The 72089-nt window shown below is 39.1% G+C and overlaps 3 protein-coding genes across 7 annotated transcripts; all 3 read left to right on the top strand.

Moving 5' to 3' along the window:
* Positions 1-19240: 19240 nt before the first annotated feature.
* LOC111903781 (uncharacterized) lies at positions 19241-19954 on the top strand. The gene is made up of 2 exons (XM_023899537.1): positions 19241-19508; positions 19572-19954. Exons 1-2 carry the CDS (start codon positions 19241-19243, stop codon positions 19952-19954), a joined length of 651 nt encoding a protein of 216 aa, XP_023755305.1.
* A 1912-nt stretch (positions 19955-21866) lies between these two features.
* LOC111903726 (NADP-dependent D-sorbitol-6-phosphate dehydrogenase) lies at positions 21867-23927 on the top strand. Its single transcript, XM_023899480.3, has 6 exons — positions 21867-22063; positions 22509-22603; positions 22686-22803; positions 22875-23007; positions 23088-23307; positions 23517-23927. The coding sequence occupies exons 1-6, from the start codon at positions 21931-21933 to the stop codon at positions 23745-23747; spliced, it is 930 nt and encodes a 309-aa protein (XP_023755248.1). The 5' UTR covers positions 21867-21930; the 3' UTR covers positions 23748-23927.
* Positions 23928-49093: 25166 nt separating this feature from the next.
* Positions 49094-52060, top strand: LOC111903727 (protein BASIC PENTACYSTEINE4). 5 transcript variants are annotated; one of them, XM_023899484.3, is made up of 4 exons: positions 49094-49219; positions 49476-49624; positions 50697-50848; positions 50965-52060. In XM_023899484.3, exons 3-4 carry the CDS (start codon positions 50780-50782, stop codon positions 51838-51840), a joined length of 945 nt encoding a protein of 314 aa, XP_023755252.1. In that variant the 5' UTR covers positions 49094-49219; positions 49476-49624; positions 50697-50779; the 3' UTR covers positions 51841-52060. The 5 variants fall into 5 exon arrangements, with proteins under 5 accessions (XP_023755252.1, XP_023755250.1, XP_023755249.1 ...); XM_023899483.3 differs by lacking the exon at positions 49094-49219 and adding an exon at positions 49241-49395; XM_023899482.3 differs by lacking the exons at positions 49094-49219; positions 49476-49624 and adding an exon at positions 49240-49423.
* Positions 52061-72089: the final 20029 nt, after the last annotated feature.

Raw genomic sequence — 72089 nt, 5'->3', positions numbered from 1 at the left:
TGGAGACCTTGAGGACGGAGAAGCTGTATGCGAAGTTCTCCAAATGCGAATTCTGGTTGAGGGAAGTGCAGTTTCTGGGTCATGTCATCAATCAGGAGGGTATTTCGGTTGACCCAGCAAAGGTGGAGGCGATGGTGCGATGGGAAGTACCAAGGAATGCCTATGAGAATCGTAGCTTTTGGGCTTAGCGGGTTATTATCGTAGATTTATCTGGGATTTCTCCAAGACTGCCGTGCCATTGACCCGCTTAACCAGGAAGAATGTGACTTTCCGATGGGGTGAAGACCAGCAGAGGGATTTTGAGACCCTGAGGCGGAGATTATGTGAGGCTCCGATTCTAGTTCTGCCTGAGGGATTGGATGACTTAGTAGTGTATTGTGATGCATCTATTTCAGGATTGGGTGCAGTACTGATGCAGAGGGGGCACGTGATCGCTTATGCCTCGAGACAGTTGAAGCTTCATGAGGCTAATTACCCCACTAATGATCTGGAATTGGGGGCAGTGGTGTTTGCCCTTAAAATTTGGAGGCATTACTTGTATGGGGTGGAATTCATTGTGTATACCGATCACAAGAGTTTAAAGTATTTGATGGACCAGCATAACCTAAATATGCGATAGGGGAAATGGTTAGACGTGCTAAAGGACTACGACTGCGAGATATTATATCATCCAGGGAAGGCCAATGTGGTGGCCGATGCATTGAGTCGCAAGGCGACAGGGTCGCCAATCAGGAGCATTTGTATGAGGGTGACGGTAAGTCCCCCCCTTGATAGACATGATTCGAGGGGCTCGGGTTGAAGTGGTGAAGAACGAGAACTGGAAAATGGAAAGGATTCGGGGGCAGTATCATTTGTTTGTTAAGGATGGTCGCGGCTTATTGACACAGTGTGTCCGAGTGTGGGTACCGATGTCAAGGGGAGTGAGGCAGAGACTGTTGGAGGAGGCGCATAAGTCCAAGTTTTCTATACACCTAGGTGCAACAAAAATGTATAGGGATTTGAGGCGGGGCTATTGGTGGCCCTACATGAAGTGAGAAATCGTCGGCTATGTGGAGTGGTGTTTGACCTGCAGGAAGGTCAAGGCCGAGCACCAGCGACCTCATGGCAAGGTTCAACCATTACCCGTTCCCATGTGTAAGTGGGAAGAGATCACTATGGATTTTGTCACAAAGCTACCACGAACAACGAGGGGAGTAGATGCCATATGGGTAATTGTGGATAGACTGACGAAGAGTGACCACTTCATCCCGATCTCCGAGAGTATATCTGCAGAAAAGTTGGCAGACATTTATGTTCGAGAGGTGGTGGCTAGGCATGGAGTGCCGGTATCAGTGGTTTCAGATAGGGATGTTCGGTTTACATCCAGGTTTTGGAAGAAGTTCCATGAGGAACTGGGTACCCAGCTACATTTTAGTACGGCGTATCACCCCCAGACCGACGGCCAGAATGAGAGGACGATCCAGACACTGGAAGACATGCTGCGGGCATGCGTGTTGGATTTCGGAGGAAGTTGGGATGCGTATCTTCCATTGGCAGAGTTTTCATATAATAATAGCTACCATGCCAGTATTCACCGAGCACCACTTGAGATGTTATATGGGCGGAGGTGCAGGACCCCAGTGTGCTGGGACGAGGTTGGGCATTGGGTTTTGGGGAGCACGGAGGTGGTACTCGAGACCACCAGATTGATTCAGCAGGTACGCGACCGGTTGCGAGTCGAGCAGAGTCGTCAAAAGAGTTATGCGGATCGATGGCGATCAGACCTCGAATTTCAGGAAGGGGACTTTGTTTTATTAAAGGTGTCGCCCTGGAAAGGGATTATTCGGTTCCGCAAGAAGGGCAAATTGGGGCCCCGGTTCATAGGACCGTTCAGGATCATAGCCCGGGTGGGCAAAGTGGCATATCGATTAGAACTCCAGAGGAGCTTAGTCGGATCCACAACACCTTCCATGTATCTCAGCTTTGGAAGTGTGTCACCGATGAATCCTCAGTCATACCCTTGGACGACATTCAGTTGGATGGGAGCCTGAATTACGTCGAAAGACCAGTTGTGATTTTGGACAGGAAAACAAAGAAGCTCCGGAATAAAGAAGTGAAGTTGGTTAAGGTTCAATGGCAGCACCGAAGGGGTTCCGAATGGACTTGGGAATCAGAAGATGAAATACGAGGTTTCTACCCGGAGTTATTTAAACCAGTAGGCTTCGAGGATGAAGCCTATATCAAGTGGGGGAGAGTTGTAACGCCCTGATCCTCAGGTATTAATATTAATATTTTGGTTTGTATTTTTAGAACCTACTCGGCGAGTTGGCCTCCTTACTCGTCGAGTAGTAGCGGGTTTGCCCGTGAAGTTTAATGATCTACTCGCTGAGTTCGCTATGGGACTCGACGAGTAGATGCTGGCAGATAAAACCCTAAACTTCGGGGCCTTGCACCCTATTTAAAGGGTCATAAGCCTCCCCTAGCCTCCCCTTTATAGTTTATTTCCTCCTAAAAACCCTGATTCGAGTGTGAGTGTGTTTCTTGGTGGTTTAAGCTTGAAGGAGAGATTTGGTGAAGGAAGCACTTGAGGAAACAAGTTAGAAGAAGCAAAGGACTCGTGGGGATTCAAGATTTACCTCTGTGGAGCACTTTCTGAAGGTATTAAGCTGTTCCTTGACTCATTCCTTCCAAAACCCTTTTGTGCATGGATTCTAGGAAAGGGCTTTTGTGTTTAAGCCAAGATCTGAAGTTGTAACTTCAGATTTGGACTCCTTTTGACCTTGAGATGCATAAAGTTATCCATTTAGCCTAGCATGAGCCTCCCCTAAAGTGTATGACTCAATTCCAAGCTTAGATTTGCTATTTTGGGGCCTTAAAGCCTTGCATGCACGTAAAGTTTGCAACCTTACGTGAAAAGCATGCCCCAGGAGCCTAGATCTCTAAATTGGAAGCATTGCATGGCTCCAATTACAAATGTTGAATTGAAAGATCTTCCAAAAGACTCGGGTGTTAGACCAAAGATTACAACTTACCATCCAAATCAAAGAGATGAAATAAGGAGGGCATATTTGCTTCAAGGACCTTGTCAACCATGGTGTGACAACCCGAAATTTTCCATCATGTTCAGTCTAACCCTTCATTGAAACTCAAACTCATTCCTGCTATCATTTAGCACAAATTGGAGTTTATTTGTGCATTTTGGGCCTTGTACACTTAAGGGATAAGTGTCGGGGTTTATCTACTGAAGTTATAGCTCAAAGAAGCAGCCTTAAACACCTTTACAAGGAGTTCACGGCCACCACATGGGATTTTACGGCCATAAACTCCATGTGGGCCGTAAACCCCACCCTTATATGATGATATGTGGCCATTAGTTCATTTCCTTCTTTCCCTTGGCTGAAATCCTCTCAAGTATCATCCCGATCTTCGTCCCCGATCTTCAAAACTCATAAGTTTCTTGTCCTAACTAGTTGATATCTTACATGAACTAGTGATCTTACATGATTTCATCCATGAAATCATTCCATTTGTGTAGATCTTCAAGTTTCACCAAGAACACACACTAGTGTTCTTGGCCAAAACCGACCATTCAAGCTCCTAGATCATAAGTACTCTTGTTCTAACTCACTATACACTTGGTTTAACATGTTTAGAGCTTAGAATCATCAAGAATAGATGGATGGATGAATGAGAGTTTACGTCCAAGGATCTCCCAAGGCCGTAAACTCACTATAAGGGTGCAATGATGCCCTTTCCTCCTTCCTTATGTCCATAACTTAGTCCAGAACCAACCACCATTGAACTAGGGAATTCAAACATCGAAATGGTACTTCATACCATGAGTTTACAACCATAAACTCATGAGGAAGTGGTCCCCAGGCCGTAAACTCAAGATAAGGTCATTCTTGGACCTTAAACTCACCTAGCCTCTTGTTTAAGCCTTGGAACACTTAACCACTTAAGACACCTTGCCTTTAAGCCTCAAATGGAGACCCATTAGAGAGTTTACGACCAGGAGTAAACTCCCCTGGGCCGTAAACTCCAATAAGTATGGTCTATGGACCATAAACTCCAATATGAAGCCTTATACTCTTTTGTGCAACCCAATAGGCTCCTAACACTTTGACCAAAGTGTTTTCCGAACATTAGGATGATTATACTTGTCTAATTGGTGTTATAATCACTAATTGTATATATACATATGTCTTTATATGTTATTAGGATCATTGTGTGTGTTTAAGTCTTCACTTGACACCAAGCACTTGTCCGACACTTCCATACGATCCACTCACTGCAGGTGAGTTCATACCCCTTAATTAACCTTTTAAATGTTTATAAATGATTTTATGGGGGGGGGGGGAATACAAGTTGAATCATGTTAGTTATTATATCAATCGCATGTGATTAATAACTAGCATACAAATGGATTTATTACACTTTTAGCTATTTTACCAAACATATTACTTCAAATGAATTTCTCAAACGTTTTTACATGTCAAAACTCTTTATCAAACTGTCTTACATACTGTATGTTTTATCTCAAACTCTGTTACAATTGTGTTTCAAACAAAGGTTTCCTTATACTTAAAACCGTTCTTATCAAACAAACTACTTTCAAATCGTTTTATAAACTGACATTAAGTCATCATTTCTGTTATTAAAAATTTCAAATGTTTTACAAAACTTCTTTTATACTTTTATATTGTCAAATGCATGCCTATATATGTATAGTTATATAACTAATGATTAAAGGAGTTATGACTGCTAGCTCGCTTTATTTCCTTTTCCTCGTTGGAATGTGGGCTTAGGGCATCGGTTATTCGTCCGAATGTTGTCTAAATATTAGTTATATATCAAGTATGCATATATAGACATAAAAGTTACTCCAGTCAGTTCAGTACCTTTGGTTAGCAAAGGCATACTTCGGTTTTAGACGTACATTTCTAGTAGCTATAATAAGTATAGTTAAGAGATACTATGTACTATTCCAAGTACAAGAAATCACACAAGAGTCAGTTCATTCATGAGTCTATACTAATACAATACTTACTATACGAAGAGATACAATTACAAGAATACTAATACATTACATACTATATGAAGAGATACAATACACGATAACAGAACATACATTATAAGGTGTTATAACATGGAACAAGTACAGGATCTAACTACACTAATAAATCACTAACGCGTTGTTCTAAACAAAAGGTGATAGTTATATTGGGTATACATGATCATAATAATGTGGATGTTCACGGCTTGCAAATTATTGTCGAGGTCGCGTGTGGTTCCCAGAATCTTCTGACAAGGAGAGCGTTTAGTGTGAGAACTAGCCATCACATTATACCTTAATACTCATTTTAAGGTAATTAGTACAATAGTAGTCACTTATTGCAAATACTACAATACTTACACTTTACATACGACAAATACAAAAGAATACAATTTCAGTTATTATAGTAATTTCCTTATTACCTTTACTTTGTGTCACATTCATATAATCGATGAGGTAGATTAGGTTTGAATAATAATAGTTGTACAAGAAAAAACCTTCACTTAAGTAGAGGTTCATGCTTTCAAAAGAGTCGGGTATTGGTAGAAGACTACTTTCAAAACAGTCGGGTCTTGGTAGAAGACATCTTTTTATACTAGTAGGAAATATGAGGTTTTCTAGGGTTTCCAAATGTTTACAATTACTTACAAACATTTTCATACTTACAAAAACTTTCCTTCAAAACAATTACAAGTATTTCATTACAAGTCTTACAAATAAATGACTCTAAAATACTTATGAATTCACCAGCTTTATGCTGATACTCGCTTTCAAAATAACTTGTATTCTCAGGTCACAAATAGACAGGTACGACGACCAGGTTTTGTGAAGACGGAGCGGTCAAGACTCGTCTTTTATTTTGATTATTCATTATGTTGTTTATTACTATGAAAGAACACACTGTAATTGCAATTATACTATTAATGCAATGGATGATGTTGTTGCTTGTTTACTACTTTGCATTGTTGTGATACTTTACATGACGTCCTCCGTCCCAGAACGTTTCCGCCGTTCTCGGTTTTAGGGTGTGACACCAAGGGGTCATTTATTCCCTTCAAAGAAAATAGGTTCAAAAGAAAGACGTTTTGTTGTTAAGTAGTTTAATGACTTTGATTAGTTAGAATATAACATAAAAAAGAACAAAGCATTTTGTTTATTTTGCTATGTATGTGGAGACAAGGTGGGAAAACAACATGGGAGAGATGCATTTGTATCACAAGGTTTTGATAGTTAGAATAAAAGACAATCATTGAGAGATCATATGGGTGGTATTGATAGTTTTCATCACAAAGCAAAAGAAAATTGTGAATTTTTATTGAAAGAAAAACAATCTATTAGTGCAGTCTTCAAGAAGCAAACCAAGATTGAGGAGAGTAATTATAAACTTCGTTTAGGTGCTTCAATTTGGTGTTGTAAATTTTTATTGAAAAATGGTTTACCATTTCGTGGTCATGATGAGTCGAGTGACTCTCTTAATAGAGGGCTTTTCTTGGAGTTATTATCTTTCTTGAGAGACCATAATGAAGGCATTTACAATGTTACCTTAGAAAATGCTCCTCAAAATAATCAAGTGACGTGCCCGAGGACTCAAAAGGAAATTGTTGAATGCTTTTCAACAGAGATAGTTTTAGATATTTGCAAAGAAATTAGTAAAGATGTGTTTTCTCTATTGGTTGATGAATCTAATGATGTATCAAAAAAAGAACAAATGGCCATAGTTTTGAGGTATGTCGACAACCGTGGAGTGGTGAAGAAAAGATTCATTGGAGTGGTGCACGTGAAGGATACATCCTCTTTGACTCTTAAAGCAACCATAGATGACGTTTTTACCCGTAGCAATTTGAGTATGTCTTAGGTAAATATAACATTTTTCTTCCTTATTATGAATTTTAATTGAATATTATTCGCTTTAATGTTTAATATCTTTTTTTATCAGGTAAGAGGACAAGGTTACGATGGGGCAAGCAATATGCGAGGTGCATTTAATGGTATAAAAGCTTTGATTTTACAAGATAATGATTCAGCGCATTATGTGCATTGTGTTGCACACCAACTTCATTTAGTTATTGTGGGTCTAGCAAAGAAGCATGATGGTGTTGGCGATTTCTTTGAGCAACTTTCTTTGGTGGTTAATGGGGTAGGTGGTTCATGTAATGTAACACCGTAAAAATTAAAACATTTTTTTTACTTTTAAAAACACATTTTTAATTAAACAATTCGTTCACAAAACATCATAACATCAAGTTTTCAAATCACAATGTCTCCCAAGATCAAAATACATCCAATTCCCATATGTGTGTACGAATCAAGCCGGCGCCTTCTCGCGGTCATCACTGGTACCTGAAACACATAACACTGAACACTGTAAGCATAAGCTTAGTGAGTTTCCCTAAAATACCACAATAATCACATAATAGCCATTCGAGGCTATAACTTTGTTGACCCTCTAGTCAATGTGTCTCAGTGGGGCCCTCCAGCCCCAACTCTCTGTGGGCCCTCTGGCCCTAACTCTAGGGACCCGAAAGTCCCAACTCTGTAACTCTGAATCATGCATATCACATATCACAATAAATCACAACACATATTAACATGCAATCACAATGGCATATAACTCTATAATACTCTATCTCTTAACTCTGTTACCACACTAGGTAAAGTATAGTGAGAAGACTCACCTCAGGTATCTCGGTAAATCTCTGACTCGGTAAATGCTGGCCTAGCCTCCGTCTAATCATATAAAAATAATACTCTATTTAGTATAACTCTCAAGGCTAGACTATGCTCTCTTATGACACTCTCAGAAGGGTAAAAGACCATTTTACCCCTCCCATAGCTCAAAGGCCCCACAATAGACCATACCCTAAAAGTCAACCAAAAGTCAACTCTCCGGGTTACGCTGCGCGTACCAGATGTGTACGCTGGGCGTACCCGGCTGCACCACAGAATCGGGGAGCGCCTCCCAATACGCGGCGCGTACTAGGAATTACGCTCGGCGTACTCCCCTGCATCAGCCCTCTTGCTCTTGAGGTCTGAATCAGTTAAGACCTACGTCCATATTTTAGATCTGACCCCTTTCTAAGCCCCTAAATCCATAAAGTTGATGAATTTAAGCCTTTGCATGGCTGAACAAGTCACTAACTCCCAAATGATCCAACCCTCCACTCTAGAAGGCTTAAAACACATGCATGACTCCAAAGTAACATCCAAGATGGGAACTTTATGGCTCTACATCACTAATAACACTGAAAAGGGACAGATCTCGGACCATGGATTACTTTACACTCATAAAGTCTCCACCTTTGGGGTTTTTAGCCCTAAAAATGACACATACAACAACAACCAAAAGAAGAGGAAAGTTTTGAACTTTATACCTCCAAGAGTAGCTCTTTCCTCTGTAGATCTCAGATCCAAAATGGAACCTCAAGCTTTAGCCTCCAAGTTCTCCTTTCCTTCTTCTTCACCAAGCCTTTAAAGCACCAACAAGCTCAAATTAACACTCTCACACACTAAGAACGATGGGGCTCTCTTTTAGGGTTTCACTCACTGATATGGAGGCTAAGGAATGATCCATAACACCCTTTAAATAGTGCACAAGGAGGATTAGGGTTTTTGCACCTAGGTCGGGTACGCCCGGCGTAACTCTAGGTACGCCCAGCGTACCTTGCCGACTCCGCGTCCAAATTAAGTGCATGAGTACGCGCAGCGTACCCCCTTGGTACGCCCAGCGTACTCGCTTGCTATACATTCTCCACTCAAGGACTAAACATGACAATACAATAAAGAACAAGGATGAAAGATATGCACCTGAATCTCGAGGTGTTACAATTTTCCCCCACTAGAACTAGACTTCGCCCTCGAAGTCTCATTCCTCGAACAACTCTGGATGCTGCCCTCGCATCTCCGACTCTGACTCCCAAGTCATCTCGGATCCCTTTCGATGTTGCCACTGAACCAAAACCAAAGGCACCTACTTGTTCCTCAAAACCTTGATCTTCCGATCTCTGATTGCCACCGGTCTCTCAGCATAATTCAGGCTCGCATCCACCTGAATATCCTCCAATGGTACCACTGCCGACTCATTGGCTATACACTTCCGCAATTGCGACACGTGGAAAGTGTCATGGATCTGACCTAACTCTGCAGGTAGCTCCAAACGGTAGGCTACCCTGCCAACCCTTGCAATTATCCGAAAAGGACCGATATAACGGGGCCCCAACTTGCCCCTCTTTCTGAATCGGATCACTCCTTTCCAAGGAGAGACCTTCAGGAGTACAAAGTCGCCGACCTGGAACTCAAGCTCGGACCGGCGCCTATCCGCATAACTCTTATGACGACTCTGAGCGGTCAATAACCTCTGCCTGACCTGTTGTATCTGCTTAGTGGTCTGCAGCACAATCTCTGTACTACCCATAACATGCTGCCCGACCTCACCCCAGCAAATGGGAGTCCGACACCTCCTCCCATACAACAGCTCAAAGGGTGGCATACCAATGCTCGAATGATGGCTGTTGTTGTAGGAAAACTCTGCCAAGGGAAAATACGTGTCCCAACTCCCCCCGAAATCCAACACACACGCCCGGAGCATATCCTCGAGCGTCTGAATTGTCCGCTCACTCTGTCCGTCAGTCTAGGGGTGATATGCGGTACTAAAATGCAGCCTAGTACCCAACTCCTCATGAAACTTCTTCCAGAATCTGGAAGTGAAACGCACATCTCGGTCTGAGACAATCGAGATCGGCACTCCATGCCGAGATACCACTTCCCTCACGTACATCTCTGCCAACTTCTCTGCGGAAGAGCTCTCACTGATAGCAAGGAAGTGGGCACTCTTTGTCAACCTGTCCACAATCACCCAAATTGCATCGACTCCCCTAGCAGTCCTTGGTAATTTGGTGATAAAATCCATTGTAATCTGTTCCCACTTCCGTTCGGGAACCTCCAACGGCTGCAACTTACCATGCGGTCTCTGGTACTCGGCCTTAACCCTACGGCAGGTTAAGCACCTCTCAACAAACCATGCGACATCCCTCTTCATACATGGCCACCAATACTCCCTCCTCAGGTCTAAATACATCTTAGTGGCCCCAGGATGGATCGAGAACTTCGACCGATGAGCCTCCTCCATCAAAATGGTACGCGTCCCTCCCATAAACGGTACCCAGATACGCCTCTGAAAAGTCATAAGCCCCCGGCCATCGGTAACGAATTCCGATACCAACCCAACAACTCGATCTTTCTTCTGCATCTCAGGCTGCACAGCCTTAGCCTGTGCCCCACGAATGGCGTCCAACACCGGAGCTATCATGGTCAATCTCAAACATACATCTCGCAACAGGGTGCTCTCCGCCCTGCGGCTCAGTGCATCGGCTACAACATTAGCCTTCCCCGGGTGGTACAGGATCTCACAATCATAATTCTTGACCACGTCCAACCACCTCCTCTGTCGCATGTTTAGGTTGGGCTGATCCATCAAATACTTCAGGCTCTTGTGGTTGTGTATATCGTACACCGAACCCCGTACAGATAGTGACGCCAAATCTTGAGGGCGAACACCACTGCCCCCAACTCAAGATCGTGGGTGGGATACCTCGTCTCATGAGGCTTCAGCTGCCTCGATGCATATGCTATCACATGCCCTCTCTGCATCAGCACTGCTCCCAACCCCAAGATCGATGCATCACAATAAACCACAAAGTCCTCCATCCCCTCCGGGAGGTCTAACACTGGGGCTTCACATAGCTGCTGGCGAAGCATCTCAAAGGAGGTCTGCTGCTCTGGTCCCCATGAAAAAGCGACACCCTTCCGGGTTAACCTGGTGAGTGGCACGGCGATCTTGGAGAAATCCCTGATAAATCTTCGATAATAGCCTACCAACCCCAAGAAACTCCTGATCTCGGACGGTGACCTCGGTGCCTCCCAACTCATCACTGCCTCCACTTTGGCCGGGTCGACCAAAATCCCCTTCTGGTTAACGAGGTGCCCTAGGAACTGGACCTCTCGTAACCAGAAATCACACTTGGAGAATTTGGCGTAAAGCCTCTCCGATCTTAGAACTCCGAGGATCTCCCTCAAATGCTCCTCATGCTGCTCTCTGGATCTCGAATACACCAAAATATCATCGATGAACACGATCACCGACCGATCCAACATCGTCCTGCACACTCTGTTCATGAGATCCATGAACACTGTCGGGGCATTGGTAAGTCCGAAAGACATCACCACAAACTCATAATGCCCATAACGAGTCCTGAACGTTGTCTTCTGGATGTCCTCATCTCGCACCCTTACCTGATGATACCCCTACCTCAAATCGATCTTGGAGAACCAAGATGCTCCCTGCAACTGATCGAACAAATCATCGATCCTCGGCAACGGGTAACGGTTCTTGACCGTCAGCTTGTTCAACTCCCGGTAATCAATGCACATCCAGTGTGAACCATCCTTCTTCTTGACAAAAAGGATAGGCGCTCCCCACGGCGAGCTGCTCGGCCGAATAAACCCCTTCCCCAACAGCTCCTGAAGTTGCGAGGATAACTCTTGCATCTCTGGAGGTGCAAGGCGATAGGGTACCTTGGCTATAGGCGCGGCCCCCGGAACCAAATCGATACTGAACTCTACTTGCCTCACGGGAGGCACACCCGACAACTCCTCTGGAAATACATCCGGGAACTCACGCACTATCGGAACCTCCTCAACTGACCTCTGTGACAACCCGATATTTCGAGACAATGTAATGTAAAACCAATCAAATTTAGGTCAAAATATAACTTTCCTAAAATCTTATTTGGGTTAAATAAAGTAGTAGGAATTGTACCAAGTTTTTCGTACATATAAGGAACCCTAAAATCCGAGTTATAACGAAGAAGTTATGACCAACCGAAGATTCTCGGCAAAACCGGCAACACCGATTAAACGAAAAATGCGAAGTTTCAATACAATAGTTTTTATCCTTAAGTATCTAAATGAAAGTTATAGATAACCTCAAACCGTGAGCATACATAAAAAGAACGTCTAAATCTGACTTCGTATGAAGAAGTTATGATTTTTCCAAGGTTCGGGTATAGCAGTAGACAGCTAAAAACTCGAAATAGAGCTCGAGATACTTTTGACCAAAACAACCTAAATGAGAATCTAAGGTCTCAACATTAGTAGCGCAACGGCAAAAAGTCTGACGAAAACGGACATCGGATGAAGAAGTTATGGAATTTTAACGGACTTTTCATGTCCCGGCCCGTTAAAAATAAATAATTAAAAATAAATTCAAAATTTGCTAATGAAGTCTAAACGAGAGTTGTAGATCATATTTTTAGCTACGCGTGCATATAAAGAACGTCGAAAACGGAGCTCGTATGCGAAAGTTATGGATTTTACAAGTTCGGGGTCCAAAATCCGATGCTGTCAGGCCCCACGACGTGGCACAAGCTTGCCGCGACCCGGCAAGTGACTGAGGGTGTCCAATCAATGGAAGAGGATAGGTTTGACTACCCACGACGTGGCCATCACTTGCCACGACGTGGCACACCCCAAAAATGCCCCTATAAGTAGATTTCAAGGGCTCCGAGTTCCATTGTTCAGTTCCTTTCTTTCTCGCGCTGAAACTCTGCGTTTAAGCCCCCGATACCCTCCCAAAGCCCCGGTTTTCACCTTCAAGTCCCGAAGGAAGGTTTTGTGTTCTCGAGATTCCCGAGATTCCCGAGAATCCCGATATTTTCCCGCGTTTTCAACTCTTCCTGTCGAAGTTCTGCTCGATTCTTCTCTCGACTACTTCAAATCAACCACTTCAATCAAGTGAGTTCATACCCCTAATCAATGTTTTAAATGAGTTTAAATACTTTAATGGGGGGGGGATACAAGTACAAACAAACACGTTATTAAATCATTGATATGTATTTTATAACTGTGTTTGTCATTTAACAGATTTCACATGCTACAAAATGTGATGCATGAAATGGTTTTACATCCTAACAGCACATTGTTACCAAATGTTTTACTTTTGAAATGGGTATTCAAATGACATCAAGTCATTGTTATTTATTGTTCAAAACCCATGAACTGTTTTACAAAACCATTTTTCATTCTTGAACTAAACTATGCATATACACTTATATTCTTATATATGTATTGATGTTATAGTTTGCATCTTTCCTTTAGTTTCCCATACCCTTGAGTAGTAAGAGTGGGTAAACTTACATGTTCAACTAGTTATATTACAGTAGATTATCATAGGGATAATTTGAAGATATCAAACATTACTTCTATTACAAGGAGTCACACAAGAGTCAGTTCATTCATGAGTCTATACTAGTACATTACCTGATACATGAGTACTTACAGATGTTTACCTGATACATGAATATGTTTACATATACTTACATGATACATGAACACGTTTACATGAACGCATTACATAAGTACCTTTACGTAGATACACTTAACTGTGTACATTAACATGAATACTTGTATCTCGAATTGCGAGGATGATTTATTAGTACCTTCTGTGTAAATCTTCCTGCCTATTCCACAGTACCTCGGAATATCTAAGACAGGACCCTATCCCATAGTACCTCGGGATACCTAGATGGGCCTCTATCCCACAGTACCTCGGGATATATGTATGGGACTAACCATTCCGGAACTCATCTGTTAGCAACAGTGGGTAATGAACATCTACGGATGCCTACGGTTATTACTTATACTAGGAGTACCTTTACAGGGACTAACCATTCCTTCCACCTGCTGCTGCTACAGAGGAAAAATTGGACAATCTTCAGATGTCCATTAGGTTATATGTAATATGTTAGCCCTAGTACCTCGGGTCAACATTTACATTCGTCTTGTTAGCACCAGTACCTCCGGCTAACACTTACATGATTATATTTTTCCTGTTTACTTTATTTTGTGATACATTCACATAAACGATGAGTTAGACTAAGCACTTTTAGTACTAGTCAATACAAAGGAAAACCTATCATTTTACAAATAGAACATTCGAGTCTTGGTAGAAGACTACACTTCATACGTACATAACATTCGGGTCTTGGTAGAAGACTACATTTCATACTTATAGAAAATAAGGGTTTTCTAGGGATTTCATACTTACCTCAACATTTACATTCGTCTTGTTAGCACCAGTACCTCCGGCTAACACTTACATGATTATATTTTTCCTGTTTACTTTATTTTGTGATACATTCACATAAACGATGAGTTAGACTAAGTACTTTGGTACTAGTCAATAGAAAGGAAAAACTATCATTTTACATAGTCATAACAAAACATTCGGGTCTTGGTAGAAGACTACACTTCATACTTACAAAACATTCGGGTCTTGGTAGAAGACTACACTTCATACGTATAGAACATTCGGGTCTTGGTAGAAGACTACATTTCATACTTATAGAAAATAAGGGTTTTTCTAGGGATTTCATACTTAACACAACATTTTCATTTAAAGGTTTACATGGCTTTCATAACAGCTTTTCACAAACAAGGCAATGACACTTATATACTTATGAACTCACCAGCTTTAAAGCTGATACTCGCTTTCAAAATTACTTGTATCCTCAGGTCATCTTAGACAGGTACCGATGCAAGGAGAAAGGAAGATGGAGCTTGTTCAAGACTTATCTTTCATTTTGATTTATGCTTTAGTGTTTATCAAAATTTGACAGAATACAATTGTATAATAATTATTTTATTAATGCAATGGATGATGTTGTTGCTTGTTTACTACTTTACATTGTTGTTGATATTATACATGACGTCCTCCGCCCCAGAACGTTTCCGCCGTTCTCGGTTTTGGGGTGTGACAACCTCGATCTCCCTAAATCAACCCGCGTATCCATCACATACGCCACAAAGCCCTTACAGCCCTGCTATAGACACTGCCTCACCCTAGCGGCCGAACAAAATGCTGACCCAGAACGTGTACCCTCGCCGTACACCGTAAGAACTCCCCCACTAGGGTCTCGTATGGTCACCAGCTGCCGCTCGCAGTCGATAACCGCACCGAATCTACTCAACCAGTCCATGCCCACAATGACATAGGCATCACCCATCGCAATAGGAATCAAATCAATCGGGAACTCAATACCGAAAATATCGAATACACACTCTTGGATCACCTCTGTGGCATAAATCACGCTCTCGTTAGCTATGGAAACTCTCAGAGGCCGGCTCAACGCCTCACGACTAACACTGATATGCTGACTAAAAGTCAAAGATACAAAAGACCGACTCGCACCCGGGTCAAATAACACCAAGGCAGGTACAGAACTCACAAGAAAAGTACCTACGCATAACATAATATAAGCACAATATCTCAACATCAAAATAAATACATGAAAGAATACATACCAGCCACGACATCGGGCGCTGCACGGACCTCCTCCGCGGTCAACTGAAAGGCTCTCCCTCGTGCCCTCGGCGCTTCGTCCTTCACTGGCCGACTCTCGGTAGCTCCGATGGCGGCAGGGGCAGATCCCTGAGGTGCTCCCTATGCTGATCCCCGCAACTGCGGACACTCCACCTTCCGGTGTCCGGTCTGGTTGCAATGAAAACATACTGCAAACCCCTTGGGGCAGTCCTTGGCCATATGCCTCTCCTTGCCACATTTGTAGCAAGACCCTGCTCTGCACACTCTGTCGTGGCTCTTGCCGCACTTACCACAAGTGCGGACCCTCTGGTTCCCTGATCTCGGATCGGCGGGCTTGGCCCGCTTGGCTACCGGCTGGGACTGCGTCGGTTGCTGATCCCTCCCCTGAGACTCAGCCTCCTCCCTATCCTGAGTCTCCAGCTCTATCTCCCTCTTCCGGGCATTTGCCTGAAGCTCGACAAATGTCTGGTACGTCGAGTTCGCCACGAACTCACGTATGTCCCTCCTCAGAATGCTCAAATATCGACTCATACGTGCCTGCTCGGAGGACACATGCTCTGGGCAGAACATCGCCCGCTCATGAAACATCCTCGTGATCACAGTAACAGACTCAGTACCCTGCTTGAGGGTCAGAAACTCCTGGGACAAACGCTCCCTCTCCACCTGGGGAACGTACTCATCTCGGAACATAGCAGTGAACCTCTCCTAGGTCACTGCTGCAAGCTCAGCAGGCGTATAGTGCGCCGTCACAAATTTCCACCAGTCCTTCGCCCCCAAGCGAAGCTGGTTCAGCGCGAACCGGACTCTCAAATGCTCAGGAGATGAGCAAGTGAAGAAACACCCCTCTATGTCTGAAATCCATCTCATCGCCGCAATCGGGTCCTGGGTCCCGTCAAACTCCGGTGGTTTCGTGTTGTTGAACTCTCGGAACAGCAACGCATCACCACCCTGCGGTCTCGTCGCAGTTATGGCTGCAGTGGCTGCAGCAACAACAGCCTCAGAAAGAGCAGCGTACTTCTCATCAAATGTCTCTATCAACATGGTCTTGATAGACCCGAACATCTCTGGTATCTCTGCCCTGATGGCCGCAGCCACCTCCTCCTGGATGATCCTATGGATCTCCTCATCCCTCATGTCACTGGTCCCTGATGTCTGGCGAGTCCTAACCATGATCTCTCTCTATGAAATACAACATAAGAATAATATCAGGGACTCGCTCGAGTATACTCACACTCGAGTACTCCATCCTACTTGTTCCTTGGTACTCCAAAGACTCTTACTTGGACTGTGCACTGACCCGGTGTCTTCAGTAGTACGGGCCCAATACTACCGTCCACACCGCATCAGCATCCACCCCAAGTCCTCCTCCCAGAGTCCCAAGCACTCTACTCTCTCTAATCATATGATACTCGCAACAGATCTCTCAAAAATCTCCTCGCTGCTACCTAACCTCTCTGAAATATTCAAAGCAGCAAGACTCCTAGACTCAGGCATCACATATCAGGACACTCTAGTCCTAATAAGAATACCTAGTCTACTCTAGCATGCATATCATTGCTCATCAGATAACATATTACATCATATGTTATAACACTTATAATGATGGTATTTTGGGAAATCACCGTTCGGGCGCTGGCTGTTCGTACACACGACTCTGCTCTGTTTATCTCGTAAGTTCTTCTATTGAAAACTTGTTTTATTATCAAAATTTTTCTCAAATCCTCGGTTTGAGTTCAGATACGCCCGAAGGTGCACCCGAATCCCTCAAACCTAGGCTCTGATACCAACTTGTAACACTGTAAAAATTAAAACATTTTTTTTACTTTTAAAAACACATTTTTAATTAAACAATTCGTTCACAAAACGTCATAACATCAAGTTTTCAAATCACAATGTCTCCCAAGATCAAAATACATCCAATTCCCATATGTGTGTACGAATCAAGCTGGCGCCTTCCCGCGGTCATCACTGGTACCTGAAACACATAACACTGAACACTGTAAGCATAAGCTTAGTGAGTTTCCCCAAAATACCACAATAATCACATAATAGCCACTCGAGGCTGTAACTCTGTTGACCCTCTGGTCAACGTGTCTCAGTGGGGCCCTCCAGCCCCAACTCTCTGTGGGCCCTCTGGCCCTAACTCTAGGGACCCGAAAGTCCCAACTCTGTAACTCTGAATCATGCATATCACATATCACAATAAATCACAACACATATTAACATGCAATCACAATGGCATATAACTCTATAATACTCTGTCTCTTAACTCTGTTACCACACTAGGTAAAGTATACTGAGAAGACTCACCTCGGGTATCTCGGTAAATCTCTGACTCGGTAAATGCTGGCCTAGCCTCCGTCTAATCATATAAAAATAATACTCTATTTAGTATAACTCTCAAGGCTAGACTATGCTCTCTTATGACACTCTCAGAAGGGTAAAAGACCATTTTAACCCTCCCATAGCTCAAAGGCCCCACAATAGACCATACCCTAAAAGTCAACCAAAAGTCAACTCTCCGGGTTATGCTGCGCGTACCGGATGTGTACGCTGGACGTACTCGGCTGCACCACAGAATCGGGGAGCGCCTCCCAGTACGCGGCGCGTACTAGGAATTACGCTCGGCGTACTCCCCTGCATCAGCCCTCTTGCTCTTGAGGTCTTAATCAGTTAAGACCTACGTCTATATTTTAGATCTGACCCCTTCTAAGCCCCTCAATCCATAAAGTTGATGACTTTAAGCCTTTGCATGGCTGAACAAGTCACTAACTCCCAAATTGATCCAACCCTCCACTCTAGAAGGCTTAAAACACATGCATGACTCCAAAGTAACATCCAAGATGGGAACTTTATGGCTCTACATCACTAATAACACTGAAAAGGGACATATCTCGGACCATGGAGTACTTTACACTCATAAAGTCTCCACCTTTGGGGTTTTTAGCCCTAAAAATGACACATACAACAACAACCAAAAGAAGAGGAAAGTTTTGAACTTTATACCTCCAAGAGTAGCTCTTTCCTCTGTAGATCTCAGATCCAAAATGGCACCTCAAGCTTTAGCCTCCAAGTTCTCCTTTCCTTCTTCTTCACCAAGCCTCTAAAGCACCAACAAGCTCAAATCAACACTCTCACACACTAAGAACGATGGGGCTCTCTTTTAGGGTTTCACTCACTGATATGGAGGCTAAGGAATGAGCCATAACACCCTTTAAATAGTGCACAAGGAGGATTAGGGTTTTTGCACCTGGGTCGGGTACGCCCAGCGTACCTTGCCGACTCCGCGTCCAAATTAAGCACGTGAGTACGCGCAGCGTACCCCCTTGGTACGCCCAGCGTACTCGCTTGCTATACATTCTCCACTCAAGGACTAAACATGACAATACAATAAAGACCAAGGATGAAAGATATGCACCTAAATCTTGGGGTGTTACATGTAAAAGACAAGACATGCTATGGGAAAGTCAAAGAGAAAGGGTGCAAATGTCAATTGGAAATGGTGAACTTGAAACTGGAAGAAGGTTAAACCAAGAGAGCTCGCTTATTTGAGTGGGAGATACAAGATGGGGTTCACATTTCAAAACCATCACAAGTTTGATGAACTTATTTCCGGAGGTTCGTCATGTTCTTGCTTATGTCGAAGAGGAAGGATCCACTTTAAGTAACCGAAATCAAGCATTTGGTATCTTAAAATATTTCAAGACATTAGATTTCGTGTTTACTTACATTTAATGTATGAAATTTTACACCTCACGAACGTATTGTCAAAGCATCTTCAAAAAAAGGATCAAGATATTTTAGAAGTGGCTTCTTTGGTTAGAGGGACAATGGATGCATCGAAGTCTTTAAGAGACACGGGGTTTGCTAAACTTTTATCGAAGGTATTCTCTTTTTGTCAAAAACATGATATTAATATTGTGGAGATAACGGAAAATTATGTCACATCAAGAGGCCATAAGACTAAAGTTACTAATCAATTTCATTTTGAAGTTGAAATGTTCAACGCCGTCATGGATATGCAAATTAAAAAATTCGGGGACCGATTTAGTGAACTTAGCACCCAATTACTAGAATACATGGGGGCTTTGAGTCTTTGTGATTCATTTGCTTAATTTGACAAAACAAAGTTGTTAAAGTTGAGTGAGTTATACACAAAAGATTTTAATGATGCGGAGAGGATGCAACTTGATGGTGAACTTGAAATATATTATCACGCTTTGCATAAAGATGACCGGTTCACTAGTTTGCAAAGAACTTCTGACCTTTCTCGTTTGATGGTGGAAATGGGGAAACATCGGTCTTATCCTATGGTTTATAGGTTGTTGAAGTTGGTTTTGGTTTTACCCGTTGCAACTGCAACAGTCGAAAGATGTTTTTCAGTGATGAAGTTTTTGAAGATGGATTTGCGTAACAAAATAGGTGATGATTTTTTGAACGATGCCATGATTTCTTATGTTGAAAAAGAAGCACTTATGAAAGTCAAGATCAAAGATGTAATGGATCGGTTTCAAAAAATGTGTAACCGTAGATGTCAAATTTAGATATTAAGATGTAATGGATCGATTTGATGTACTAGTACTTTTAACTTTTTTTATGTTATTATATTCGGACGAAAAAAAATTTGTGCCACTGCTGTGACAACTTTCTGCGTCCGCCACTGTGTGTGATAAACGGCAGGCACAAACGAGGTTAAGCTCGATGGATGAAATGGGATACCAAAACCCACCAAAGGGACCATTTCATGATTAAATCTCAATACTAGAACCAAAAATAATGATTTGTGCAAGACAAAAAATGTATTTTACTAAAAAAAAGAATAAGCTTGTTATAGTAAGAAATTTAATCTACAACACATCAAGTAATTAAATAACTAAATTAAATAAATTGATAAAATTGTAAATGTTTACCCAAAATGGAGATATATTATAGGGAAATCTCCAGAAAAGTCCGAAAATTTTAGTCTAATTTATGAAAAAGTCTCAAACTAAATTTTATTTACAGAAAAGCACAGAATACTGGTTAAAACTTCGAAAAAACCCTTTTCGACCGGTTTCGCATATTTTGCCGGTATTCTGTCCCTGTGGTTTGATTTTGTTGCATTTTTCGTCCCTTACATACATAATGTCAGGGACCAAACGTGCAATTTTGACCAAACCATAGGGACGAAAAACACAACAAAATCAATCCATAGGGACGATCCGAGTGCAAAAAAAAATTAGGGACCAAACGTGTAATTTTTACCAAACCATAGGGACGATTTCAGTAATTTACTATATTATTATTAACAAATCATTTATAAACATAAAAAATAGTTTTATTATAAAAAAAAGAAATACATTTGTTGCTAATTTTTGGGAATAAATTGGTGGTCTAAGTACTCCTCTATTGTTTCTTGACCACTCAAACTCTCTACGTTTTTCCTATGCATTGTTGTCGGTATGATGGTGAGATGAACTTAGTTAGCATTCCTCTAATGTTGGTGTTCCTCTTATGCTGTTTAACCTAACTACCAGCCAACATTCATACCTTACATGTTAACAACCATCGGCTAACACACATCTATAAAATGTGAAAAGTGAACCGTGAATGATAATTTATATGGAAACAAGTGAAGGGTGATTATCTATTTAAATTTTCATTCAAAGTTTATTTTTCACTCTCGATAGATGTGTGTAATTTTATGGTTGTTACCGGGTAATGTTTGGAGTTTAGGTGGTAGTTAGGTTAAAGAACATAATGAAAGATCTATATGTTCGTGTAATGATAATTTCTAATAACACGTGATCATATAGCATCATGCCTAATAGCAAGTAGACACTTATTGATTGTATATTAATAAATATTATCAACTCTTGTATTGGTCACGGCTAACAAAGTACTTATCACTATGACACCCACAACAATACATAGGAAGAACATAAAGACTCTGAAGTGGTCAACAAACAATAGAGAAGTACATAGTCGACCATTCTATTCCTAGAAATTAGCAACAAATGTATTTCCTTTGTTCATAATAAAAATTATTTTTTATGTTTATAAATGATTTGTTAATAATAATATCCATTAATTCTATAATAATTTTCAAAAAAATCCCAATATTTTGGTTATCAGATAATTTTCAGAAAAGTCATAATATTTTGAGCAAACTAACTAAAAAGGACAGAATACCGGCTAAATCTACGAACCCGGCCAAAAATGGTTTTTTCGAAGTTTTAGCCGGTATTATGGGCTTTTCTGTAAATAAAAATTAGATCCGAAATTTTTCATAAATTAGACTAAAACTTTAGAACTTTTCTTAAAATTTCCCCATTTGGTATAAAAACTTTATTCCATTTATGTAAAAACTAAAAAGCATCTCCATGGATCCCGATCGTTGATCCGCAGCATCTCGATCGTCGATCAGTGGGACAAACTGAGAAGTGAGACGATATAATACGACTCATTGAGGCGCACCGCTAGTCAAAACTCAAAGACTATAACCAGATCACAGAGAGTGTGAGAATTCATCTCCGAAGAAATGGCGATTACCCTCAACAGTGGTTTCAAAATGCCCATAATCGGATTGGGTGTGTGGCGTATGGAGGGTAAAGACATCAAAGATCTCCTCCTTAACGCTATTAAAATCGGGTATCGTCATTTCGACTGCGCTGGTATAATCTCTATCTCTATCTCTTTCGTAATTTTAGGGGGTTTTGTTCAAGTTCATGTTAGCTTTTGTTTTCGGCACTGATGATTAGTGCTGGTTTTATGTTATAATTTGATCTGTTCGATATAAACTCTTACCGATTTTAGATGATTGGGGCAGTTGAAGTTTCGGCTTAAACGATTCATTTCTACACTTGTTTGATGATATTCTTAATGATTAAAGTTTGGGCTCAACAGATTTTGAGGTTTTATATCTGGCTGCTTTTGAAGAAAATCGAAGTTAGAATTACTTGATTAATCACAATTAGTTTCTGCAACATGTCGTAGTTCTAGGTTTCAAATTGCAAAGAATTTGGAATGAACACACATTTTGTTTTCACCCTTTTCCTTAATTACAAATTTACAATCATCTAATCGATACACACATGAACTAACGATTGTTTCTTGCAGCTGATTACCAAAATGAAGTGGAAGTGGGAGAGGCACTAGCTGAGGCATTTAAGACAGGATTGGTGAAGAGGGAGGATCTCTTCATTACCACAAAGGTTTTTTTTTGGTTTATTTCCTTAAATTAAACCGAACAATTTCTATAAATTTATGTTAACACTTTTCTTTTGTTAAATTCAGCTATGGAACTCAGACCATGGACATGTTTTGGAAGCTTGTAAAGCAAGCTTAAAAAAGCTTCAACTTGATTATCTGGATCTCTTCCTTGTTCACTTCCCCATAGCAACAAAACATACTGGTATTGTTATTATTATTAATATTATTATCATTAACCATTAAATTATTTAAATCTCTTTCTTCTTATTGTAGGAATTGGTACAACTGATAGTGCATTAGATGAAGATGGTGTTCTGGATATTAACACCACCATTTCATTAGAGACTACATGGCATGCTATGGAAGAAACTGTCTCCATGGGGTTGGTTCGCAGCATTGGGATCAGGTTATAAGTTTTTATCAGTTATTATTACTTTGACTTTGATAGTCAACTTTTAGCGACTAATTTTGGTCAAAATTATGCAGCAACTACGACATATTTTTGACTAGAGATTGCTTAGCATACTCGAAAATAAAGCCAGCTGTAAATCAGATTGAAACACATCCGTATTTTCAACGGGAATCGCTCGTGAAATTCTGCCAAAAGCACGGGATTGCAATCACGGCCCACACCCCACTCGGTGGCTCGGTGGCTAATACTGAATGGTTCGGTTCGGTTTCTTGTTTGGACGATCCAGATCTGAAAGTAAGTTCTATCTATTAAATTACAATTTTGGTCCTTATACTTTACACAAAATCACAACTTCAGTCCAAAGCTTCAGATCCTCGTAATCTTTTCCTTGGGTTTGTGCTATATAGAATGATTTTAAATTTTGGAGTAAACTTGTAATTTTGAGTAAAGCTTAGGGACAAAATGCAAACTTAAGTAATGCTTTTGATTTTGTTTGTGATTAGGGTTTGGCTGATAAATACAAGAAGAGTGTTGCACAAGTGGTTCTTCGATGGGGAATACAAAGAAACACTATAATCATCCCTAAATCATCGAAGAAAGAGCGAGTTGAAGAGAACTTTAAAGTGTTTGACTTTGAGTTGACCAATGAGGATATGGAGCTTATCAAGGGGAAGGACCGAAAGTATCGGACCAATAACCCGGCCAAATTTTGGGGTGTTGATCTTTATGCTTAAATGTGAGGTTGTTTTTTTAGGAGACTTGACGTTTTGAAATCAACTATGTTATAATTTGGTTTTCTAATTTATGCTTGTGGTTGGAAAAATGGTAAACAATGAAGGTTTAGGGTTTGAGCTTGGTGTCGTGTTTGAAATGAGTTTTAAATTTTGAATCTAATTGCGATAATTATATTGTTATTAGTCCCTTAAGAGACTAAGGGGGTGTTTGGGATTGCGTTTGAAAAGTGCTTATTTAAAGTGATATTGCTAAATAACATATGATACTAACGGGTCACACTAACAATTTGATACAATTGATTACTTATTAGAAATTGATTTTAATAAATATTCAATAAAACTCTTATAATTAAATTGGAAATTATTTGTTTCATAGAAATAATAATTTTCATTAGCAAGTAACATTATATTATTTCATATGGTATGAATTAATAAGTCATGCACAACTATTTGGACTAGTTGAAAATCTTTTTTCTTTTACTCAAAAGACAGTTTATATTTTATAAACCTTAAGTTTATAAAATTTGAACTAAGTTTCCTCTTTTTTATACAATTTTTGAAATTTGCATAAAAAGAAGATAAATGTATGGCTTGCTCAAAAGTATATATGTCTTTATAAGCATGGGGGACACTCTTATGACATGGGGACAAGCTTGTGTAAAGTGAAAGTAATTAATGATTAATAACTTCACTTTATGCATATAAATAAGATGGCTTGCATTTGGCTAGATTGCTCATTCTTCTTCTTAATGCAATTGGCTGAAAGTTCTTCTTTTTCTCCCATTCTATCTAGTTTTGGTTAGAAAACTTGAAGAATACTTGCATCTTCAAGCCCTCTTTAAGTTAATATTGGTTATGAACTTAAAGCTTAAGGGTTTAAGAGTTTTGGACTAGCATCTACATCAAGTTGAGTCATTGTTGGTGCCTCAAAGGTTCCACATTCTTCATCAACTTCCAAGTCTCCTAAGAGGACCCAAAGAACTACAAAGGTCCTTATTTCTTCACCTCTTCTTTGGTTGGTGTTTTAATCTTTCTATAACTTGCAAGAAGATCCTTGGTGGGTATAGAATATTTATGTTATTTCAAAAATTAAAGTTTTCTGTTGCCATATTTTTCAAGTTTATGAAACTATTTTTGAACTAAAACCCAACATTTCATAGGTATTTGATTAGGAGAATAAGTATTGGACTTGACCCGCATCAAAAACCACTTTATGGATCGTAGTCAAGAGTGGTGTTTTGATCAAGGTTGTATCTTTTTAATCTTAGACATGAGATACATATTTGGGACTTGAGGTGTAGGGATTGTTGTGCTTTTACATGGTTTAGTGTTGTTTCGTAAAAAGCAGTCATAAGAGCCATCATTGGGTATGACATGAACTACATTGATAGGCGTATGTAGTCAAGATGATCTTTGTATGCTTAGGCCTGAGATACTATTTGGGACTTGAAGTGTAGGAATTGTTATGCTTTGAAATGGTTTATTGTTGTTTCATAAAAGGCAGTCATAAGGGCCATCATTGGGTATGGCATGAACTTATAACACCCGGTTTCAGATTGGCCTTATTGCTAGGGGCTACGACCCAATCATCATTTTTCATGGGGCTTAGGGCTTCGGAAAAAGAAGGATTTATCCCATTTTGGATGTAGTTGCCATGGTTTAAGTGATCCATGTATTAGATTGTGTCTTCGGAAGCCAATGGTATGACTGTAAACTGATATCTTGGTATTTATGGGTTTTGGATTTAAGCTCAATTCGTTTTCGGACTATGTAAAGTTGATAGAAGTGTAGGGCTTCTCGTTACCTTTCTGTGGATATAAAGAACATCAAAAACGGAGTTGAAACGAAGAAGTTATGGTTGTTTGAAGTTGGAGTGGTTTGGGTGAGTGATAGTTGACTTGTTGACCGAGCTCATTTAAGGCTCACAATGTGAGCATGACATGCTCACGATGTAAGACGCACTTGATGCACCAAAACCCTTATTTTCGGGTATTTAAAGGTAAGAGATGATTAGGATTGCTTCTCCTCAACCTCCTTCACCTCCAAGACCTCTGAGGAACCCTAGAATTGATCCTCTTGAGCCCTTGAGCCATTGTTGGTGGTATTGGTGTGTTATTGGTGTTTTGATTTCCTTGAAGAAGAAGAAGAAGCTCTTGTGGTGGTTCCTTTTGGCGTGATAAACCCTTCCGTGTGGATTGTCTGAGCTTGTAAGCTTCTGTAAGTCATAAAGATCCTATCTTTTTGAGTTAAGCTTGCTAGATCTAGGTTATGGTTTCTTTCTTTGCATGGAATCTTGGGTTACCATGCATAAAGTCCATAAAGTTGGCAACTTTATGGACCATTGAGTCATTTGATGTGTTAGAACCCTCATATCTGGATTTTTATGGAAGTTTTGGACTCTAAGCTTGAGTGTTGATCCTTTTTCCTCCATTTTGAACCAAGTTGGTGTTTGAGTCATGTATTGGACATACATGATTAAAAAATTTTGATTTTTATGGGTCTTAGGGTCAAGGAATACCTTCTAGACTGTCCCATGTTAAGGCTTAATGGATTAGGAGCTTAATGCTCATTTTTGGTCAGATCTGGACTTACGACGTGTGGAATGAAGCCTTACGACATGAGAGCGTGTTTGGGGAAGTCTTTGGGCCAAAGTCACGACCTCACAATGTGAGCATAAGGTGATCACGACGTGAGCATCACCTTTGCAAGTTTTGGAGTCTTTAATTCTTGACTAGCTTGGTATTGGACTTATCCTTTGGTTTGGGCTGGTAATGGACTAAGGATCTTAGATTAATGGACTTTTGGTTGGGCTTGCCTTGCTGGACTTGCCCTAATAGGCCTTGGATGATGAATTGGGCCTTAGTGGGCCTAATGTAGTTAGGCCTTTATTAGGCCTAATGGGCTTGGACCTTTGGGCCATTTGAAAAATCATTGGTTCAGAAAAGTAAATGGGCTTTAGGGAAAGGCCCATGAAAGGGTTTGGGCCCAATTTGGAAAATTGGGCCATTGATGGGTTTTATGGATTTGATAGTTTTGGGCCTTGGTTGTGAATCTTGTTGGACCAGGGGGTGAAACGGTCATTTCACCCCAAGTATGGTTTATGGGTCATGGTTTGGGACCCAATTGCTAATTGGGTGATATTTTGGTATTGATAGCTCGAGGAGTTACCAAGACAACAACTAAGGATTTCTTGTAGTGGACTTCAACAGTGTGAGGTGAGTTACCTTCCTGTATGTGTGGGTCAAAGGCACCAATGCCAGCCCATTAGTAGTTGTTTGTAGTAGAGATGATTGTCTTTGTGATAATTGTCTGGTATGCCACTATCTGCTATGTTTTATGTATTCATTTTCTATGGTATTATATGGTAGTGGTAGGGGTGAAATAGACCCAGTATCCGGTTGAAATAGACTGAAGGGGAGGCCAACACCCATATATGTGCGACAGTATCCGGTTGAAATAGACCGAAGGGGAGGCCAGCACCCAGATATGCTCGGCAGTATCCGGTTGAAATAGACCGAAGGGGAGGCCAACACCCATATATGCTCGACAGTATCCGGTTGAAATAGACCGAAGGGGAGGCCAGCACCCAGATATGCTCGACAGTATCCGGTTGAAATAGACCGAAGGGGAGGCCAGCACCCAGATATGCTTGGCAATGTATTTGTTGTATGGTATGTGGTATGGTGGGGGAACTCACTAAGCTTCGTGCTTATGGTTTTCAGTTTTGGTTTCAGGTACTACTTCTTCAAAAGGAAAGGAGCCGACATGATCGCAACGCATCACACTATGATTTTCCGCATATGAGATCTTTGGGAGTTGTAATAATATTTTCTATGACATGTTTTGGTTATTTGAAATACTGGTTTTTGATTATGAAATGAGTTGACACTATTGATGTTTCAGACTATTGGTTTTTATAATTACTTATTTAAAAATGAAATTTTTGGTTCTGAATTTTGGGGTGTTACAGAACTACATTGATGGGCATATGTCGTCAAGATGGGATTTGTCCCTCTTATTCGTTGAGAGCATGACATTTAAGGCCTTAGTTAAAGTTAAACAGTAAATGAGATTGATCGCGATTCATATCTAATGTTCGACATGATGTCTGAGACAAATGAATAATTTATACCACACCTTTAGTAACAATTGCAGCTTAGAGCTCCTGGAATTGGCTTTTGATGAGATGACACCCTTCATATGTTGTTAGGGGTAGTAGCCCATTTCTAGACGTCAACTACTGTCTATGTCAGTCTATAATGAATATTGTACAAGTGGGAGATTGTTGGATCTATATGCCCCAAAATCATTATGGAGTAATATTGCTAATAGTATATGATCATATAGGGTCACACCTTTATCAAGTTGGCATATTTTGTCTATTTATTATTAATGTGATTATTAAATAATAATATCGATTTTTGTATTTAATTAAGGCATAATTATTGTTTTGTGAAAATAATAATTTTAAGAGAGTATAACTAGTTATTATTCCATATGGTATGAATTAATAAGTCATGCACAATATTTTGGACTAGTTGGTTTCTTTTGTCTTTTACCTAAAGACCAAGTTTATATTTTATAAACTTGGAGTTTATAAAAAATAAAGAATTATCCTTTTTTCTTGAGGTATGGCCTAAAATATTAAAATATGGGGGCACCTATGGCATTGCAATGATTATTAGAGGTTGAAGACAAATCATCATTTTCTTGAGTCATAGTCGAATCATCAGAATGCATTGAAGCTTCAGGAATTTGATTATCCATTGCTTTGACTTCTGCATCGATTTCCCTATCAGGAACACTAAAGCTTAAGTCGTAATCAAAATCAAAAGAATTTGAAATAGACGACTCATCAGGAGATTCAGTAATAATGGGCTTCTGTTCGAAAGTCTTTTCAACACGTTTCACAAAATAATCATCAAAAGTTTGATCGAATGTTTCTTCAATATTCCTTGTTCGCTTGTTCAACACCCTATATGCAACCGAATTGTGTGAATATCCTAATAATATCGCCTCATTAGCTTTTGACTGGAATTTCGAAAGGTTATCCTTAAGATTCATAATAAAGCACCTACAACCAAAAACATGAAAAAACTCCACATTTGGTTTTCGATTGTTAGTTATTTCATAAGGGGTGATGTTAAAACGACGATGAATGAAAGATCTGTTTTGTGTAAAACATGTTGTCGAAACCGCCTCTGCTCAGAGATATTGGGGTAGATTCGCATATGTGAGTATCGTCCTTGTTGCTTCGCATAAAAATATGTTCCTTCTTTCGACAACGTCATTTTGTTGAGGTGTGTAAAGAGTTGAAAAATTATGAGCTATGCCAAGATCAGTTAGAAACTTATCAAGAACTTGATTCTTGAATTATGTTCCATTGTCACTTTTGATTTTCCTCACTTTCTTGCTCAAACTTCGTTCGATATGCTTGATGAAATCGATCATTAATTGAGCAGTTTCAGACTTTTGTCAAAGGAAGTATACCCAAGTGAACCTTGAACAGTCATCAACAATGACCAATATGTACCTTTTCTTGTTGAGAGTCTCAACTATCGAAGGGCCACAAAGGTTAATGTGAAGTAATTCGAGAGGTTCAATGATCTTCTAATCGATGATTATGGGATGACCCTAACGATGTTGTTTCCCTTGTCCGCAAGCTGCACATAACGAATCATTATCAAACTTTAAAATGGGTAAGCCTCAAACAAGATCATTTAACACTAATTTGTTCAAGTTTTTGAAATTTAAGTGAGAAATTTTGCGATGCGATAGCTAACTTATATCTAGAGATGGCAACTGGGGCGGGGAACACATGGGACCCCAATCCCCATCCTCATCCCGGAATCCTCATTCCAATCCCCATCCCATCCTCATCCCCATCGGGGAATATAAATAAACCCCCATCCCCACCCCCAACGGGGACTGGGGATCCTGGGGAAACGGGGATTTCTTTTTCTCTTTTAATATGCAAACTTTTACGTAAGAAAAAACTCTAAATTTCAATTTTACCAGCATAAGTTTAAAGATTTATAAAATATATAAGTACCCATAAATTGTATAAAAAAATAAATAATTTTTCTACCAAATTTAAATACATACATGAAAAATCAAGTAGAAAAAAATAATCAGATTGATATTTAAGGGAAAATAGATCAACCAAAGAGAATATATATATATATACACACACACACGAGTTTAAATTAGATAAAAGAAAAGGCAAAAAGTATAATTTCAACCAAGTAATTACTAATGAGTTAGGTTACTAAGATCAAATTTTATGCATTATAAATTGTACTATAAATATATGTTCTGTATTATTTTTTATATATTAATATATTTCGGGGGCGGGTCCAGGGTCGGAAATTAAGGGTATCCCCATCCCCACTTTTTTTTATTTGGGGATTCCCCATCCCCGTCCCCATCCCCGGTCAATTTGGGGATTCCCCAGTCAAAACGGGTGCGGGTTTTGGGTTCCCCATTGGGTATGGGGTTTTTTTCCATCCCTACTTATATCAAACGACGATTTTGAGAGTAAGCATACTGAGGGAACACCAACAATTGGCTTGATATCAAGAGGGAACACCAACAATTGGCTTGATATCAAGAGTGAATATATCTCCTTTTCTTTTCGACTTTAGTAACACTTCTTTGGTTTCTTTGTTCAAGATAACACTCCCTTCTTCATCAAGAACCACTTGATTACCGGTGCCTACAACAAGTTGCGAGACACTTATCAAGTTATGCTAAAGACCTTCGACATATGCCACTCGATTAACAGTGAATTTTCCATTCGTTACTTTTCCATATCCTCTGACTTTGCACTTATTTTTATTCCCAAACTTCACAACACCAACATTATCTAGACTTTGATAATCAAGTAACTTTTCCTTTCGACCTGTCATGTGACGAGAGCATCTACTATCGATCTACCAATGTTCGTCATATTGCTCGTCACATAAAACCTGCAATCAGTTAAAGAATTTAGGTCCCTAAGGATTTTCGGGTCCTTGGTTATTAGAACTAAATGCATGATGAAATGATGAGCCTAAAACCCAATTACGAACTTTAGACTTCATACTATCAATTAAGTCGACTTCCATAGGTATCGAAATGAAGTCCTCTTTTGGTTTAGAATTAACACTAACTTTCCCTTTTTCTTCTGAAGTTCGTTTGGCCTCAACATTTGCTTTTGGAACTGCTCTCCACTTTCGAACCGATGGATTAGATTCCATTGATGATGTACTTCCATTTTGTGATTCGTTCAAGTAGCTTTCATAAGCATTCCTGATTTCCTCTAGTGAGAACTTTCCAGATTGAAACACTTTTCCTTTTCCTTCAAACCAATGATTTATGTTCTTCATGTTAGTTTTTCCTTTGGCGAATGAAACTTTGACTTTTTGTTTTGAATCAGGGTTTAGAAATCGAGGTTGTGTGGGTTTGAAGGGTTCATTTATGGTCTTATTAACTTCTAGCTTATCGAAATGTTGTTTTGAAAATGTTGATTGTGGATTGGGTTTGAAACGATTTTGAAAACGTTTATTATAACCAACGTTATTTCGATTAAAAGCTTGTTGTGTATTTGAAAACATTCTTTGACTGTTAAATTGTTCAAAATTCCTCAGATTTTGAAAATTATTCCTTTCAAAATTATGTTGAGAAAACCTTGCATTTTGATGATTAGGAACATAATTCCTTTGAGATTGGTTTTGAAATTTTTTTGCGACTTTTGGTTTCTGAACAAACGAGGATTGGTTCGTTTTTTGAAATTTTGATTGATCTTTTGAAAAATTTTGTTTTTGAATGGGTTTTTTCTAAACAAAAGACTTATTTTGAGAAGAAGTCTTAACTTGTTCGGTCGTTTTCTTAGTATATTCCAAGCCGATTCTGGATCGGTCTGTGATTGTATTCATCGATGACATCTTGGTATATTCCAAGACTCAGGAGCAGCACAAGGAGCACCTGAGAGAGGTGCTAGAGACGCTGAGGAGGGAGAGAGTTTTTGTGAAGTTCTCCAAGTGCGAGTTCTGGTTGCGTGAGGTGCAGTTCCTTGGTCACCTCATCAACCAGAAGGGTATTCTAGTAGATTCGGCCAAAATAGAGGTCGTGATGTAGTGGGACGTCCCGATGTCTCCATCTGAGATTCGGAGCTTCCTAGGTTTGGCGGGGTACTATAGGAGGTTCATCCAAGATTTATCCAAGATAGCGGTTCCACTCACCCGACTGACTAGGAAGTCGGTGACGTTCCGCTGGGGGCCTGAGCAGCAGGCGACATTTAAGACCCTCAGACAGCAATTGTACGAGGCACCGATTCTTACCCTGCCAGAGGGAGTGGATGACTTTGTAGTCTACTGTGATGCTTCGATCACAGGTATGGGAGCAGTGTTGATGCAACGAGGCCATGTGATAGCTTATGCTTCTAGACAGTTGAAGCCTCACGAGGCTAACTGCCCGACACATGATTTAGAGCTAGGGGCAGTGGTGTTTGCCCTCAAGATTTGGCAACATTACCTCTACGGGGTCCGTTGTACCATTTACACGGATCACAAGAGTCTGAGGTACCTTTTGGATCAGCCAAATCTGAACATGAGGTTGCAGCGGTGGTTGGACGTGGTGAAGGACTATGATTGTGAGATCCTTTATCACCCGGGGAAGGCCAACGTAGTGGCCGACGCCCTGAGCCGCAAGGCAGCAGTGGCCCCGATCAGGGATATATGCCTGAGGATGACAATGATTACTCCATTGTTGGAGCAGATCAGGGAGGCACAGGTCGAGGGCCTCAAGGAGGAGAGGCAGAAGTGTGAGAGGATCGTAGGCCGAGTAGCTTCCTTTGATTATGACAGTCGGGGATTATTGACTCTTCATGGGAGAGTTTGGGTACCTTACTAGGGCGGAGTACGGCAGGTGTTGATGGACGAGGCCCATAAGTCTCGATTTTCCATCCACCCAGGGGCGACGAAGATGTATAGAGATCTTCGAACCGACTATTGGTGGCCCTGCATGAAGCGGGATGTTGCCTGGTATGTGGGGAGATGGCTGACCTACAGGAAGGTCAAGGCAGAGCACTAGAGACCCCACGACAAGATGCAGCTGTTATACATTCCCGTATGGAAATGGGAGGACATCACTATGGATTTTATCACTAAGCTTCCCAGTACTGCACGTGGGGTGGATTCGATTTGGGTTATTATGGATCGGTTGACGAAGAGTGCCCATTTTATATCGATCCAGGATAGCATATTGGCTGAGAAGCTAGTCGATATCTATGTGCGTGAGGTGGTGGCACGACATGGGGTGCCTGTTTCGGTAGTGTCAGACCGAGACGTCCGTTTTACTTCCAAATTCTGGAATCGGTTTCACGATGAGATGGGTACCTGTCTCCATTTTAGTACCGCGTTCCACCCTCAGACGGTCGGGAAGAGCGAGCAGACGATTCAGACTCTCGAGGACATGCTTCGGGAATGTATTTTAGATTTTGGTGGTAGTTGGGATACATTTCTTCCGTTAGTGGAATTTCTGTATAAAACAGTTACCACGCCAGGATTGACCGCCCTCCCTTCGAGATGCTCTACGGGAGGAAGTGTAGGACCCCAATTTGTTAGGGAGAGGTCGGTCAGTGAGTCATCGGGAGCACCGAGGTGGTGCTAAAAAACACAGAGTTGATCCAGCAGGTTCATAGCAGACTGCAGACTACGCAGAGTCGGCAGAAGAGTTATGCCGACAGGAGGTGTTCAGACTTGGAGTTTCAGGTGGGCGATATGGTCCTCCTGAAGGTATCACCCTAGAAGGGTGTTATTAAGTTCCGGAAGAGGGGCAAGTTGGGTCCCAGGTTCATTGGTCCTTTTAGGATTTTGGGTTGTGTGGGTCGGGTTGCTTATCGGTTGGATCTCCCAACAGAGCTTGGCCAGATCCACAACACTTTTCATGTTTCTAAGTTGCGAAAGTGTCTGGTGGACGAGTCAGCAGTTGTACTATTGGAGGATATTCAGGTTGATAGTAGCCTGAATTATATCGAGAGACCAGTTGCAATCTTAGATCGGAAGGCGAAGACCTTGAGGAACAAGGTGGTTCAGTTAGTAAAGGTGCAGTGGCAGCACCAGAAGGGTTCCGAGTGGATGTGGGAGACCGAAGAAGAGATGAGAGAGCACTATCCAGAGTTGTTTACAATTTCAGCAACAGCAGACTTAGAGGACGAAGTCTAAGATAAGTGGGAGAGAGTTGTAACGCCCCGATTTTTACGTATGGTTTTAAATAAGATTTCTTGCGTTAAGCCCTACTCAACGAGTCGGTTGCCCTACTCGTCGAGTAGCAGTGAGATGGGATCGCATGTTAAGTGACCTACTCGACGAGTCCATATTGGGACTCGGCGAGTAGGGGCTGGCAGATGAAAACCTAAACCTCAGGGTTTTGCACCCTATTTAAAGGAACCTCATCCTCCTTTGGGCCTCTTTACAGTTCTAGAGAGCTCTTGTGAAACCCTAATTCGTGTGTGTGCCCCTTTGTGTGTTGAAGCTTGAAAAGAGGATCTTTGGAGGGAGAAGGCTTGGAGGAGAAGGAGATTGGAGCAAGTAGAGTGTGGGAATCAACACTTTTCTTAGTTATCATCTTCCAGAGGTACCCAAATCGCCATTTCCTTGTAGATCCCTTTTATTGGTCAAGTTATAGGGTTTTTCATGGAATATTAAGTTGATAAGATAAGCTATGGGCTAGATCTGAAGTTGCAACTTCAGATCTGGACCCTCCTTAGATTCTAGAAGCATAAAGTTGCAGTCTTGGTCATGATTGAGGTCTCTCTTGAGCATGAAGCTCCATGAAGAACTTAAAATAGGCATTTAGAGCCTTTATAACCATGCCTGCACGTAAAGTTTGCAACTTTACGTGAAAAGCATGCCCTATAAGCTTGGATATGTGATTTGGAGCCGCTGCATGGCTCAAAACAAGTCTGTATGGAAAAAGGACTGAATGGACTCTACGAGTCGCAAGGTTGACTCGGTGAGTCATATGAAGATGGTTGTGAACTCGGCGAGTTCGATGAAGATTTCCATAGACTCGAAGAGTTGAAGAACAACTCGGCGAGTCGGGTGAGTTTTCTCTAGGATATGTATGCGTGTGTATCCGTCGAGTTGCAAGGAGGAGACTCGACGGGTGGCCTTAGAGTTTCGATCGAAAAATTGTATGAACTCGGCGAGTCACCCCGGTGACTTGACGAGTGGGAAAGAGTTTCAAGGAACTCGGCGAGTAGCCTAGGGTACTCAACGAGTTAAGGTCAACATGGACTGTTAACCTTGACTAAGGACTTTGACTTTGGCCTGGGGTAAGATGCTCATTTTACCCTCAGATTAGTTAACAATATTTGATTGAATGTGTTTATGTGAATTGTAGCCGGGGAGATACCGGATCAGCAGCAGAGAGTTCCCGAGTAGATTTTCAGCAGCCAGCTTTCGAGGTGAGTTTCCTTCCAGTAGGAACGAGTCTACGAACACAATGCCAGCCCGTTTAGATAGTAGTTTCGGACTTCGGTGGTATACCGGGAGGGTCCCGAGAAGTAGATATGTATGCTTGATGTCTTCGTGATTCATGTATGTTATGTTCGGTTATGTTATGTGCTATATGTTCCAGACTTCGGTCTGATGCTGGGCGGGGCCCGATACAGTATATGTTTTTTGATATATGATTATTCTATGTTAGCTAGTTTCGGACTTCGGTCTGATGCCGGGGGGGGGGGGGGGGGGGCGATGCAGTGGGCTGGTCCCAATTTATTCCGGACTTCGGTTCGATGCTGGGTGGGGCTCGATGTAGTGGGCGGGGCCCAAGCTAGTTCCAGACTTCGGTCCGATGCCGGGCAGGGCCCGATGCAGTGGGCGGGGACCAGTATTTGCTTATATGTCATTGTATGGTATGTGGTAGTTTGGGGGAGCTCACTAAGCTTTGTGCTTAGAATTTCAGTTTTTGGTTTCAGGTACTTCCGCTAGTAAGGGGAAGAGCTCGGGATGATAGCATCGCACACACCACATGTAAGGTCCAAATAAGGATCTTTACAAGCAATAAACAATCACAGAATAAGAACAAGATGAAAAAGAAACCAAGCTTGCACATGATTATGTTCAATAAATCGTCAGGTATAACTCGATGGATTGCTCTGTAAACTCTATGGAATCAACAACCACAAAAGACCTACTCCTCCACTATTTATACTAGACTGGACACCGAATTAAGTTTGCGACTGTAAACAGAGTTTACGGCCGTAAACGTGTTTACGACCGTAAACCCTGTTTATGGTCGTGAACACTCAAAAAGGTCAAAATGAAATAAACAGCTCAAAAGTAGTATTACAGACTCATGCCAAACAAAATACACTGAAAGCCTAGACCAAACCATTAACTGGACTCTTCAATCTCCCCCTTGGTTTGGTGCTAGCTTGGACTCAGCTCTTGTCGACCACCAACACATCGGACTTTCCCATTGCTCTGTTCCACATTCTCTTTTCTATGATCGTAGCCAACATCGAAGTGTATTCTTTAGCAGCAGGCTCAAAGAGATCTTCAACCATCACAATTTGATGAGCAACAAGATGATGTATGTCCCGCTCGCCAAATTGAAGCAAATCCCTCTTGTCATACAAACGGATGCAATCTTCCTTGAGCTTGATGACAGCAACATCGGAGGATTCATCATACACCCAATATAGCATGGATGCGAGAGAATCGTCTAAATAATTTTGAAGAACAGGAATATGCTTAACTTGAGCAGTAGCGGGCCACATCATTGACCGAAGTGGCTAACTGGTTTTGGGATCAATGACCTTTTTGTGGACCTTGACAAAAGATTCTGCAGTCTTCATTGATGGAAAGCCCTTGGCCACTTGATCTTCCAAAAAGTACTTAAACTGGCTCGCCCTAGGATTGCTTGATGGATTGGAGATTTGGACAGCTCAATAAGATCAATTTTAGTAAACGAATGAAAGTAATGAGCGTCTTTGTATAGTTCTTTATTGCCACTCTTTCTCCTCACCAAAAACATGTTCATGGCGTCATGGAATCCCCATGAGATGATTCCTGACCTGTCACCATAGAGGTCTCTGAAACGATGCACGCCCAGATCCGTAATGGTGACCCGTTGTTTATCCCAGGGTGCCTTATGATCAACGCTCCTTTTAAATAGCAATTGGCCTTTGTCAGCAGACTTGTCCAGTTTGGCGCGTTTTAGTGCTGCTACAGTTGGAGCTTGAGCCGATTCTTTTTCAAAACGGTTCACAACGGTGGTGGTTCTGATAGGTCGAGGAACAATGGGAGCATCTTGATTGGGAAGATAAATCTGTGGCTCGTCAACAGATGACTTGAATTCATCACCAAGTTTATCTTCCAACTTTTTCTTCAACTCGTAGTAGCTGGCAGTCAACAAGCCAAAATGTGAAGGTCGGTAATCTGCTTTGTCTTCAGAACATTATCTTCATTAAGATCGGCCACTTGAGTACTGAGCTTTATATTTTCAGTTTGAAGGTATGTGACCTTGATATCCAGCTCAATATTTCTTTGATTGAGATCAACATTCTTCTGATTCAAAGCGTCGATCTGTTTCTGGAGTCCGAGAAGCGAGGGAGTCTCTTCTCTTGAACTATCACCCTCAATAACAATTCCTTTTCCGCGTGGAGGTGGCAGAGAGAATTGTTCTTCTGCCAAGAACCTAGCTAGCCTGATCGAGGCGGCATCATCCTCTGGCCTAGGAGGAGAGAAACCCGATGGGAATGAGGAGCCACCAGCTTCATAGAAGGTACTAGGACCTTCACTGACAGGTTCAGTTGAGACTATGATAGGTGTAATTGTTGGTGGAGCTGTAACACTTTGAATTGTTGGAGGTGCAGTAACACTTTGAGTCGTTTGTGAAGCTGTGACGCTTTGATTTTCCAGTTTAATGACGATTTTGCGTCTTTTACTTGGAGGAGGAGAGGCTTGTGTAGCGGTGTGATCACTTTCCACCGGCTCAGATGAAGGTAAAACATCATCAAGGGGAGGAATCCCTGATTCTATCACCATAGGAATTGTTGTTTCTGCCGATGGATTGGTAGGAGGAGGTGTGGATTCTAGAACATCTTCTTCTTCCCTTGTCTCTGTTGCCGGATGAGCAACTTCATCGACAATAGTAAGCAGTTTGTCGAGGCTTTCTACAATCATAAAGTCTTCATTGCTACCGAAGTTCAAAGGAATTTCATCATTATCGAATCATGTGAGGTCGAGATCTTCGTACAGCTCAGTCTCAGTCCCCGACCCCTCATTGTAATCCCTTTGAAGCTGTACAGACTGAAAATCGTGTTCCTCAGCGACTTGGGCATTTACAACTAGAGTTTCGTCATCATCATTATCTGAAACTGTGATGATATCTTCAGAGACAACCCTTTCAGAGGAAGTGGGCTCAGATAAAGCTTTGTCAGATGTTCCATGAGATTCGGAAGATTCATCAATCTCAGCAAAATTCCCAAATTTCACCAATGGATGTAATCCTTGAAAAACGACCTTGACCTTCCGATTTTGTTTGATAAGACCAACGGTGTGAGGACCCAAGGATTTTATATCCAAATTGTCGCCATCCTTGACCATCTCAAGGAATTGATTGTCGATGAACACTTGAACAAACCTTGGATATAACAAAAAGGCTTCTCTGGTTCCCCGGGTCATGGCATTTAAGTTCACCAGGAACTCATCAAAGATATACTTTGAGAAGTTGAATTTTATGCCAGCAGCCAAGGAGACAATCGCCCCTTAGTTCCTGAGAGAGATTTCATTAGCTCCTGATCTCCTGCCTGAGATGCAGCTTACGAACACGTGTGCCAAGAATCGCCAGTAAGGAGGCAAGAGCTTTTTCACTGTGGGAGGAAAGATACCCTCATATCCCATTTGCCCAAGAACCCGTTGCACGTCATCAATTCCAATTTCAGTAGGAAAATTGGATTCATCATTGATCAGCAGGGTATCTCTGATGTACTGCTCCGTAATCTTGATCTTGCATCCTTTAACCATAGCTTCAATCGACATTTCTCCTTTGACTTTTGACATCTTAGTTGTCTGCCAGAACTCTTGGACAATGTTCTGATAAATGATGGGATTCACTGTGATAGGACAAGACAAGCAGCACTCTCTCAGTCTGTAGATCATTGATTTGAATTCTGCATGAGTGACCGGAGGATCATCCAAGACAATCGCCAGGTTGTGCATGTCTGCAAACTTAAGATTCGCCATTGATCTGCACCAATCAAGCCAAGTAAGAAAACAAAGTATTTAACAATTTAAAGCTTTAAGTTTTCTTAAATAAACAATTTTATTTTGGCATTTAAAAAAAATAATTTGACTATAAAAGATTAGAGTTCACGGTCAGACTTAGTCAAACATGGTTTACGGTCAAAGGCTAAACCAAGTTTACGGTTCATGAATGCCACACCGAGTTTACGGTTTTTGAAGATAAAAACGAGTTTACGATTCGTGAAGATCAAAATGGGTTTACGGTTCATGAAGATTAAACTGGGTTTACGGTTCATGAATATCAATACTGGGTTTACGGTTCATGAAGAGCAAACCGAGTTTACAGTTCATGAAGATCTCCAAACCGTAAACCCCTCAAGAACAGTAAACGCCGACAAATTTCTTAAACTTAGATTACTCCTCCAGTTTTGATCGGATCGATGAATAGAAAGCAGATTCCCGGTCGGTTTCATCATACCTTCGAAGAGGACAAGTCGATTTCACAAGATCTCAAATTTTTTTTTTTGAGGAGAGAGAAAAAGCTTGCGGCTGTAAAGAGGAGAAGGAGGAGTGGAAAAGGGTTTACGGAAGTAAACTCTTCCTTTTTATACTCCTTAAGTTTTTACCTGTCTCCCACACAGTGTAAGACCCAGTCCAAATTTCGATTAAATTTTCAAAAATAAGACCTTTTGAGGATATTAAAATAAAAATAAAATTAAAATTAAACTAAAAATAAAATAAACTAGTTTCTAAAATTTAATGTTTAATATATTTAAAAATTATATTTTTGACAATTATAAAAATAAAAAAAATAAAAAATAAAAATAAAAATAAAAATAAAAATAAAATGAACGCAGACAAAATTTATCTCAAAATTTACTGAAAATTTTCTAGTGATGCTGGGATCAAAGTTGTTAGACATCCTTAATCCACTTGTCGGTACCTTTCATCTTCAAATCTTTGTCTGGTCGATCGTCGGTATTGTTGTCCACTTAAACACGAAAAATTGTGACAAAATTAGGACATACTATTAGTTATAAGACAAAGTGATCCTAAGTTCCTAGAAACTATTTCTTAAGGATCATTCAGTTGACGACGACCAGGGATATTGTTATCCACCTAAATTGAGCAGCGAGATCTATAGACAATCTGTAAGTGTTCAATTTTAATTATACTAGAATGTGTTTCCCACTTCCTGATATGCTCCAGCCATCAAGAACTTCCAGAATACTCCTTACACCGGGTGAGCAGACAATTATTAAGAGAGAAGATAGATTTAGAATGCATATGCTGTACATCCAGGTCGGATCTCTTCCAATCACGCAAAGGATGAAACATATGACTAACTGAGGTTTTTAGAGGGATTGAGAAGAGAATGGTGCATATACTATGTACCAGGTCGGATTTTGAGTCACGCAAAGGAGACAATATATGGCTAACAGATAGAAAGAATTGCATAGAGAGAATATGCAGTGAGATAGAATTGCATATGTTACAATCCAGGTCGGATCTTTTGATCACACAGAGGAGGCAACATATGACTAACAGACAGAGAGAAAGAAAATAACTTTCTACAGACCTAATTTATCGGAATTCCCCAGTCACCCCATCCAACCAGAATTAAGGACAAAATCCGCACATCAAGGAAAAGTGAATCCACAGTTCTAGATACGGGTTCTTTAGTGTGACCAGTAGATCCTTGTGTATATCTCCCTGCTCAACCTATCCGAGCGTCGTATTGTCAGGCTAAACGAATCTAACTAAATTGATGTTTGTCAAGTCCTTAGATTACTTAAGTTCATCTATGCCTAGTCAAGTCCATTTTAAATATGTCGAGCCTACCAGCGCATCGAACTAGAGCATAGACCCTTCAAATTTGGTACGTTACGCAGACTTAGATTGTCTGTTATCACTTGATAATATCACTTCCCAGTCCTTTATCAACAAGCAAAACTTTATTCAACAGTCTTTTTGATTTTTTTTTCTGAATTTTTAATGTTTTTGGATTTTTAAATTTTTCTTTTTTAATTTTTGTTTGGTTTTGATTATTTCTCCCCCTAAATTTGTGCATGGGAAGGAATGAAATGACTGAAATGCTCAAATTTAAACTAACCTAATTAATAACATAAATTAATCCTCAAAACGAATCATTTTCAAAAATCCCACAAGCACATCGAATCGAGCTTTGTTAAAAGGCTTAGTGAACAGATCCGCCACATTATTGGCAGTGGGAACCTGTTCTAGCCGGATGAGCGAACGCTCATAACAATCTCTGATAAAGTGAATTTTGATGTCAATGTGCTTGGTTTTGGAATGTTGGACCAAATTTTTAGTGATTTGAGTAGCAGCCTCATTATCACAGTGAATTGGGGTTTCTAGATAATTCAAACCGTAGTCCAACAGCTGATGTTGGATCCAGATAACTTGAGAAAAGCAAGCTGATGCAACAACATATTCCGCTTCTGCTGTTGAGGTAGAGACCGTATGCTGTTTCCTGCACTGCCACGACACCAGCCTATCACCAAGGAATTGGCACCCTCCTGATGTGGATTTCCTGTCAAGCTCACAGCCTCCATAATTACTGTCAGCAAAAGCATATAAATCAAATTCAGAATTCTTCGGATACCAAAGACCCAATTTTGGGCTGCCTTTGATATACCGAAAAATCCTTTTGACAGCAATAAGATGTGAAAGTTTAGGATTAGCCTGATAGCGAGCACATTGAAACATAGCAAACATGATGTCCCGACGGCTTGCAGTGAGATACATCAGGGAACTGATCATCGATCTATAGTGAGTCTGATCTACGGATTCGCCATAAATATCTGGATTCAGCAGGGGTCTTTCAGCCATTGGTGTCGATGCAGGCTTTGCGTCTTCAAACCCGAACTTCTCAAGAATATCCTCCACATACTTAGCTTGATGTAGCAGGATTCCGGTTGACCTTTGTTTGACCTGAAGCCCCAGAGACATGGTCATTTCACCTAGAGAACTCATCTCGAATCGCTTCTTCATCACGCCTTCAAACTCTTTGCAAAGCTTTGGACAGGTAGACACGAAGATAATGTCGTCAACATAGATCTGAACTAGTATCTGATCATTACCCACATGCTTGATGAATAACATTTGATCAATAGTGTCGCGAGAGTATCCATGTTCGAGCGATTGCTTTGTTAGAGTCGCATACCATGCTCGAGGAGCTTGATGTAACCCATACAATGCCTTGTCCAACTTGTAGACATGATTAGGGAACTTTGAGTTAACAAACCCAGGGGGTTGATCAACGTAAATTTCTTCCTTCACCTTGCCATACAAGAAGGCAGTCTTGACATTCATTTGGTAGACCGTGAATTTCTTGTAGGAAGCGTATGCGAGAAAGATACGAATAGCCTCTAAACGAGCCACGTAAGCATACACCTCAATATAATCAAGACCCTCCACATGTCGAAACCCGCGAACCACCAACCTTGCTTTATTGCGCACTATTACACTAGAATCATCCTACTTATTACGATAGACCCAACGCGTGTCAAGAGACCTTTTGCCCTTTGGTAACTCAACCAAATTCCAAACCCCGAGCTTTTCAAATTGATTTAGCTCTTCATGCATTGCATCTACCCAGCTGGGCTCATTCAGAGCCATCTCAACATTCTTGGGCTCTATTTGGGATATAAAGAAAGAGTAGAGACATGCATTAACATCTCCACTCCAACTTCTGGTTTTAACTCCATCACCCAGCTGTCCAATGACGTTGTCGATCAGATGATCGCGTTGAATTCTTGAAGGTATGTCTTGGCTGATATCATTGAGTGAAACAGGAAGAGTGTGAATGTTGAAACCTCCATCATCTACTGATTGACTCACATTGGATGAATCTACTACAAACTCATTAGCAATTTCTTCAGTAAAGAGTAGTTCCATAAAAGTTGGATTGACAGCGGAAGCATCTCTAGATAAGAACTCTCTCTCAACAGGTGTAAGAGGTGTAGCATCAGCATTAGGAGTTTCATTCGGAACCTTAGAGTCTGGACTATTTGGTTGCTCAGATGACTCCCTCTCAGGTGGAGCAGAGGACTCCCCCTCAACCGTTGGATGTCTGTATACAACTTCTTCGTCTTCGTCTTCATAAACAATCTTCGAACCAGAAGAGGATCCACTTGAACTATCTGAAGACACATTTAAAGATTTGAAAAGCGATGTGTAATCAAATAACCAGTCAGGACCCACTCGAGCGTCTATTTCATTCTCCTCCAACCAGCGCACGTCATAAGATTTGACTATCTGCTTAGTCCTTTTGTTGTAAACCCTATATGCAGTGCGTGCAGCATACCCTACAAAGTAACAATCATCAGCTTTGGCATTGAATTTAGGATTGGATTCCAAGTGAAGAATGGTGCAAGGGCAGCCAAATACACGGAAATGGATGAAAAGGGCTTGTGTCCATAAAGAATCTCGTACGGTGTCTTCATCTGTGCTTTGTTGATTAGAACATGATTCTGCACGTAGCAAACAATGTTAATCGCCTCGACCCAAAAGAAAACAGGTAGTTTAGAATCACAAAGCATTGTCCTTGCGGCGTCTTTCAAAGTTCTATTTCTCCTTTCAGCAACACCATTTTGTTGAGGTGTGTGAGCAGAGCTATATTGACGCACTATCCCCTTTTCTGCGCAAAAATGGTCAAGAACTGCATTTTTGAATTCAGTTCCATTGTCAGTACAAAGCACCTTCACTTGGTTGTTGGTTTGCTTCTCAATCATCACAATGAACTTCTTTATCCGATCAGCAACCCCCGCTTTGTTGGATAAGAAGAATACCCACGTAAACTAAGAGAAATCATCAATCACAACGAGACGGTACGAGCTTCTGTTGATGCTCAGGACGTTGACTGGACCAAATAAGTCCATATGCACTACTTGGAGCACTTGACTGATTAAGTTGACTTGCTTGGGCAGGTGTGGTTTCCGATGATGTTTGCCTTGCGCATAGGAAACACACTTCTCAAATGTAATAAAGTCTCTAACGGGTAAGCCTCGGACCATCTCATTCTTAGCAAGACGATTCAGGTTTTCGCGTTAGCATGACCGAGCCTTCATGCCACAACATTGCGTTATATTCAGATACTTTTGAGAATAGGCAAGTGACTTGTTCAGGAAGGTTACTGTTCATATCAATAATGTAAGCATTCCCATCCCGTTTAGATTTGACTAGAATCCACTCTTCCAGGATGACAATGCCTGGCTTGAGAATCATACACTCTTTATCGGTAAAATGGGTAGAATAACCTTTGTCGCATATTTGGGAAACACTCAACAAGCTGTGCTTTAACTCGGGAGCGAAGTTGACATTCTCAAAGCTTAGCACGCCATTTTTAACAGTTCCTCTTTGTGTGATCTTGCCACCATCTCCGCCCGTGGAGGAAACGTAGCCCCCATTAAAAGATTGAACGTCGCTCAGTTGGGAGATGTCTCCTGTCATGTGCCGGGAGCAGCCGTTGTCGACGTACCAAGGACGAACGACATTCCTCCACAACTGTCCCTGCAAAATGAGAGGAATCATTTAGATTTAGGAACCCAGGTCATCACTGTCATGGGTTTCCTTTTCGGTTTCTCTGATTTATCCTTCAATATTTTCAAATTTGGATCCTCATTCTTAATCACTTCAGAAGATGTTAAAGATGGATTAGAAAGTGATTTGGGCTTCCATTTATATTTGGGTTTTACAACATTCTCAGGTGGTTTTGAAATATGATTCTTAGGAGTTTGCACTGAGCCTCTGGATTTTCTACCAGAAGAGGTTGAAGATCCATAATTGCTTTTGATGAAACCGATCTTGGCGGAGCCTTGTTCGGTTTTGGCAAACTATTTTGAGCTTTGTTAGTAAAACCCTTTTTATTCTTGTGAAAATTAGCCCTTTTTCTGCTTCGATCATCTTTCCAATCATCCTTTTGAGAACGAGTTCTTGAGGAATTTCTAATTAAAGACCTTCCCCGAGATTCGTTCTCTCCTCTTGGTGACAAGTAGTTTACGAAGATCCTATTTTGACAATTCCGAGCTATATGACCACCAACACCACAATTAAAACAAATCTGTTTATTATTTGAACTTGTACTGCATTTTTCAGATTTATTTTCTTGACAGACACTCTTACTCTTCTTAGAAGAACATTCATGAGAGATAGATTGAGGGTTAAGTGAGTGTGTCTAAGTTGTTGTGACTTGTGGAATTGATGATGTTTCATGAGTATCACAAGCATCAGAATTACCAAACAGTTCATCAAACATATCAAAGAAACTAAATGCAACAGAATCAGATGTGGGATTATCACATGAAACATTATCAGTCTTAACATCAGAAACATAAACATTTTCATTTGATATAGAAAATTCAGAATTAGAAACAAAAACAGAAACAGGTTCTCCAACTCCGTGCTTTGCCTGGTCTAAGGGTTGATCTGCAGGGGAAGTAGAAATGTTAGTACTTTCAACGTTAATAAATCCGCATGAAACAAAATCAGATGGCTTTCCATATACCATAGATGGTTCATTGACAATCTCATCCTTGGATAGGGGTGTACGATCATATGAATGATTATAAGGAGGGGGTACACGATCATATCCTAAACCCTTAGACTGATTTCGTTTAAATTGCATGCAATGATCAATCATGGTGTTAACTACTTCGCTTGATCCATCAAATTTTTGAAAAGAAAAGTTTGCAGAATCAAACTCTCCTTTTAATGTATCAAGCTTAGCAATTAACTCATCATTTTGTCTTTTAACATAATCATACAATTCACATTTTTCACTGTATTCTGTTTGAATCCTTCTGAAATCTTTTATTTTGGTTTCTAACTGGGCCTTAAGTGGTTTTTGTCCTTTCCTAAGTTGGTAGCCCTCATATCTAAGGTCCTCTACTTCTCTACGTAACAATTGGATTTCATCATGAAGAGCTTTCACATATTCTTTACATGCATGAGAACAAGATGGTAGGTTTACCTCGCTTTTCTTGGGCTCGGAAGAAGTAGATACCATTATGGCAAATTGCAACTCCATCATTTCAGCTTCGGGATCCACATCATCATTCTTCAAGGTAGCATCATCAATCTGGGATAGATGAGCATTTTCTAGCCTTGAGATATTCAAAGCCTGAATCTGGTCCTCCCAGTCAAATGATTGAGCGACCATAGCAGTCTCACCATTAGTTGCAGCACCTGCACGGTTGTTTCCCACTGCTACCATTTGCCTGTTGTTGTTGACCCTACGGTCTGGCTTAGGACAATCACGAGTGAAATGACCTGGCTCGTGGCAGTTGAAACATCTCAGCATACTTTTGTTAAATCCCACCTTCTTGTCAGAATTCATGGCCCAGTTGCTCTTTCCTGTCTTCTTAGCAAATTGCTTGGCCCTGAAAACGACCATTGCAATCTGCCATGTAATGTCCATTTCTTCTACATCTTCAGGATGAATCTGATCCAAATCAGCAAATGACAGCTGAGGTGAAAGATCTCCAGCTACAAAAGCATTGTAGCAGTTAACTAGCCTAGTAGCTAGGGCCAGATTTTCATCAGATTCTTTAGTGTTTGAGGAAGAAGCTACATCTGGCATATTTGGAGTAGGGACAGCTTGTGGAGCGACAAATGGTTGAGTTTGGTGGTGAGGGATGGATGATGCAACAACGAAGGTCTGAATCTGAGGTTGTTGAGCTGCAAATGCTTGACCTGAGGAAGACATGATTGATGAGAGAGCATTGTTGGATGAGATTCCAAGATTTGCAGTAGAGTATGAGTTCACATGATTAATTTCTCTCTTTTTGTCATCAATGTCACAAGCTTTGACGATCACCATGATTTCAGCAAGAGTGAGGCGATTTAAGTCCTTAGTTTTCTTAATCACAACAACATTCATATCCCATGATCTAGGAAGAGCATTTAGAAGCTTCTTGTTGATCTCAGATTTGGTCAAGAAAATCCCAGCTATATTCATGTCAGTTGTGAGAGCTGTGAATCGCTGCAGCTGAGCCTCAAGAGTCTCTCCTGGTATGTAGTTGAACATATTGAACTTTTGTCTCAACATGTCCTGCCGACTCTCCTTCATATCTTCATTGCCCTCATAAACTTCAATTAGGGCTTCCCATAGATCGTTAGCTGAAGTGTACTCACGAAAACCTTGAGCAATATCAAGAGATAATGCCATGGTTAAAGTGGCTAATGCCCTTTCCTGCTCCTCAAAATTTTCAAACTCCTCATCAGTGTAGTTTTCAACAGCCTTGTCAATCACTTGGCCTCCAACTGTCATAATGATCCTAACAGGGCCTCTAAGAATGCTTCTCTAGATTTTGAAATCCTTCATCTTGATGTATTTTTCAATTCTGTACTTCCACTCGGGAAAACCATCAGCAGACATTAATCTTGGAATGCGTGTAGTAGTGCCCATGACAACATCAAGTTCATGAAAATGATTTTGACTTTGAGAATCCATTTGAAATTAAAGCAATCAAAAGTCGCCAAATGTGTTTACGGTTGACAATAATTTAAGAGTAGATGATTACGACCGTAAACAGTGTTTACGGTTGGTGAATTTGCGTCCGTGAACTAGGTTTACGGTTGATGGGTTTACGGTTTGTGAGTTTAAGGTTTTTGCTTTTACTGTTTTTAGATTCCCGAAGCCTTTGTTTACGGTTTTTGTAGATTCAAAGATTACGGTTGTTGAGGATCTTGAGTTTAGAACCGTAAAAGGTGTTTACGGTTGGCAGTAAACTCCCAGAAAGCTCTTAAACACACGTTTTTGCAATAGACAGATCCTTTAACCACTTAGAATACCAAAACCAATGTTCGAACAATACAATTATCAGTTTTAAGCACCCCAAATCTCGATTGAATGAAGCTTGACACCGGTTCTTGCTCTGATACCAATTGTAAGGTCCAAATAAGGATCTTTACCAACAATCAAACAATAAACAATCACAAAACAAGAACAAGATGAAAAAGAAACCAAGCTTGCACACGATTATGTTCAATAAATCGTCAGGTACAACTCGATGGACTGCTCTGTAAACTCTATGGCATTAACAACCACAAAAGACCTACTCCTCCATTATTTATACTAGACTGGACACAGAATTAAGTTTGCGACTGTAAAACATAGTTTACGGCCGTAAACCCTGTTTACGGTCGTGAACACTCAAAAAGGTCAAAATGAAATAAACAGCTCAAAAGTAGTATTACAGACTCATGCCAAACAAAATACACTAAAAGCCTAGACCAAACCATTAACTAGACTATTCACCACAGCTTCAGCTTTTTATCCTGGGAGTTTTCATCAGAAACTATGATATGTTTTGATACAGTTGTTATGTTACATTTGTTATGACCTTTTGGGATACTTGTTCCACCGTTTTTGTTGATATGTTATCGATGATGTGATTTTTAGTATTATTAAAACAAAAAAATTTTGGGTTGTATTTTTGGATGTTACACGACATAACAAAGTGCCCTTATGCAATACATACATCATTGACTTCGACACTAACAAATAACTAAGGACATTTCGACACCTCACAACTAATTTCGACCTTTACACAATAGGCTGTCCAATTGACAGAAACATCCAAATTTCACCGAACTTTTTAAGTTTCCAACTCTCTTGAAATCTCATATGCATGTAATGAAGTATTTGATGTTTCAAAGTTATTAATGAAGTCTTTTCATGTTACTGTCTATTATACCATTCAATTTTCATGTTAATATTGATTACAACACTTTACTTTCATCACTTTTCTAATTATAACATTAACTTTCAATTTCATATCGATTATAAAATTGTTCTTTCATTTTTTTAATTATAGCACTCGACTTTCATTTTGATGTCGATTATAGCATTTTACTTTCATTTTTTTTTTTCAATTGTAACATTCTACTTTCAGTTATCGATTTCTCCAACAATCAAAATTTAATTATTTATATCGTATCAAAATAAAATTTAAAAACCAATTTCAAAAATCATATCTTCAAACTATATTTTGAGTCTTATTTCTACGGGTCTATCAACTAAGATAACAACCTCATAAAATGAACTTAGATATGATGACGGTCTATAATTTGTTGGAGGACCTAAACCTTTCCCCGATTCGAATCCGGTTTGGTTAATTCCGGCCTATGCACACCCATATCAGATTGTGATGATTATGAACAATAACACATGGTTCTAAAAACAAAATCTAAAATATTTCGAGTAGAAAGGTCTGGCTTCCTCTCTCTCTCTCTCTCTCTCTCTCATCTCTCTCTCTCTCTCTCTCTCTCTCTCATCTCTCTCTCTCTCTCTCTCTCTAAACTGGTGTGGATTCAAAACCAAAAAGTAGGGCTTTTCATCTGGCGGCGATATCCCTTAGCGGTGGCCCTTCGATAGCTACATCATCGTCATCATCTTCTTCTTCTTCAATATCCGTAAGTTCTATCTTCGAATTTCGGAGTTTTACTTTTGTTTTTTTGTTTACAGACTCCTCTAGTGGAAGTAGCATGAACTTAAATCGCGACTTTTTGGATCTCTGGAAAATCCCTAAAAGTTTTCAACATCTACCGAAATTCTCAGCGGGACAGTATCGTTGATCTAGACTAAAAGTTCACCAAATCAAATGAAGAACATATGTACTTCTTTCACTTGAACTGCATCAATCTATTGTTTGATTTCCTTTTTTCACTGCTTTATGATCTACACTGGAGTGTGGTGGTTTTAGTATCGTTGTTTCTAGATAATTTACTTCTGATTTTAGTAATTTGTGCATTTGTGTTGTCGTTTATTGTATTTTAAGGCCATGCTTATGTCGCCATTCCTAATTTAGCCCTCTTATCTGGATTTTGAATATTGTTCTTGGGGTTTTCAAGAGTAAATGTAGCCGATAGATCACCATTCACCAAAAACCTTACAAGCTTTTGAGGCTATTATCCTTCTACTCTAGTTCTATCACACAGGAAACCAGTAACGTTTCAAGATGATTCATCCTTCCAAATTGGGATATGGTTGGATGAAATAGATATCATTATTGAATCTTGGAAGGAGGCACATCAACTAGCAGCTGCTTTCTATAATCTATAGTAAGATAGATTGCTTTAGCATAAGACATGACACCTAACATTGTTCTCTAGGTTATAACTTTTAAGCATCATGGATGTGAAATCTTGCATTAGGTTGCTCACGTGGATCTTACTTCATAGAATGAATTAGATCTAAAACTACATTGCATCACTGATCCTATTGTAAAATATATGCTTTATTTTGTCATCTTATCAAATACTTTTAGACATTGTTTATCTAGACAACACTTATGTGAAAACAATGCTACAACAACATCAATGCCTTGTTGTCAAGAGAAGTTGATCATTGTTTCTAGGTCTGTTTTTGTGGTTTATTAGCTATTTTTTGTTCTTGAACTCAATATATACTTCAATTACAATAATTTTAAAGATGTTGGAATTAGTTCTGCATTCTTTTATGTCTATTTATTATGTGAATACATAATAGGAAAAAAAAAACGAGCTTGTGAACTTTTGATGAATTAATGCCAGATTCACTAACTTTTATGAGAAACTTGAGTTTAAGCTCTTCAAAGTTACTTATCTCAAATTAAAAGTAAAATAAAACATTTAACAACCAAATCTACTCTTCAGTTAACACATGAATTAAAATTTAAACATGTTTTACACTTTATCTATGATACAGGGCAATATGAGGGTAACCAGTTAAATCAGATTTTAAGTGGTTTCTGAATCGATCCATCTTCATTCTTGTTAAGTGGGCCCAGGATGGATGATGGGGGGCATCGTGAAAAAGGTGGCCATAGGGTAGATTACTACAAAGGCGTTCATCCTCAGGTAAAATGTCTAAAATACCCTTCAAATATTACATTACCTTTCTTTGAAAAATAAAGTTCATTGCTCATATTGGTAGTTGGAGAGTGGTAGTAATGTAAATTTTCATTTTTTTGTAGTGGAACATGATGCCACAACAATACCAAGTAAAAGACCAAAACGCCCTCCTAATGAACCGAAAAATCATGCACATTGTGTCGGAACGAGACACGGCAATCGAAGAACGCGACCGCGCGCTTTCCGAAAAAAAATCCGCGTTAGAAGAACGCGATATGGCCATCCAACAACGCGACGCCGCCATAGCAGATCGCAATGACGCCATAAGGGAACGCGATAACGCCATCGCCGCTCTCCGGTTCCAAGAAACCACCATGAACAACCACCTCCAACGAGCCTCCAAACGCACCGCCACCACCCACCACCACCCTCCGCCGTCCTCATACCGACATGACCAGAACCCGAACATCACCGAAGCCTTCCCGATCACCATCGTCCCCTCCGAAGCCACCGCTGCCAAGTCAAAATCGGTCAAAGAGAGAAAATCCGGCGGAAACGGCGGTTCCGGTGGCGGCGGTGGTGGTTCGAGGTTGAAGAAGCAGAAGAAAGTCGGGGAGGATTTGAATCGGAATGTGACAACGGATGGATCGAAGGCGGAATGGGACGCGCAAGAGCTTGGATTGATGGATCAAATTAATTTTGATGAATCGACGATGCCGATTCCAATTTGTTCGTGTACCGGAGTTGGGCGGCAGTGCTACAAGTGGGGTAGCGGTGGGTGGCAGTCGTCGTGTTGCACCACCACTATTTCGGTGTATCCGCTCCCTCAGATGCCTAACAAGCGGCATTCCCGAATGGGTGGCCGGAAAATGAGCGGGACCGTGTTCACTAGGTTGCTTAGTCGGCTGGCGGCACAAGGCCATGATTTGTCGGCTCCGGTTGACTTGAAAAATTACTGGGCGAAACATGGGACGAATCGGTATATTACTATTAAGTGAAATGACGGTTTTGCCCTTCCTGGGTTTTTGGGTGGAAAATGAAAATGAAAATGTTTTCGTAGGTAGGGAAGGGTGGTTGTTGGTTAGTTGGTAAAATGGTGAAAATTGTAGGAATTCGTTTTTTTTTTTTTATTTTTATTTTTTTAGGGTTTTTATGGATTTGTATGCAAATGTTTTGCTGCATTGTTACTATTGTAGTTGGGCTATTTTCTGTTCAATATGATCTGGGGCCCCACTTTTTAATGAAAGTATTAAAAAGTAAAAACACATCTATTCATAATATAAACCAAATAAATATTATTTAGGTTTACTATAAGAGTAATAAAGAAAGTGGGACCTTAAAATTGAAGCCCAACAAAGATAATGTAGACTTTTCATTATTTATTACAGTGGACCTTGAGAAAGTGGGCCAATGAAATTGAAGCCCAACACGTGTGCTCAAGCTTTAATTGCAAATTCAAACTGGGCTGATCGTGGAGCCATCACAAACTTATATTAATAAAGGTTGGCCCACTTAAAATAATATTCACTAAATATACTATTGCCTGTCTCCATCAATTTATTTGTAATAAATGATAACATAATAAGTTTTTAAGAGACATAAAATGTGAAAAATTAGTAAGTGGTGTTTCAGTCACCATCATGCCATGGTATTTAACCTTTTTAAACTTAATTATGCACAAAACTAAGAGATTTATAGCCAATAATAAATATATGATATTGATTTACTAAACCTGATTTTTGAATCGTTATAGTATAAGTTTAGAATTGCATATCCATATACGCTCATACCCTAAATAGATACATTGGATTTTTAACTATAAATTGAATTTGTCTCGAATCGAAGTTGTATCCATCAAATCACTTTGTATCATCTTGTTCTTGTTTGTTTATTGTCACACTCACTATTAAAATAACTTAAAAGTATATGCATTTTCATAAAATACATAATTATACATACCGGCTGTTTGGAAGTATGGTACTAAATTAATTCTTTAAAGATTTTGAGTTGATGTTATAATAATCAGTTTCTAATGTTTAAATTATTAACTAAAATATTATACTTTGAGGTCATTGTTCGCAACAAAACCAATTTTTTTTTCTAGAATTTTAAGAAAATAATGTAAGATTTGGGTGGTAGGAACACAACTCTTCAAACTCATTGCCAAATCAGTTTCATATCGTTTTTTTTTTTTAAATATTTTTTTTCTTCCATATTTTTCAACCCAGAACACATAAAAATAGAATTTTTTCCAACTCACTTGCCATGTTACTATTTTTAATTTAATTTAATTAGAAAATGAAAAATTAAATAAAACATAACATTTTTTAAATTAAAAACACTAGTACAAAAAAAAAAAAAAAAAACAAACAAAAAAAATACACAATAAAGTTGTAAGGCCACTCCTTCTGGAATCATTGTTGAATACCCATGGTCACCAAGTAATGTCGAATTAGTAGTTGTCTAGCCTCTATACGATCTCTGTGGATTGAATTTCTCATATGAATGATGCTTGAACTGGCATTATTCTGATACAAAAGTTGTGCATAATGAGATAATGCAACAAACGAATTAGCGTTGTTAGTTTCATCATGAAGACGAATCGTCTATGATATGTTCCATCAATATTTTTTACGAATGTTTAAATTCATTTTCTTGGAAAGTTGGAGAAAATGAATGAAATTAAAGAAGGTTGGAATAGAATTGAGAGAAAATAAAATGAAATTGAGATAGAATGAAATGAGTTGTGATAGTTTTATATATAAGTTTTTTTTCACCGGTCAAAGAGGAGAAGAAGGAAACAAGCATTTATCACAAGTTCTCCTACCCGCCTGAGGGCTTGTTGGCGGTACCACAAAAAGCTCGGAGGAGCCACCCGTCAGTACTGCCGGTACACCTAACCCACATGACCTCTTCCCGAGCCACTCCGACCACTTTAAGTCATTCATGGATTTGTGTTTTTCGACAATAGCAAATAGACAACTCTTCACATGATATTTATATCATTCATGAGGTGTTAATATTTATAGTATCTCATGAAATTGTTAATAAGAGCATTAATGTCATCTTAATGGAACCTCACTTTTGACTCGTAATTCGTATTTGATGCACGAAGATTTAAAATTACCATCTCTCTTATGCAACCGTTATCTATTTTATATTAAAGGGCTCATTTAAGACTCACAGCCTTCACTTGTTATTCGTGAGGATCAAACAACTTCCTTTTAAGATACTTGTAATGACAATAGAGGGTTTATAATTGACTAAAAATGGTTGAGAAAATTTTAACAACTAGGGAATACATTAATAAGGGTAGAGATGAGCCTTTTACTTTCAATATACTCTTGTCTTCCTCTAGTGATCAACTACTTTAATGAGACTTAATCGGATTTCTTCCCTCAACATTAATAGGCAAGTAGGATAACATGGATTTAGAAAACCTACAGGCTAATCTATATAGATATCTTCTAGTAGATATCTATTAAGAAAAAAGGTCTTTCTTGAAATCTATTTGCTATATCTCATATTAAGAATATGGATTTATAGTAAACAATATCCTTATTGATCTAATCGAGGTACCTATGAAAAATGTTTGATCATAGTCAATGTCATGAGTATGATAAGGACCATAGTCAATGGCATGAGTATGAGAAAATCCTTTATAACAAGTCTTGCTTTAAATGTGTATAGTTATCCATGTAGTGTATACTTTCTAGAAGAATCATTTACCCCTTTTAGCCTTGATATAGAGAGAAAGTTCAGTCAAGGATACATGAATTAAGTCTCGTGTTCATGACTCTAAGTCATTAATCAGATTTAAGATCTGACATAACATCTTGGTAGTTGATGGACTTGCTAGAAATCATCAATAAAAGCTCATTAATGAGAGATTCCAAATTTATCAAGTCATAGATGATTTCTACCACTAAATCAAACATTTTGTGTTTGTGAATAACTCGTATTCAATTTTAACAATCCTTGTTAAATCTAGTGCCAACTATAACTACATCTGATTATGGTTCTTGAGCTGCTTCAAGTTCCATGTATCTCTCACTTTCTTTGTCACCAGAATCTTGTTTTCTGTTAACTCATCTATCAAAGGAATAAGAAAACTTATTCATGATGGGTTTGAATATAATAATCTAATCCACATTTAGAGTATAATACAAAAATATATGTAGTAGATTTTGGGTTCAAAAGCTTTTAGTCAAACATAGGCTTCAAATCCACAAAACATTTAATAAGATAGGGATGATACCTTTCCATACAAGATCTTATGAATAAAATGTTATATCTACTAGTTAGTTGGTGTTTGCACTCAAGGTATAATTGATAGTGTTCTAGATATTATCCTAAGGAATAAAAGGAGAACATTTCTACCGATTCAAAAGTAAATCATACCAAGTAAGATTTAATTCATTATTTATTATCATTAAGGCCTTAGATACTTCTTACTGGTTTGTATTTCAACTTTCTATTTGAAACCTTCAAAGATTTCACAATTATGCTTTACCATGTAATATATAATTGAAACTACTATAGTTATTAATAAAGTTGATTTGGTATCTTGTGCTAATTCTTAAACATTCATTAGAAAGGAAGTCATACACCATAGTGTGTAATCCTTTAATAATTTATTTATTTTCTCTACCACTTAGTGAAAATATCATTACTAATCTTTTATATATAAATAATATTTACATATATCAAACAAACTATATTATTTTCCTTCAAGGATCCCTTTCTTGAAGTTGGAATATGTGAATGTCATTTATATAATAGATATAACAATGTCAAAGATGAGTTTGATTTAAAAAAAATTTAAGTATTTTGCATATAGAACTTGTTATTTATAAAACATTGAAATCTACTTTATAATTCTTATAAAGAGATCTAGACTCATAAAAAGAATTTTAATCATTTCTGAATATGAATGTGATCGTTATGAAAAACGACTTAAGTAAATAGTCAATAATTCATAAATTAAATTGAGATACATATTTAGGCAAGCTAAATTAAAACATATGTTGTTCCAAAAAAACATTGTTTCATAATACATGTGAATTATGTTCCTAAGATAATTAATAAACTAAACTTTGAGAGTGGAGTTCCACCTTGATTGTGCTCAACTGGTTATTCTTCTATAAATATCTGAAAGCAATTTACATATATTAGATTAACATTTAAGTACCAAGTACTTGTGTGTTATATGAAAAATATGAGTTCTATCAAGTAGATACTTGAAGTACCAGTCTCTTCCAGACTTTCTTTCCAGATAAGAGGAGCAGATCGTCTTTTAGTGTCTGATTTCTCCATAAAAGAAACAAGATCCATCTTTATAGGCCTTATTGGATTTCTTGGGCTTATAGGTGTTCAGTAAAAAAAACATGGGCCTCCTAGATCACACAAGGTGACTCTTTTGGGCCTTGAACTATTCCTAGTTTGATGTTAGTAACATCTTTAGCATCACAGTGATGCCTTTACTAGGTATCATGTTCAGGCTTATTGCTAAAAGTAAATAGTTTAGGACTAGGATCATTAAGTGCGTACACTTTCAAATCTGTCTCAAGATTGTCTCTTAAGACATGAACCCATTCATTGAATTTGTATTTATTGAATGTTATTGTTTCATTAAGTCATTAAAGAAAATGACAATTTTATAGTAATGAAAATGGATTATTAACTACAAAATTTTAACAAAAGTCATTTAGTATTTTCAATATTTAAATTCTTTAATAATTAATACCCTTTTAGTTTCCGAAGACATCAATTATCAAAGTCTAGGATCCAATTTTCAAAACAAATAAATGGTTAGATATCCTTTATCCCATCCAATTGAATTCAACCCGATAGATAATGATTACCAATTATATCTTACCATATACTTCCTAGATTTATGGGATCACTAATAACAAATTTAATTAGACATGTTTGATCCTAACTATGCCTCATAACTCTCTTGCTTAGGTATCATTTATCATAAAAAAATTCCGATCAACTCATCCAATTTGAAAAACTTGTGTAATCGGCGTATATCTTGGTTATAGAAATCGTGAAGACGCCTCGACCATCAAAAGATAACACTAAGCGGTTAGGTATCCTTCATCCCACTAGTGCATACAAGAGATGAGCGAGTGATGTTAAAAAAAAAAACGTTATCCCACTTGAGCATACACCCATTGCTTGCAAAAGATTGGACGAACTTCTTTAAAGCAATATTTCAACAATGTGCAAAACTTTTCAGAAAAAGCTGCAGAAAAGGTTGCATTAGGTTCAACAACTCCAAGAGAGGATGTTTTCAGCAACACCTGTTGCAACAGATTTCTGAAAGGTTTCCTTCGTTGCTGCACACATCAAAACCTCGAAAATTGCCTTATTGTCTTCAAAAAATGGCTCCGACTTCATTTCTTGTTACATTTTTGTACAAATAAATTATTTCTAACAACTAATCTATTATTTACATAAATAAACCAAGAAAACTAAATTATTTAATTTATCACATACCATACGAATAAATAAATTATTACAATCAGTTTTATAATAAAAACAACAAACATAACAACACAAAAAACACAATGGTCCTTAGCTAGTTTATGCACATCAACATACACATTAAACAACCTTTGTTTTTCTAAGAAAACTTTAAATGAAAAAAGATGTATGAAAACTTTTGTCACATAAAATAACAATTATAAAGTTGTCATAGAAAATATGCATGAGCTTGTTTTCATACCAAACCAAGTTATCCATATTCTCCAAAAATTAAGATTTCCAAAAATTAAAAAAATCTAACAAACTTGCAATGTGGCTCTGATACCAATTGTTGGGTTTTTATTCAAAAAACTAGTTTAAAAAATAAGAAATTTGGCAACGGAAGACTTAATAATTTTTTAATAACACAAACAAGTTAAACCCATGCACCAATGATCATCTTGCAAAGTTTGGAAAGAAAATAAGCACCAAAGAGGAAGAAGTGTTTAACAACCTTTGTAGACTTTGAATCCTCAAGGGGAGGCTTGGAAGTTAATGGAGAATGTGGAACCTTTGAGACACCAACAAGTTGTTAACTTGATTTAAGATGCTAGTCTTGTTAGAAATATTTTAATCTCTTAAGCGTGAAATTCATAACCAAAGTATGAACTTGAAGAGAGTATAAAAGCAAGTAATATCTTCAAAAGGATAAACAAAATGGAGAGAGTGTTCATACTCTCTCCAACTCATGGTTTTGTGTCCAAAAGAAGAGCAAGAATGAAAGTCTCATGAAGCTAGTATTTATACCATGAAGAAAAAGTCCATAAGTCCTTAACCATTTAGCACTTTAGACAAACATGTCTCCCATGCTTGTAAGACTATCCATGCTTTCATTTCCTTTAATTAAACAATCATGAAAACATGTTTTTATTTAAATAAGCAAAAGGCATGTCTTCTTGTTGTAATACTTTAATCCCATACTTCTAAAGTATGTTTCGTAGATTAAAATAAGCTACAAGCCATACCTCTTCCTCAATTTCGAAATTAAGAAGTCAAAAGAGGAAAAAAACTTTATATTTTATAAACCAAATTTATAAAATATAAACATTAACTTTTTGGTAAAAGATAAAAGAATTTATCTAGTCCAAAATGTTGTGCATGACTTATTAATTCATACCATATGAATTATATAATGTTACTTGCTAATGAAAATTATTATTTCCTAGAAATAAATAATTTCCGATCTAATTATAAGAGTTTATTGGATATTTATTAAAATCAATTTCTAATAATAGCTAATTACATGAAGTTGTTGTTATTGTGACTCGTTAGTATCATATGTTAAATAACAATATCACTTTAATATGATTCTTGAGCATACTAGATCTTTAAATCTACCACTTGTTCAAGATTCATGGTGGACTGATATAGACAGTGGTGAACGTTTAGCAACATTTCATTGCCCCCATCAACATAAGACTTTGTGTCATTCTATCAACCCCAATTCCCAAAAGCTCCAAGCTATAATTGGTGTATAAGGTAAGTTTTTCAGTTATCCCTTTGTCACAGACATGATGTTGAACATGAAATACGGATCGCAATCCATATTATATGGTGTTCAACTTTTGATAAGGTGCCTTAGATGTCTAACTCTCAACACATAAGAGGAATAAATCTCATCTTCACTACATAATCCTCTAGCATAGTTCATACCATACTTGAAAATGGCTTTTATAACTGCCCAGTTAAGAACCAGTGTTTGACCATATCTAAGTACATTACTCCTTACAATTAAGTCCCACTATGTATCTCAGGTGTTAAGGATACAAAGATATTACCTTTTAATCAAGTATTATTCACGATAGCGATCCATGAGATGATCTTGATGTGCATCAGTTTAATACCAGTTCTCTGACAAGTACCTATGAAACTTGGTTAGAACTCATTGCCTACCTTCATCCAGTGAAAGTAAACCATCCAATTCATATTATTCTTATTTCATAATTCCTCCCATATATATAACCGACTATGAACTTTTAGAATAATAAAATTATTCATGGATTAAACATGTTAATATAGAACACAACAAGTATTTATGTTATGAATATATCCTAGTATATCAAAAACATTAAATAATAGTTATTGTTACAATGTTCCAATATCCAAATACTAAATCCAAATCAAAATCCTATTTCTAGAATGATAAAGTCTTATAGCTGAAGTGTGACCATTCATTCTTAGCTTTAGAAGAAAGGATTAATTAATGGGTTTGACTAAAATTAATATGTGTGAATTTTGCGAAAACTATCATCTCCGTATTTGATTTTACTCTAGGTACAGTTAAATATCTTGGAGTATTTGGTTGGTGTTCTTTGATGACATAGTGTTTCTTAGCTTGATTAAGTATAGTCATGAAGTCATAAAGATTTTTATGTGATTCTTGAATGACATAAATCAACATAGTTTTTCAATAAACTCATTCATCCAATCATATTAGATTTCAACTTATAAAGTAGTGTATTCTGACCTTGTAGTATATTGTGTCATTTTGTTCTGGTTGGACCTCATTCCAACAAAATTTACTCTTCTCCCTCAATGAAGTCATAATGCAATTATAATTCATAATTATATACATTTGTTTAGAATTAGAATCTTATGTAGCTCTTTACATGAACATTTTATTCTAAACTATATGTATCATATATATTCTCTTAGTTCTTCCAAAGTACTCTTCGAATGTTTCTATAGTTAACCGGTGACTTAACCATGTATTTAATTGGTATATTATGATATTCTCATAGCATGATCATATATCAAGTCTAATGCATAATATGGCATAAATGATGGATTCATTTTCCAAGCAAATCGAATATGAATCATTTCAGCTAGTTCCTATGAGCTAGGTCCTTTTGAGGCTTGCTCAAACTTAATGCCATCTGACAGTGCTAAGGTTCTTCCAAAGGAATGTTCCATATTAATCTCTTTCAAGATATTGTTAATATATGCATAAGTATATAAATCATTTAGCATTCATTTTATCTATCTCTACTGATTTTACATTCCAAGAAAGTATCTTGTTCTTCCTAAGTCTTTCATTTTAGAAACATATTCCGAGTCAAGGTGAAAACCCTTGGCATGGCCAGAATGTAATTTCTCATGATAAAGTATGTCATATTCATACAAGATTAGGAATATCACTATGCTACCGCTAGTTCTTAGTAAACACACATGTTCTATTCATTTTGATATAAAAGCAACCGTATGGTTTTACATTAAAATGATGATTGCAACATTGAGACGTTTGCTTTATATCTACAAGTGGATCTCAAGGTCTACACATTTTATTAGGATAACATGGGTTTAGAAAAACCTCCAGGCTAATCCATATAGATATGTTCTAGTAGATGTCTATTAAGAAAAATGGTATTTCTTGAAATCTATTTGCTATATCTCATATTAAGAATATGAATTATACTAAAAAATATACTTATTGATCTAATCAAGCTACTTTTGAAAAAGGTTTGATCATAGTCAATGTCATGAGTATGATAAGAACCATAGTCAATGACATGAGTATGAGAAAATCCTTTATAACAAGTCTTGCTTTAAATGTGTATAGTTATCCATGTAGTGTATACTTTCTAGAAGAATCATTTACCCCTTTTAGCCTTGATATAGAGAGAAAGTTCAGTCAAGGCCATACTTAATTATCATACATGAATTACATCTCATGTTCATGACTCTAAGTAATTAATCAAATTCAAGATCTGACATAGCATCTTCGTATATGAAAATCATCAATAAATGCTCATTAATGAGAGATTCCACATTTATGAAGTCATAGATGATTTTTGTAACACCCACAGAAAATCATGCCAAATTTAAACTTTTTCAAAACACGTAAGATCATTTAACATTACATACTTTGTTTTTAAAATAATAAATATCAGAGTATCCTAGTATTAAATCATAAAAATCATCACAGCAGGAGGAGCGGTATGATCATGCCTTCGCCTTCTCGCGATCTCCAGAAGTACCTGAAACAAGAAACTGAAACTGTAAGCCCGAAAGCTTAGTGAGTTCCCCCAAAATACCCATACCCACGATAATACACATATAATCATAAACAGCATATTATGGGTCCAGTCAACCATCGGGTTGGAATACCCCAGGCCCTCAACCAATCGGTTGGAATGCCAACATACTATGGGTCCAATCATCCTAGAGATGGAATACCCCCAGGCCCACAACCAACAGGTTGGAATACCCACACACTATGAGTACAATCATCCTCGGGATAGAATACTCACGGCCCACAACCAACAGGTTGGAATGCCCAGGTCTATTGGCTTTTGCACAAAGCAGATAAGCCTAAACCGCCAAAAAAACATGTGCACATATAACAGATAATCACATAATAATCTATAGACAACAAACTGATTGAAACAGATCATACCACATAACACATAATACCATCCTATCTATCAGGATACCAATCTAATAGATCATACCAGCATATCACATAATACCATCCTATAACCAGGACACCGACCTAACTAGGTCACTAAGCATAAACATAACCTCATCCTAACTACCAAAATGCAAACCAATAAACATATCATGCCATAACCAGATACAATCCATAAAGGTTCAGCCTTGGTGCCTTAGACCCTGTTGATATAGTGAGGATAACTTACCTTTCAACTGTCGAATTGAAAGATAAGCTCAAACTCTCAGATCACCGACACAAGCTCCACCACCTATATTCACCATAGAACCATAATTGTAAACCCCCAATCTTCCAAAATGCCCCATAAGTCAATTAGTCAACCCTTGGTCAAAGTCAAAGTCAACGGTCAAGGTCAACAATCCATATTGACCTCAACTCGTTGAGTACAACCAGCCACTCGCCGAGTTCCTTGCATAACTCGTCAACTCGATGAGTCAATTGAGTGACTTGTTGAGTTCCTAATGTTTTTGGCCGTAAACTCCTTGGCCCACTCGTCGAGTTTCCCTGCAACCCACCGAGTTCATGCGTGTCCAAAGGTCGGGAAAACCCCAGCTGACTCGCCGAGCCCATGATAATCTTCATAGGACTCGTCGAGTTGACCATGCAACTCGCCGAGTCCCTTTAGTCCTTAACCTACTCAGATGATTTTTAAGCCATGCTAAGGTCCCATATTGCAGATCCAACTCCCCAAGGCATGTTTATCATGTAAAGTTGCAAACTTTACGTGCATGCAAGGCTCTAGAGACCCAAAATGACAAATCCAATCTTGTGATGGAGTTTTACTCCTAAGGAGAGTCTCATACTTTAGAGACCCAAGAGAGCTCAGATCTGAAGTTGCAACTTCAGATCTTAGCTCATACACAAGAAAGCTTCATAATATGCTAGAAAAGCCCTAAACTTCACCCAAATGAGATCTAGAAGGAAATAAGGTCAAGATAATGATTTGATACCTCCAGTTGATGCTAACTAAGGTAGACTTCTGGTTCCCACACTCTCCTTGCTGCTAGTCACTTGTTCTCCAAACTCTTCTCACCAATAATCTTCTTCTAAAGCTTAAAACATACAAATGGAGCACACACTCACATATTAGGGTTTTTCTGAGCTCTCAAGGGATTGCAAGGAGGCCAAAGGAGGCTGATGATCCCTTAAATAGGATGCAAAACCCTGGAAATTAGGGTTTCACCCTCTAGCTCCTACTCGTCGAGTCCCTTCTTGGACTCGGCAAGTAGGTTACTTAAACACGTGGACCAACCCGCTGCTACTCGACGAGTCAGGGCAACCAACTTGCCGAGTAGACCTTGAAATCATGAAAGTTTATAACCATAAATCAATACGTAAGAATCGGGGCGTTACAATTCTCCCTAACTTGAACTAGAATTCGTCCTCGAAATCTGCCGCGGTGAACAACACCGGATAGTGCTCCGGCATCTCTGCCTCCGGCTCCCATGTCCATTCGGACTCTCTTCGGTGCTCACATTGTACCTTTACCAAAGGTACCTCCTTGTTTCGTAGAACCTTCACTTTCCTCTCCAGAACGACCACAGACCTCTCAACATAATTCAGGTGCTCGTCCACCTGAATGTCATCCAGCGACACCACTGCCTCCTAATCGATAACACACTTACGCAATTGCGAAACGTGGAAATTGTTGTGGATCCGGCTAAGCTCTTTTGGTAGCTCCAGCGTGTATGCCACCTTGCCAACCCTGGCAACAATCCTGAACGGTCTGATGAATCGGGGACCCAATTTCCCCCTCTTCCTGAAGTGGATTACACCCTTCCAGGGTGAGACCTTCGGGAGTACCATGTCACCGACTTGGAACTCTAACTCAGATCGATGTCTATCAGCATAACTCTACTACCGACTCTGAGCGGTCTGTAGTCGCTGCCTAATTTGCTGAATCTTCTCGGTAGTCTGCAAGACTAACTTTTTCCTCCCCATCACCCTATGCCCAACTTCACCCCAACAAACCGGGGTACGACATCTCCGTCCATACAATAGCTCGAAAGGCGGGGCACAAATGCTGGAATGATAGCGGTTGTTATATGTAAACTCTACAAGGGGCAAGTGGGAATCCCAGCTCCCACCGAAGTCTATGACACACACCCTCAACATATCCTCGCGGGTCTAAATGGTCCTCTCACTCTGACCGTTGGTCTGCAGATGAAATGTTGTGTTAAAGTGTAGTCGCGTGCCTTGTTCCTCGTGGAACTTCTGCTAGAAGCGGGAGGTAAATCTAGCATCTAATTCAAAAACAATGGAGACCGGAACCCCATGGCGAGCGACGATCTCATTTTGTTGTTGCATTACATGCAGACCAAAACTTGTTAACAAACTGTGCCCCTAGAAACTTTTTACTGAAGTTGGCCACAATGTGCCTTGCACATTGCCTATGCTCAGCTTGTGGTAACAATTCCTTGACAGCTTCCATAAGAACCTATACAAATATACAAGTAGTTAGAAATGAATTGGTTAATATAGTTTGTGAAAGAGAAAATAATAAAAGGTTTTTCTTACCTTGTGTTGGTTTGACATAAGAGTTAAACCTTGTCCTATACCAAGATTAAGATCATCAATTAACAATGACAAAAACCATTTCCAGTTTTCAATACATACCACTGTCTAGGAAGTTGGGTATATTTGGTCCCTAGCATCACTCCCCACATCATAAAGCAACTCACCAGTAGCATACCCTTTCAAGAAGAAACTAACAATTCCAATCACCTTCTACACCCTTCTAACCACCCTTCTTTACACCATAAAAACATAATACTTAATAAAGTGATTACTTCCATCTGGCATTGTAAGAACATACATGCTAACTGTTGAACCAGGGTTGGATCTTCTAACTTCCGCTCCATATGATCAGAGCTTAGCATAATGCTCAATAAGGGTACCTTTAATAATATTCATAGCATACTATTTTGCCCTTCTGCATTGGCTAATACTGACTTCAATACCAAATTTCTTGATGACCTCCAATCTTAGTTGCCTAATTGTTAGTTTCTGTCTATACAAAATCTCCTTGGTATAGTGACTACCAATCCATCGGTAATTGACAATTGAACCCAGTTTGTAGTTCCTAGCGCATTGATGCTCACTTTGTAACAATTTGATTTGAAAACTATGTTCCATACTCATCCAACTTGCCTATAGCCTGAAACTACAAGCACCTTTACAACATAATACTAGAAACCTCTTTCTATCATTCTTTTTGAACCAAAGTTGATAGCCATTCTTAACAGCATAATTACATAACATGCTCTTAAGCTGTTGTGGATTCTCAAATCTCATGCCTAAAATTGGTTCTTGCTTCTTCCAGTGTACTTGAGGATTAAAGATTGGATGTTCCTCAAGTACATCATTGTCTAGTACCTTACAATTTTCCATTTCTTCAACCTTTTTCTCTTCTCCACCTTCTGGGTATAACTTTTTAAGAAACTTATTGTCCTTAGTCTTTTTAGAGGGTTACAGTATTCCCTATTGATTTCATCTTCCAAAACAACATCAAGCATATATGCTGGTTCAAATTCGGGGATTCCTTGGAAAGTTTCTTTGTCATCCCCCCGGACCACTGAACCACTTTCATCACTTTCTTCATTGAACCGGTCCTCAAATCCTTCTATAATATGATTTAATACAAGTTTATTAGCCTTGTAGGTGACTGATAAGCAACATCAATAAACACTTGATAATCCATTTCGTTGACTATTACCCTAATACCATTTTCCATAGTTAGATCACATGTGAGTAATAAAGTTTCTCAAAAGGTTCTCCGACAAACCTTTTTTGAAATTCATAACACCCATGTAAATTCATTCCATGGAAATCATGATCAGTAAACATGAACGTATCACCTCCGGTATATCTATGTGGGTGTCTTGTAAATACACCGTTATAATGCAAATGCACTTTCAAGAAAATTGGGTCTGGGTTCGCCATGAACTTTAACTAGAAAAGAACCAGATGAACTTTAACTACAAAAGAACCCTAGATGAGAGAAAACTTATAGAAATGGGAGAGAAAAGCCCTAGAATCTTGAACACTTCAGCACGATTTTGATAAACGATTGGAGTAAAGATATTTTTTGAATAGTTATACGAAGGTGTTGACGTGTCATTGATGAGATGTCATTTAATTGAAGAAATCGAAAGTCTAAAGGCCACGTCACATTTAATTACTAGGTAACTGGATTTCATGGTATAAATGACAAGTAATTTGTCACTTTAGTGAGGTAAGAGGTACCAAAATTAGTTGAAGGACCTTTTAAAACCAAATGAAAAACATAATTGTGCTTCTATGTAAATAACCCTAGTTGTTATGAATAAAAAGAAATATTGTTTAATACATTTGATAAATTAGGGTTGAAAAGCGGGACTTTATAAATTCATATATTCCTTATATGAATATTGTTTCTTACCCTCTTTATATCTCTGTGTAGCTCTTTACTAGTACTACAGCTTTCTTTAAGGCTGCGTTGTCAAATTTTAACTTTTATTTTTAACCTATAATTTATATCTTTCCAAAGATCATATCTTCTTTATACGAACTCCATTTGTGACCATTTGTTTTCAAAGTTCTTATCTCTCAGAGAACTATGATTTTCCTTTTATTGACGTTAGTCAAAGCATAACCGATTTCTTTATATTATTTTGCTATTGATTACATTAATAAGGCTGTTTATTTTTACTTTTGATAAAATCATAACTTCTCCAATCGGAGTCAGACTTTTACAAAGTTTATCTCCTTGGGATCACGTTACTATGTATTTGTGTTTTGAAAGGGATTGGGAATCCTTGAAATTGTACTTATTAACTTTGACCATATTAAACTTTTTCTTACTTATAAATGATAACATATCTGATCATATTTTTCCAAAATATGAAAAAATCTATTGTTATCATTGTCAATGCTAATCTCTAGTGACGAAAATTTCCTAGTTGTTACATTCTCCCCCTATTTTAGGAATTTCATCCTGAAATTCAAACCTCAGGGAAATCTTATTAGGAAATATTGGTTCCTTACTTTGGGATTGACCCTTTTCCTTTTTGTTGGGACAACTAAATTTCCTTTTTAGTTCTCCTTTTAATTCTTTAACTTCATCATTAGAATCTACCATTAGTGTTTTGATATTCTATTTGATTTTATCATTATTTTACACGAATAGGAAAACTAAACCTTTTACTTTAATATTGGCATGGATGTCTGGAAGGATTTCTATGTGTATTTGTCTATCCCTACTTGTACATAAAAGTAGATATTTATAAGTATATATATATATATATGTATATATATATATATATATATATATATATATATATATATATATATATATATATATATATAATTTCATGGATCCTAAATCTCTTTTTATGCATTAGATAATTACTTTTATGTGAATTTTCCCTAAACCTCTTATGGTAATTATTCAGACCTTAAGGAAATCTTATTAGCACTCGCAATTGTTACACTTAAATTTCTCACAATTTCCCGGATGATGAAGTCCATACCTATTACATAAGGGGAGTCTTCCTAAGTATCACCTTAGTGGAGTGGTTGTTCTCTCTTGAGGCTTCCTTTCCCCTCTTTCCTTCCACAAGGGTTGACTATATTTGCCCTTGGTAGTTCCTTCCCACATGTTTTTGAGTTCTTTAGACTTCTTCTTACTCCATTTTGAGTTATGGATTCGGGTTGAAGGCTAATGATTTAGTTTCCTCGTAGGTGTTGAGCTAGTATGCACGTACGTCTCCCCTAACATGGGGGGATAGTCTTTGAAGGAATTCATAGATCTTCTTGATCTCCGAGCCGATCAATTCAGGGCATATGGTAACTAGGTACTCAAAGCGTACAATATAGAAGGCTAAACCTGATTCCCTTATGATTAGCTCACTGAATTCGTGTTCTGCTCGAGTCATGTTTTCTTTAGAATGGAATTCCCTTTTCATTTACTTCTTTAGCTCTTCCCATGAGGTTGTATAGGCTTTGGCTACACCTAAAGCTTTGACCTGAGTATTTCACCAGATGAAAGCACTTTCCATAAATGTACATGATGTGAACTTAACCTGATGTTCATTATCACACTTGCTCTCCATTTCCTTTATCCAGTGGATTAAACTATTTACTCCTTTATCTCTATAGAAAGGTCTTGGTTTACTGTTAATGAAATCTTGGTAGAATTTTGTCATTTGACCAGCTTCCTTATTGCTTCCTCATTCTTTACTTGATATGATATTTCTTAACGCATCATAGAGTTGACATTGAATAATGGTTTGAGTGGTGTGAGGGTCAATCAAGGTTAGCATTGAAGGGTTGGTATCCTAAAATGATAACAAGTAGGTTACTCGTCATTCCTATGTATGAATAATGGGGTTGTAATCAAATCCTTATATGTCTTGATCTTTTAGGAATATTTTATTTCTTTTGTTATAGCAAGATACGGTTGCTATCCTAGCAACCAATCTTCTTTTCGATGTTATAATAGGAATTTCCTTTTATCATACGAACATTTTCCTTCCTTGATTCCTAGCTATATTTAGCCTCTACGGTTTTAGGGTATATCATACTCTAAGGGTGCGCGAGATCATTGCTCACCATGGTGTGCTGGTTTCTATCGTATCCGGCCGTGATGTACGGTTTACTTCTTATTTTGGCAGAAGTTTTATGAGGGTTTGGGTACGAGACTGCATTTCAGCACTGCTTATGACCCTCAGACTAATGGACAGAGTGAGCAGATTATTCAGACTCTCGAGAATATGTTGAGGGCTTATGTTATCGATTTTGGTGGGAGTTGGGACTCCTACTCTCCCTTAGCTTAATTTTCTTATAACAACTATCATTCTAGAATTTGTGCCTCGTCTTTTGAAAATTTCTATTGAAGGAAGTGTCGTACACCAGTTTTCTGGGGAGAGGTCGGCCACAGAGTTATGGGGAGGACTAAGGTAGTCCTCCAGACGAAAGAGCTCATCCAAATGATCAGGTAAATGTTGCAGACAACTTAGAGCCGATAGAAGAGTTACATCGATAGACTATGATTTGAGTTACAGTTCCTGGTTGGGGATATGGTTTTGTTAAAGGTATCATCTTGGAAAGTTGTTATACGCTTTAGGAAGATGGGCAAGTTGGGTCGCCGATTTATCAGAGCATTCCGAGTAGTGGCCATAGTAGGCAAGGTGGTCTACCAGTTGGATCTGCTTGAGGAGCTTTCTAACATCTTTGTTTCCAGGTGCTCCATTTTCACCCCTAGTTTGAGTATTGTTTGCAATATTAGTCTTAAGTGGCATTTTTCTAATTTTGAGGCAATCATGCGTATGCTGGTCGTATGTCGCGTACGCAGGGCATACGTGGACAGGGCGTAAACCCTAATTTTAGGGTTTGGACCATATTTAAGTATCATTATAGCCCCATACCTTTTCTTAACTCAAGCCTTGATCCCTCTTATCCGCCATTTCGAAACCCTAAAGTGTGTGAGTGTGTTTGGAAGCTTTGGAGTGTCATTTTGGTGCTTTTTGTGGTGAAGGAAGACTCTTGGCGTGGTGGTGTTTCACTCAAGTATTTGGATCTAGTAACTACTATCCCTTGTGCACATTCTAGAGGTATAAAGCTCCAACCTTGATGAATAGTCCTTTAGATCTTGTTCTAGATTAAAAGTTGCAACTTTTTCTCCTAAATCTTGATCCTTGTGAGGTTGGAATACCCGAGGACCTTTGAGTTGTCCTTTCAGATGTTTTAGGGTGTGATAAGTCATAAAAATGTAATCTTGGGCATTAGTTTCCGTTGATTTAGCCTTATTTCATGTTCCTTTTTTGGTTATGTACTTAGGGTAGAATCATCATTTGAAAATCTATCTGGTTCAATTTTATGTATAACTTGTCTGCAAAAGGCAACCAACCGTGTTGATTTAGGTTCTTGGTATTGCGAGCAGTGGGAGTTGAGGATTTATAAGAAAGTATAGGATATGTATGTTGTTTAGCATAGTAGTGGTGTATGGTTCTAGTGTGGCGACTTAGACAATTAGGACGACTCTTGAGGAGGGTACAGTCAGGTGTGAAAGATAGTATTGGACCCATACTACGGGAAGCACATTATTTTCACTTGAGACATGAACAAACATGGAGACTCTAAGGAGAACTATATAGTGATAATTCCTTTGAGTCATATACTGATTGTTTATATGTTTATGTTTCATTTTTAGTATGGTGATTAATACTCGAGGAGGTTCTGGCTCTGGTTCTGGTTTAGGTTCTGGCTCAGACACAAAACCGATTTAAGAGAGGTTTCAAGAGTTTATTATGGTTGAGGTTACTCACGATATCTTGGATGCTACTCTTGTGATGTTAGATACAATCAAGAAGAGGATTATGGAGCTGATGGATGAGAGGCTCAGGTCTTTTCGATCAGAGATTGTTGTGGCCCAGATAAGATCTCGAACTCCCTCATTTCAGGAGTTCATGGTTTATAGAGCTCCTGAGTTCTTTGTGACTAATGACCCCATTGCTAGCTGATGCTGGATCACTAACATGGAGAATGCTCAGTGGATGAGTTTTTTCCCTGAAGGGGCAAAGGTGGGGTTTGCATCCTGCCTATTGAGGGACCAAGCACGAGGCTGGTGGGATGAGGTTGGTGAAGATGTAGGGTCTGTGGTAGTAGCGGTCATGAATTGGAAGGATTTTGTTTTGAGGTTCCAGAGGGAGTTTGCACCATGTATTGAGGTGCAGGAGATGGCAATGTAGTTTTAGGACCTTCGCCAGACCATTGAGACTATGGTGGAGATCACCGTTAAGTTCCGAGAGAGTGCTCTGTTGGTTTTGCAGTATCCCGCAGATGAGGAGATGAAGAAGACAAGATACTATGACAGGTTAAGAGATGATATCAGGGAGTTTGTGAGCTTGGGGTGCAAGACCCTGAATGATATGATTGAGAAGGCTCATGATTGGGAGATTGAGTTGGAGCTTTGGATGAAGAGGAGTCTAGAGCAGGTGTAGACAGCGGTGGGCCAGGCGAAGAGGCCCAAGACTTCCGATTCACTTATCAGAGGCCAGTAGGGCCGAAGCTGTTGTGGAAAGTGTAACAAGTCGCACAGTGGTTTGTGTTGATTAATGGGTTCCGTATGTTTCAGTTATGGTCAGTCGGGCCACATGAGTTAGGACTTCCCCCGGAGTGCTCTGATTTGCTTTCATTACAATCAGACTAGCCACCTTGAGGATTATTGATGTCCGCCAGGGCAAGGCGGAGGCACCTGTGGTAGGGCATTTCAGCTGACCACCAATGAGTCCAATTCAACACCAAATGTGGTTACTGATATGTGACTTTTTGTAATCTTTTATTGCTTTCCTTATTTATGCTCATGATTATATTTGATCTTGTATAGGGACCTATTTGGTCAATGGTATGTGTAACAGCCCAGATTTCTAGGTATCTTTATTGATTTGATTATTTTGTGTTTTGAGAGGGGACTCGGCGAGTTGGAGCTCAGACTCGCCGAGTAGGGTCGCGATTTTTGGACGCGAGATTCGTCTGGACTCGGCGAGTCCAGGATATGGACTCGGCGAGTCTGCGCTGTTTAATGAAACCCTAATTTCCCGGTCCTAAGCCCTATTTAAAGGACCTTATGGCCCTCATTTGCGGCCACCTTGAACCCTAAGAGCCCCCATTCGACTGTGAGCCCTTGTGAGTGTATTTGGAGGCCATTTGTTCACCATTTTGTGTGATATTGCAAGAAAGGAGGGAGAGGATCAAACTTGAGGAGTTGGGGAGCGTGGATCTGTTGCTAATTCATCAAGGGAGCCTTCTTGAGGTAACTTTCAGAGCCAAACTTCGTGTTTTGTGTTGATGTGTCAAATCTAGGGTTTCTTCTTGCATTTCTTGGCTTAAATTGGAAGTATGAAAGGTTCCATGGAGATATGGAACCTAGATCTGGGCCTTAGCAGGTCCAGGAGACCCCATATGACTAGCTTTATGTCCATCCTTTTGAGTTAGAAGCTAAGGTTGTCATATTAGAGGTTGTTTCCCCAAAATAAGCCTTATACGCATTGCATGGCAACCAAGACTGAGACTTTACGTGACAAATAAGCTTGGGAAGGCCAGATCTATGAATGGATGGAACGGATCTGACCGCTAAGGCCAGTTTTAGCTGGTGCATGGCATGGACTCGCCGAGTCTGATGAACAGACTCGACGAGTCGCTTGAAGATTGTCCTTGAGGACACCCAGTGTGTAGTCTTGACCGAGTTATGGGCGACTCAGTGAGTCGCAGAGAGTTGGAAAGGTT

The sequence above is a fragment of the Lactuca sativa genome, chromosome 8, assembly GCF_002870075.4.
Source record: "Lactuca sativa cultivar Salinas chromosome 8, Lsat_Salinas_v11, whole genome shotgun sequence".
In the NCBI taxonomy this organism is placed as follows: domain Eukaryota; kingdom Viridiplantae; phylum Streptophyta; class Magnoliopsida; order Asterales; family Asteraceae; genus Lactuca; species Lactuca sativa.
The sequence above is the reverse complement of the archived record's forward strand: the minus strand, read 5'-3'. Positions and strand labels throughout refer to the sequence as shown.

Excerpts from the sequence above, each read along its gene's own strand:
- LOC111903781 (XM_023899537.1), top strand. The coding sequence starts at position 19,241 with ATGGATGCATCGAAGTCTTTAAGAGACACGGGGTTTGCTAAACTTTTA. Across the intron at positions 19,509-19,571 it reads CATGGGGGCTTTGAGTCTTT|ATTTTAATGATGCGGAGAGG; the intron begins GTGATTCATTTG and ends TATACACAAAAG.
- LOC111903726 (XM_023899480.3), top strand. The coding sequence starts at position 21,931 with ATGGCGATTACCCTCAACAGTGGTTTCAAAATGCCCATAATCGGATTG. Across the intron at positions 22,804-22,874 it reads CATAGCAACAAAACATACTG|GAATTGGTACAACTGATAGT; the intron begins GTATTGTTATTA and ends TTCTTATTGTAG. Across the intron at positions 23,008-23,087 it reads GTTCGCAGCATTGGGATCAG|CAACTACGACATATTTTTGA; the intron begins GTTATAAGTTTT and ends AAAATTATGCAG.
- LOC111903727 (XM_023899484.3), top strand. The coding sequence starts at position 50,780 with ATGGATGATGGGGGGCATCGTGAAAAAGGTGGCCATAGGGTAGATTAC. Across the intron at positions 50,849-50,964 it reads ACAAAGGCGTTCATCCTCAG|TGGAACATGATGCCACAACA; the intron begins GTAAAATGTCTA and ends ATTTTTTTGTAG.